At 39.2% G+C, this 72,089-nt stretch overlaps 1 protein-coding gene and 1 non-coding gene across 4 annotated transcripts; one reads left to right on the top strand and one right to left on the bottom strand.

The window, feature by feature from the left end:
- Positions 1 to 30,473: 30,473 nt before the first annotated feature.
- On the bottom strand, positions 30,474 to 71,343 carry PUR7 (purin 7). 3 transcript variants are annotated; one of them, XR_016081225.1, is made up of 13 exons: positions 70,850 to 71,329; positions 70,647 to 70,748; positions 70,298 to 70,427; positions 68,314 to 68,406; positions 68,145 to 68,233; positions 48,622 to 48,702; positions 34,813 to 34,902; positions 34,616 to 34,705; positions 34,331 to 34,381; positions 34,182 to 34,228; positions 31,142 to 31,286; positions 30,968 to 31,025; positions 30,474 to 30,857 (listed from the first exon to the last, which is right to left on the bottom strand). XR_016081225.1 is itself a non-coding variant. In XM_010279349.3 (12 exons), exons 1-12 carry the CDS (start codon positions 71,156 to 71,158, stop codon positions 30,801 to 30,803), a joined length of 1,197 nt encoding a protein of 398 aa, XP_010277651.3. In that variant the 5' UTR covers positions 71,159 to 71,343; the 3' UTR covers positions 30,474 to 30,800. The 3 variants fall into 3 exon arrangements, 2 of the variants coding, with proteins under 2 accessions (XP_010277651.3, XP_088752477.1); XM_010279349.3 differs by lacking the exon at positions 31,142 to 31,286 and having other exon boundaries at positions 70,850 to 71,343; XM_088896351.1 differs by lacking the exons at positions 30,474 to 30,857; positions 30,968 to 31,025 and having other exon boundaries at positions 31,187 to 31,297.
- On the top strand, positions 46,856 to 47,057 carry LOC148803103 (U2 spliceosomal RNA). Its single transcript, XR_016081503.1, has one exon. It is a non-coding gene; the product is annotated as a U2 spliceosomal RNA (small nuclear RNA).
- Positions 71,344 to 72,089: the final 746 nt, after the last annotated feature.

Genomic DNA, 72,089 nt, shown 5'->3' with positions numbered 1-72,089 from the left:
TGTAACATTATTTGGTTTAAAAATGAAGATTATGTGTTTAAAAACCACGACATTTTTTTTAGTTTTAAAATATTTGGGTGTTAACATTTATCCTATCCAATGGCTTTTTGTTTATATCTATTTCTTATCTAGAATTCATTAGTACTTTCTCTAACTACATTCTTATGTTTATTTGAAGCTTTTGCTTTATTTTTGCGAACCAAAAGTCAGATTGGGCTTGTTTTCTTATTGTATTCATAAGCGCTTGAGCCTTGTGGTCAATCTATTTTCAAATTTTTATACCTTTACTTAGGTTAATTATTATGTTTCTTCTGTGTTAAAAAAAAAGGTTTTTAGAACATAGGTCTTACTTCACCTCGCATGATTCCAAATTTATTCAGAGATAAAATGAGTTTTAAACAAATGTTTATTTACACATCGCATATCCTGCAACTCCCTAATGTGTTTCTTGCAGCATCACATAGAAGTCTTGAGCAACAAGCACTAATCACCAATGCAGCTTATTCATTACAAGCCTGGTCTTTAAGATCCAAGCACTGCCTCTGGGTTGACACCCTAGTTGTAATAAGCCTTGGCAACCCCAAGAAGGCCCTGACGACCCCAGGATCAATCTTACATATCCTAGCAACCCTAGGAGCGACTTCACATACCCTCGCAACCTTAGGAGCGGTCTCACATACCCTAGCAACCCCAGGAGCGATCTCACATACCCTATCAACCCTAGGAAGGCCTTGGAAATCCCAAGAGTGATCTCACATACCCTAGAAACCCCAGGAGCGATCTTACATACCCTGTCAACCCTAAGAAGGCCCTGGCAACCCTAGGAGCGATATCACATACCCTAGCAACCCCAAGAAGGCCTTGGCAACCCCAGGAGTGATTTTACATACCCTAACAACCCCAGGAGTGATCTTGCATGCCCTACAATTCCAAGAGCGGTCTTACATATCTTGGTAACCCCAGGAGCGATCACATATTCCCTAGTAACCCTAGGAAGGCCCTAGCAACCCTAGGTGCGATCTCTACATTCCCTAGAAACCTCAAGAAGGCCCTGGAAACCCTAGGTGCACATCTTAATTCCCTAACAATTCCAAGAAGTCCTTGTCAACCTTAGGCACACGTCTTCATTCCCTAGCAATCCCAAGCATGCATCATTATTCCCTGGCAGCCCCAAGCATTGCACATTACTTATGAAGCTCTGGGCACTAGCAATCTACCTTACCGCAAAAAGATACAAATATAGTAGACCACAAAACTCACTATAATTAAATAGTTACATAAGAAAACAAAATTAGTGAGCTTTGACACCGTCCATCTCACGCCAAAACTAGTAGGGAAAGTGCTCTTTCAATTGATCATTAATCTTTTAGCACATTAACCAAACTGTGCGACCATATATCCTACACATAGTTCAAATAAAAATACATACATTCATCATGACCTGTGATATTATCGTTACAAGAATATCAGTATATTGTAACAAAGCAATTGCAACAAATGCTCAAATCATATCACAAGAGTAATATATTCCTTCTAAAATTTTGCACACAAAAATTGGGGTCTTCCTATCACTTTTGTTTCGTATTTTCCCCTGTTTGATACTTCATTCACCAAAATGCACGGCCCTAATAACATCGTTGAACCTTTTCCTATGTTGGAAACCCATCAGCAACTTTACCAACAAGACATCAACTACATTAAACCTCGCAACATATACTTATTGACAACGTTATGCAATTACTTGGGTGTTCCAACAACTTTTGTCATGTATCCATGTGTCTGAGTTCCAATATACACCTCTCAACGAAACATGGTCAACTTGACCTTAGAAGAATTTAAATGTGGGGTTGCAAAATAGACCTAACTGTCCCTCTCTCAAATGTTTTTGATAGAATGCTTTTAGTCAAGAAGTAGGGGGGCTATGAATTCAATTTGACATGCTTCTAATGAAGGGATGAGAGATCCATCCTATGGACGCCCAAAAGAATGCGGAATAAGGGGCGAATTTCAAAAATTTTTCTCTCCCTTCAACTGGGAATCGTATTCCCTATTTAGAAAATCATATTTTCAATGATCAATCTTGAACCATAAACTGAACCAGATCTGAACCAAAAAGGAGTGGGAGGGATTATACCTGATACGGAGAAGTAATATCTCCCAACGAAGGTGTTCACGCCCAAGGAAGGATCCAAAGACTGCTCCCACTGAAGATGGCGCAGTGCAGGTGGAGCAGAATCAGCAGTGTTCTTCTCCAAGAACTCTGTCCTTCGCAAGAATCAGCAAGATGGTACGTGAGCACAGCTTCCTTTCAATCCTTTCTCAAAGGACTGATGTCAAGATCCAATCTTGACTTCTCCCACAAGTGGAGATCGAACTGGCAAACAGGGCGGCAAGAACAGGGAGGCGGCAAGAGAGTATTTGTAGAGAGCAGAATTCTCTCTTCTTGATTTCAGCACTAAAGAAAACCTAATGATCTGTGTGTTGTGTGTCTTAAGGCTGCCGCCCCTTTCTCCTTTTATAATGTTAAAGGGATCAGCTCCTAATCAGATTAGGAGTTGCTAATCCAAATCACATTTGGGTTAGAAGTCCCATTAAGTGATAAGGGATAATCCTTATCTTATCTGGAGGTCAGATCAGCCATCTCCTAATCTGATTAGGAGGTTTCCAGATCTAAATCTTATTTAGATCTTGGACTCTCTAAGTGGATAGGGTCTAAGCCCAATCCTATTAGCTGATCCACTTCAGATTTCGCCCCTTTATTAACTAAATAAACAGCCCAGTTCGAAATGGGCTTTAGGCCCATTAAGCTTATGTGCTCACTTAACCCTCTTAACTACTGCCCAATTGGGCTTCCTTGTATGGCGTGGGACCCAAGCATTGATCTACACATCAGCCACATGGGTTCGGCCCAGCCTTTGTTACAAGGCCTGGCCGAATACACTATTAAAGACAGTGCACCCCCTGAAACCCATCAAATGGGCTCCACGGGCCCAACACTTACCCTAAGAGGTCCCTGGGCCAAGCCACCTTGTAACACCCAGGGACTATGGGCAGATGCAAGATTAGTCCATCAGGTATTAACCTCAATGGTCTTACACTTAACCTCTCAGCCCATAATGATCATACACTGCCCGACAAGAGAGGACCTCTCCCTCGGCTGCAAGGAACAGTGTTGCACTCTCCACTCATATGGATCCCGGGAATTAAAACCTTTTGCAAACATTTTAGAAACCATATATATACTTTTATATCTTATATAAAATATATTTTGCAAAACAAATCTCAACGGTTGAAATCGGTTGCCGGCAGTCTTGGTTTCCATCAGTGAGAGTGCATCCCCGATCATTACCTTTGTCTGACAAAGGGGCTGATCCTGTCACTATGATCACCCACTCAGATGAATTCTCGGACTGTCCCAACATACCCAGGTTTTGACCCCCGCTAAGGATCTCACTGATTGGTACATCAAAGATAGCCCAATCTGACACCTAGTGCAGTATCATAATCGAGTCTAGGGGTTGGGTGTAACTTTCCAGTTTTGCCCATCAATCTACAAGGTCCAGGACAATACTGGAAATCTGGTCCAGTTCAAAGATTCAATTAATCCTACACTGTATGTGCCTAGGGTCTCACCCTGGCAACTGAGACAAGCCACCCCAACCGACTTGGTGGCACCACAGTGTCAGCCTTGTCAAGATAGGTCTCCCCAGACCGACCCACTGGCTGTGAACATTCTAAACTAACACGAGTCTCATTGAGTGTCCAGTTTAAGGGTATTACACAGAAACATACCAAGGGAACATGAATCAAATATGTATCTTTATTCATTTACAATAAACTCATAAAGTACATCATTCTGATTGAAGCTAAGGGCATACAAAACTGTCTAACATCTAATCCATACTTCTTGGTAGGTGGTGTGTCCGGAAGCGCGTCGTTAAACACTCCGGAAGACCAATTTAAACATTTATAATTTTTATCGTTTCTCAAACAACTACTAACGTAGTAAGTGGATGGGAACGGGTCGTATCCAAAGGGAAGCAAGTGAAAAAATAATATATACTTAGATTCGGACAAGAGAATGCAACTGGAAATGGTAGAAAATACGAAAATAAAATCTATTATTGCTGAAATTAAATGTTTTGAATTTAAAGAAGAAAATAAATAAAATCAGAATTTAATAAATTATGGGAATCAACAAAGGAAATAAAAGAAATAAATAAATAAATGACACAAAATTCGGATCCAGTGGCGGTAGCTACAAATTGGCCAAACAGCATGCAGAAACCCCTCCTGACAAGAACCGGGCGTCCGTCCTTTCTATAACCCTCGAACCCCTCGAGACACCTTAGCCTTGAACTGAACGAATTCAAATCTGCAAAACAGAGAAACGAATAAAATTAAATCTAAAAGATTGCAGAAATAAAAATAACAGAAAAGAAAATAATGGTTGATCAGATCCAGTGGCGGTAGTTGCAGAATGGTTGAACAACTTGCAAGAACCCCTCCTGACAAGATCTGGGCATCCTTCCCTTCTACAACCCTTGAACTCATCAAGAAACCTTAGCCTTGTTAACTGGGTGAATTGGCCAACCCCTTCTCCAGGGCCCCTGGGGTCCTTTTTATAGAGAATGGTGGATATAACTGAAATGAGAGAGAAAAAGGGGGGCGACAGCTGGATTTTAGCAAAAATATGGGTGCCCTAGGGTTTAGAATGAAGGGTTATGATGGTTTTAGGGTGATCCTAAGGCTAAGAATAAAAGGATAAGGCACCCAATATTATGTAAGGTTGAGATTTAATGGCTAAAGGCTGAATGGTGAAAATTAGAAGTTAGGTGGCTCTTAGGGTTAGAATGCTAAAAAGAGAGTGCCCTAGAATGGATGGTGGATATTGAAAGGGATGGAAGGTGAGAATTTAGCAGTTAGGGGCGGCTAGGGTTTGTTAAGAGTGAAAAGAATGGGTTAAAATGTGCCCTAGGGTTTGCTAAGGCATGGGGAGCATGCTAATATAGTAGGAAGGGCGCCAAACTGGGTTTAGCAGCTAAGAAGCGCCCTCTTGCTTTCATTTTTTCACAAAAACACCCCTCTCTCAGCTAGACTTTACACCAACTTCCCAAAATCTGCATTTCAGCCATGAAAACTTCCTAGTTTTCCCCAGAATTTGCACAAAGACCCTTAGAGGGCACAACATTGCATTAATTGGGAAAATGGCACATCTTGACTATTCTAAGGCTGAAAATACCCCTGAATTGGTGCCCTTAAGGCATCAAAATTCAGAGTTATTACACCCCTAAACTTAAACATTGCTAGTCCCTTAGCAATGCAGTCTTAAAATTACACTGATCATAGAGATTTTTCCCATCTCAAGATCCTCCCTAACAGAATTAGTCAAGCATCATGGTTCTAGCATTCTCAAACTCTGTATAGATCGGTATTGGGCTTAAGGGGTAAAATTGTCTTTCTTTGAATATTACAGAAACTTGGCTTAAAAATCTTATTTACCCTTCTATTTGCAGACTGTCTTAATAATTTGAGATTGATTTTAAAATTAGACACATATTCTTCTTATCATTTTTTTTTACAATGGATTTCTACCCTTGAACTTGATATGCATTTTTTGTTACCTTCCACTGTTTGACGCGAATCTAGATTCTTGCCTTAGGTGAAGAAACCCATTTACTAAGTGTTTGGTAAGTATCTTTGGTATTCCCTTTTCCATTTGACACGAATCTTGACATTTGACTTAGGTGAAAAGAACCAGTTACTAAGTCTAGGGTGTCCATTGACCTTTTTCTCTCTCTTTTTTTTTTGCAACACTGTTCATGGTGTCCACTGTCCCAAACAATTTGAAGAATTTTTGTCTAATTTCTCAATCATTCTCTTCTTTTCTTGCCAGGGGCAAATTGTGAGTATTTTCAAAGTTCTAAACGGTTTTGACAATATTTAAATAGGAAAAATTTTGACTCCTATCACTTGCTACCAATTTCTATAACATTCAATGTTCCTTCATCAATTTCTTCAACATTTTCTATTTGGGAATCTTTTTAATGGAAAAATTTTAAATTTTTAGTGAAATTTTAATTCTACATATTTAAAGGCTTAACTTTTCATTTTTTTTCAATATATATATATATATATATATATTCTCTTTCTTTCCTCATCCCCCCAACTTAAATGCCATTGTCCCTAATGGCATGACTAGAATGATGCAAAAAGGATTTGGGCCAAAGGAAACAATGAATAGGGTTTTCTTGAGGGGTTCAAGGTCTGCCACCTGGTCTCAAATCAAGAAAAGAAAAACTCTAATCTTAAAAGTAATTGAAAATTATGTTGGGTTGCCTCCCAACCAGCGCTAAGTTTAACGTCTTCAGCCAGACACATTCACACACTTTCTTCATCTAAACTCTCCGACTCACTTTCATCTTCAAACATACATGGTTCAGATTGGGCTAACCAAGGGGTAGGCAGGGCATCTAAAAGATCATCCACTATATCCGCTTTGCACTCATCTTTCCCTAGGTTTGGATACTTAGAGGCACAAAAAATGTTTAACTGGACTTTCTGCTCCCCAAATGAAATGTTCATTTCTCCCGATTTATAGTTAGTGTTTGCATTGGCCATTTGTATTGGTTGTTGCATTGGGACGATAAAATCCACTAGGAAGTGACAACCCTCTACCCTGGCAATGACATCCTCAATAACACTTCGAGGAGTCTTGACTGACCAATCAGCGAGTTGCAGAATTACCAGGGTAGGTTCTCACTCGCCGATCCTGAACCTGTAATGAATGGATGAAAGGATATTTATATTGACCTCTAGATTCAAAAAGGCTCGATCTAAGGTGATTTCAGAGATGACACATCTTATGAAAGGAGCACTAAGGTCTTTCATTTTTCGGGGAAAGTGGTTTAGGAGAGTTGCACTAACATCTGCCGAGAGCATTATTCTTTGTAGGGCCGATCATGGCTCCACCATTTGAGTACACGGCTCTTTTAAGAACTTGGCATAGGCCGGGACATGTTAGATCACGTCGAGGATAGGGAAGTTAATATGGACTTCCCTGCTCTCCTCGTTGCGTGTCTCTTTCTTCTTTCACCCCAGCCCGACTGTGAATGCAGTTGGAAAGGGAACTACGGGTTGGTTCACTAAAGGTTCTTCTTCTAAAGATTCATTTCCTTCTTCTTCTCCCCCCAACTTAGGGTCTTCCTGCTCATTTTCTTCTTCATTAACTCTCTTTTTCTCACACGAGTCCTCTAACATCTTCTCACTCCTTAAGGTTGTAACAACTTTGGCATTTTCAGGCTGAGGATTCTTAGGAGGTGATTGAATTTGTTGTGGAGGAAAACCCAGTGGATGATTTCTAGGAGCCATAATCGATTGACTCAGTATTTGCCCTACTTCTCTCCTTGCCTTGGCTTCAGCTAGCCGTCTTATCTGGTTTTCTAATCTATCGATGGATTGCTGCTGACTTAGGTTCAGCTGCTGAAGCTACATGAATTGGTCATCTACTGTACGGGTCTGAGGAGGTTGAGGGTAAGCCTGATACAATTGGGCTGATTGGTTCCTAGGATACATCTACTGGAATTGGGTCTGCCCTTGTGGCCTTTGAAATTGCTGGGCCGTGGAATTAGATGAATGGTACTGCTGGGACTGTGTGTAAGTTTGACATGGTTGAGTTGGTTAAGTCTTAGGGTAATCATTGTACTCCCAGTGGGTCTGGCCTTCAGACCATTGAGAGTGCACATCTGGTAGGGGGTTTCTTGGGCTTGGGCCCTGTAAGTGAAGTTGGGATGATTTTCCCACCCAGGGTTATATGGACTAAAGAGTGGGTTAGCATTGCATTGGAAAAATATGTTGGCCACATGTACTTGTTTTGTACTAACTGGTTGACATGGGCCTGCCACAGGGCACTGGCTAATATGATGGGTCGGGTTTGCATAGATGGAACATGATGGATAGGCTAAAAATGTTGGGTATGAGCCACTTTGTTGACGATATGCAAGGACTTGGTCAATTCTATGGGCCATCCCATTAATCTTGTCTAGTTTTCATGACACATGGTTTCAATTTATTTGTGGCTCAGGTTGGAAGTAGTTTCTCATTCCACACATTCTAGCCATTGAATTCATTTTCTCTTATTTTGTTTTAACCCCCTTTTTCTTCTTCTTTTTTTTGAAATTTAAAATTTAAATTTTGAATTTTAATTTCAAATTTAGATTTTGAAATTTAAATTCTACAATTTAAATTCAAATTCAAATTTTTTATTTTGTTTAATTTTATTTATTTTTAATTTTCTTTTTTTTATTTCGAAATTTAAATTCAAATTCAGATTTTGAAATTTAAATTCCTAAAATTTAAATTCAAATTTGAATTTTTAATAAAAAAATGCAAGCAAATCAACCACACGACCTAGGGTTGACCTGGGGTTTCCTAAACTAGTGGTTTAACAATGTGAATCCTTTTAGGTTCACTTGGAATTACACCACTTCCTTTGGTTAGCCAGGTAAGAGGTGGGGATGTGGGAAGCTCCCCCTCTCGCAAGGACCTAATTAAGTAACCACAAAACCCGCTTAGGCGTAGCCGTTTAACCTCTTTCCTTAGACACCAACCACCGGTTATGGGAAGTAATCACAAGTTTCCCTAAAATTCAGCACACCTTTGAACCAAATGTGAGGCTTCCCTAAAGGATCTTGCTATCCAAATTTTAAATTAGGGTTTAGGGTAAACTGCACATGAATGGTAGTATTTTTGGGCCAAGAAAGGGTGGTGAAATCCCCACCTTATCTTATTTAAGTTGTATGCCCTTAAATGGATTAACGAAACAAAAACAATCAAACAAAATGAATGCAAGTAATTACAATGCATGAACAATTATTTCTAAAATGTAATTCAGCAAGATAACATAAAAGAATAAAATAAACTAAGCACAAGAAGCAATTAAAATAAAAAGAAAACCTAGCATATTCACAACTAACAAAATAATTTCAGTGATTAAATAATCCTATATGATGCATGCTCTAAAACATATCAAATCCTACATGTTGGAATGCAAATTCAAAACTTTTAAAATATTAATTGTTTTTTATACTTTTTTTGATTTTTTGATTTTTATTTATTTTTAGTTTTATTTGAAATTTGAAATTTAAATTTCGAAATTTGATATTCAAATTCAAATTCAAATTCAGACTCGAATTAAAATTAAAATTTAAGTTCAAATTCGAAATTTAAACTCAAATTAAAAAATTTAAACAATTTCGTATTTAACAATTAATTATTCAATTAAATAACTAAAAAGAAAGAATTAAATAAGGCAACAAATAATTATAAAAAACAGAAAATAAATAAATTAATTATGCTAAAAAGATTAACAACTACCAAAATAAATTCTAACAAGAAAATTGTTATTCTAAAAATTAAACCAAAAATAAAATAAACAAAAGAAATTTATGCGGCAATAAATAAAATAAAAGACTGTTTTTTGAAAGAAAAGAAAAATACAAACCAAATAAGATAGAAATTCAAGCAAGAAATTAAAATAAATAAAGAAAACTAGATCTAGAAACAAAATTCAAGAGAAAAAAGTAATAATACTAAAAAAATAAATCGGATCTAGGAAAAAAATAATTAAAAATTCGAAAATCACCATTCAACTGAAAAAAAAAAGAGTTCAAAAATAAAAATAAAAATAATCAAAAGTAAAATGGAACGACTACACCTGAAATGCAATCCATTTTTTCTTCTCTTCTCTTTCATCCCGCAACACTCTGGTACACCACCTTTCGCTATTCCGTCCTGCAAAATCAAAGAGAAACAAGAACTAAACTGAGATAATGGATCAAGTAATAAAACAAAAAAGAAAAAATAATGAAACTGATCCGAACAAAGCAAATAAGAACTTTTCTCCGTGCTTCCCCGGCAACTATGCCAAAAATGTGGTGTTGGCAGAAGCGTGTCGTTAAGCACTTCGGAACACCAGTTTAATATTTAGAAAATTTTTCCGTTTCTCAAACAACTGCTAACGTAGTAAATGGATGAGAATGGGTCATATCCACTGGGAAGCAAGTGATAATATATACTTAGATCCAAACAAGACAATGCAATCGGGAATGGTAGAAAATATGAAAATAAAATCTATTATTGGTGAAATTAAATGTTTCAAATTTAAACAAGACAATAAATAAATATCAGAATTTAACAAAGTATGGGAATCAACAAAGGAAATAAAAGAAATAAATAAAAAAAATGATCCAGAATCTAGATCTAGTGGCGGTAGCTGCAGATCGGCCAGACAGCTTGTAGAAATCCCTCCTGACAAGAACCGGGCATCCATACTTTCTACAACCCTCGAACCCCTCAAGACACCTTAGCCTTGAATCGAACAAATTCAGATCTGCAAAATAGAGAAACGAATAAGAATTAAATCTAAAAAATTGCAGAAATAAAATAGCAAAAAAGAAAATAAAGAAAAGAAAAGAATGGTTTATCAGATCCAGTGGTGGAAGTTGCACAATGGTTGAACAGCTTGCAGGAACCCCTCCTGACAAGATCTAGGCATCCTCCCGTTCTACAACCCTTAAACTCCACAAGAAACCTTAGCCTTGTTAACTGGGTGAATTGAACAACCCCTTCTCCAGGGCCCCTGGGGTCCTTTTTATAGAGAAGGGTGGATATAACTGGAATTAGAGAGAAAGAGGGGGGCGACAGTTGGGTTTTAGCAAAAATATGGGTGCCCCAGGGTTAAGAATGAAGGGTTAGGATGGTTCTAGGGTGATCCTAAGGCTGAAAATAAAAGGAGAAGGCACCCAATATTATGTAAGGCTGAGATTTAATGGCTAAAGGCTAAATGGTGAAAATTAGAAGTTAGGTGGCTCCTAGGATTAAAATGCTAAAAAGAGAGTGTCCTAGAATGGATTGTGGAAATTAGAAGGGATGGAAGGTGAGAATTTAGCAGTTAGGGGCGGCTAGGGTTTGTTAAGAGTGAAAAGAATGGGTTAAAATGTGCCCTAGGGTTTGCTAAGGTGTGGGGAGCATGCTAATACAGTAGGTGGGGCGCTAAACTAGGTTTAGGAGCTAGGAGACACCCTCCTGCTTTCAGTTTTTCACAAAAACACTCCTCTCTCATTCAGACTTCACACCAGGTTCCCAAAATCTATATTTCAACCATGAAAACTTCCCAGTTTTCCCCAGAATTTTCATAGAGACCCTTAGAGGCCACAACATTGCATTTAACTCAGAAAATGACACATCTTGACTATTCTAAGGCCAAAAATACCCCAGAATTGATGCCCTTAAGGCATCAAAATGCAGAGTTACCAATAGGATGATTTCCATCCAGCCACAAGAAAGGTTAAAAATTTAAACCATTGCCTAGATGCTCTACATGTTTCTTGACACAATACCTTCTATCAAAATGCAGAGGGGTTGGGTGCTCCGCCTGTTAAGCACCCATGACGACTCAACACCCTCCCATTAACACAAGGGAATAGCAAAAATAGCACATCTAGCAAACCAGACTTAAGTGTTTCTCGATAAAAGACATTCTATCAAGATAAAGGGGGGTTGAACATTAAAGTAACCACCTATTTACTTTACTTGTTTCTTGATACAATGACTTCTAGTAAGAAACATGGGGGCTACTACGATAAAAGACATACTTAATAGTAACTACCATCGATCAAAGGCACTAATGACAATATTTCTTCCCTTTAGAACCACCGTGTATAAATCATCATTTCGCGTATTCCATGAAACAAACCATGCAACAAAGCCAACCTAGAAGCCTAAGGATGTAATGCAATAGAATGATTACTCTCATAGAAAATAATTAAATGGACAAATATTTGGTCCAATTTTTGTCGCCAGCTAATGAGTCATGTAATGAACTTGCCATCCAACTACTTTAACCTACACTCGTTGATGCGAATAAAATTTATCATATTCTCATCTATGAATATTTAGTCATTCCACTCTTAATTTACATTAAATTGGACTCATTACTCCGGTATTTTGATTCAGGGCTATCGCAAGAAGGAAAACAAGGCTAATCGGATGATTTTTCATAGTTTTGGCACCATTCAGTAATCTAAGCCTAACTCTCAAATGCAAGATCCGATTGGATTGATTCAAAATGCACTGCAAAGATAAGAGAGAGATCTACAACTTTCATATTTTGGGTTTTAACAGATTCGTTCTGAACCGAAGTCAAAATCAGGCTCAAAGTCAAAGCGGATCCGTAGTAAAGCCTAGCTCACAGCTAAAGCCCAATTCGCAAAAATGCCTTGTAGCAGCCCAAATTATTAAAGAAGCCCAATACGAATTCGAGAATAAAGAGTCCTATCAGATTTAAATTTTAATTGTTATTCTAGAAAGATAAAAGATTTAGATTACTAAATAGGATAGGATAGAATTAGATCTAATTAGGACTTTCTATTTTTTAGGATAATCTCCTAAGAGGAGTTGGAGAGAGCCCCTCCTCCTAAAGCTATATAAAGGGGGGGGGAGGGGGGGGGACCAGCTTGGGCATCACTCAATCAATCAATTACTGAAGCTCTCTCAAAAGTAATCAAGAAAACCATCAAGAAAGCTTCAAGAAGGAGATCAGCATCAAGAAAGCTTCAAGAAGGAGGTGGCGGCAAGAAGAAGAGATCTCAGCACCTTGGGCGAATTCATGAGTTCTTTCTTTCCTCTTGTTTGCTTTACTTCCTTTATCATGAACTGATTTATTTATAGCTAGGGCTGTGGAAAGTCTAATCATAACAATGAATATATTTTTATTCTGATTTTTCCAAGATCGTGATTTCCATATAGTCTATGAGTTATCTTGCTTAATGCGATTAGGAGTGGCCATCTCTTAATTGATTCGGTTTATATGAATGAATCGGGAGAGGAATTTATATATTCTACCACATAATTCATGGCGTGAATTGAATGGTATATAGGGATATATACACATGATTCATCTGAATATATGAATTTTTCTTGAACTTAATGCATTCCTATCATTGAGAACTCTAGTCGAGGGATCGAGGGGTTACTTGATAGAAATAAGTTTAATATATCTTGGGAAAGAATATTAAATAAAATTGGGAAAAACTTCAACTTATGAGAATGACAAATTATCTTGGTTAATCGCATCGATTAATATTTATTGGAATGGTTAGGTAGACCAACGGTCCTAGCGATTTCACTTAATCGTTGCATATTCAGTTATTGATTGCCCTTGCTTTTATTTTCTTTTTCTATTTTTAATTTTCAGTAGTTCTTATTGTTGGATCTGAATTTCGGTTGTCCAAATAATTAAGGAAGGCTGTAGTTCTAATACTTATTTTGTTAAATCCTCATGGGAATGATATTTTTGTACTACTTGATAACTAGTGCACTTGCTAGGGTTATATTTATAGCTATCAAGTTTTTGACGCCGCTGCCGGGGGTTTAATCCTAAAATAATATTAGAACTTGTTAACCTTGGTTAATTTGGATTTTGTTCTTTATTTAAAGAGATGCTTGGGAAGTATCCTCACCATGGAATACTAGTTTGGCATCAAATTCAAACTTTTTATAATGGTATTACTCCATCCTATCGCTCCATTATTGATGCAGCTGCAGGAGGCACAATCATGAGGAAAACTCTAGAGGAAGCCTATGATCTAGTGGAAGAAATGGTATCAAACAGCTACCAATGGAACAATGACCGAGCTGATCGAAGGGGAATGCATCATATAGATTCTTTTTCAGCTTTATCTGCTCAGCTTGCTAGTTTGAATAAAAAATTAAACAATCTTAGTGTTGCTTCAATAAATGTGTCATATTATAATCCATGTGATCTTTGTGGCCAAATGGGACATATAAATTCTGATTGTCCAGTAGGTAATCCTTTTGCTTCACATGAAAGTGTTAATTTCGTTCCTCATGGTGGCAGGCCAAATTTCAACCCCTATTTGAACACATACAACCCAGGGTGGAGGAGTCATCCAAACTTTTCATGGAACAACAACCAACAAAAAGCGCCCATGGGATTTCAACAGCAGCCGCCCCCACAAGAAAAGAAGGGTAATTTAGAAGAAATGATTTCTAAGTTCATTAATGTTGCTGAAGCAAAATTCCAAGAACATGAAAAGAGATTCTTAAATCAAGAAGCAGCTATTAAGAACTTAGAAGTTCAAGTAGGGCAGATTGTAAGCATGCTATCAGAAAGAAGAGAGGGACGATTGCCTATCAATATAGAGAAGAACCCAAGGGAGCAAGTGAATGTCATTGCCTTAAGAAGTGGAAAGACTTTTGGCGAGATCAAGGATGACGATCAAAAAGTTGAGGTAGCCGATTCTCAAATGGAGATCGAAGGGAGTACACCTAAACTGAATTTAGATGCTATTAAACTCCCTCTCCCCTACCCTAAAAGAGTTTTGAAAGCTAACTTGAATGAAGAAGTTAAGGAGGTTTTGAACTGTTTGGAGGCCGGTCAAGAAAGGTTCAAGCCAAGACAAGGTAATGCTCATTATATTATGTTGCTGATTTCTAATAAGAGACTGTTACCCTCTATTTTGCAAGCCCCTATTCCAGATTTGAACCCGCCCATGATGGATGGAAGGGGAGCACACTGAAAGCTGAAACCACGAGAGTTAGAGGATCTAATTCATGATTATTATAAATAGGGAAGTTTGTTTTTCCTTTTTCTTTTTGTTTTTACATTTCTAGTTTAGTTTTTCTGCCCTTTCTTTGCATTTAACCTCACATTGGGGACAATGTAAGTTTTAAGTGTGGGGGAGGGGATTTAGGATTTAGGTTGTGTTTTAAAATTTGATTTGGGTCGTGTTTTTCTGCATAAAAAAAAAGACTCAACTCTTTTGGAATCAATTGAAATAATATTCTAGGAAAATTCTTGTTGACCTAGTAATGAGGTACAATTAAGAAGTACACGACCTATCTAAAGCCATTTCTAGTTAAGCTAGTCCTAAATTCAGGTTTAAGTAAATAGGGTGAATATTTTTGGTAGGATGGAGCATAAAATGCACCTACCAGTCAAGTAATTCAATAGTAGGATGGAGCATAAAATGCACCTACTAGCCAACAATTCAAACAGTAGGATGGAGCATAAAATGCACCTACTGACCAAGTAATCCTAAAAGTGAGATGGAGCATAAAATGCACTCACTTCCACCAAATAGAAAAAAAAAAGAGAGAAAAAAAAAAGAAAGAGAGAGGAGATAAAAATGTTTTCCCTAGTTTACTACCTGGTTTGTAGTAGCAAGAATTGGATTGACTGATGAATGAGTCGTGTATGAATTGGTTGTGTTGATTTAACAGTTTGCAATATTTAACCTAGAATATTTGTGGAGAAAGATGAAGGAGAGTTGAGTTTAAAAAATCGGTAGGATAGTTAGTTTGTTCTTGTTTTATTTTTGCTTGAATTTTGTCTTGCCCGAGGACGGGCAAAGTTTAAGTGTGGGGGGATTTGATGCGAATAAAATTTATCATATTCTCATCTATGAATATTCAGTCATTCCACTCTTAATTTACATTAAATTGGACTCATTACTCTGGTATTTTGATTCAGGGCAAGGAAAGAAGTCGCAAGAAGGAAAACAAGGCTAATCGGATGATTTTCACAGTTTCGGCACCGTTCAGTAATCTAGTCCTAACTCTCATATCCGAGCTCCTATTGGGCTGATTCAAGATGCACTGCAAATATTAGAGTGATATCTACAACTTTCATGGTTTTTGTTTTGACAGATTCGGCCTACACAGAAGTCAAAATCAGGCCCAAAGTCGAAGCGGATCTGTAGTAAAGCCCAGCTCACAACTGAAGCCCAATTCGCAAAAACGCCTTGTAGCAGCCCAAATTATTAAAGAAGCCCAATACGAATTCGAGAATAAAGAGTTCTATCAGATTTAAATTTCAATTGTAATTCTAAAAAGATAAAAGATTGAGATTACTAGATAGGATATGATAGAATTAGATCTAATTAGGACTTTTTATTTTTGAGGATAATCTCCTAAGAGGAGTTGGCCAAAAACCGCAAAAAAATCAACAATCCATTGACTTGGGCGGTCGAACCGTCGACCCATCGACCTGTTTAATGGTTTTTGACCGTTTTTTATTTTTAATTATTTTTTTAATTTGTTTGTCAAAATGGGCCGTCGATTCGAATTAGACAATCAGACTGTTGACTCGAAAGCTGGTGGCCAGAACGGTTCTGTTTCCGGATCGTTTTTTAAAACGTTGAAAAAACCAATTTGACTTTATGCTAAGAAGACCGACATGGAAGTTATATTTCTTTTGAGACTATAGATAGAAAAGTTCAAAGAAAAAAAGAAATCTTCTTCATTGATCTTGAAAAGGCATATAATAGAGTTTGTAGAGAGATAATATGACGGGTCTTGGAAAAAAAAAGGGTTCAAAGTAGGTATATAGATTTAATTAATGATATGTATGTGGGAGTAACAACCAATGTTAAACACTAATAGGAAAGAATTAATACATATTAAGGAGGAAGTACCCCGGTGTATGTTGTTTGCAATGTCATTGCTTTAATTGATGATGCTAATGGAGTATTATATGAAAAATTAAACTTATGGACAAATGCTTTAGAAATAAAAGGTTTTAAAATAAGTAGGACTAAAACCACTATTTAGAAAATCATAACAGATCGGTTGGTCGAACCGGTTGAACCGTAACCTAGGGCCTTGGCCAATTTGGTTATATGCTAAGAATTGTAATTCATGAAATACTTCTCAAAATAGGTTGACTAGTAAACTTAGCTGGAAAACCAATGAACTGGTCCTAGTTTTATAGAACTACCCGATCACCAAATCAATGGAAATTTCAAAATGTTAATGGCAAGACTTGAATCCATAACCTTTAATTTCTATTGTGTGTATTGTCTTATTGCCATTAATCCATCTCTGTATTTGTGTACATTTATGACTCATGTATATATTGCATTAATACACACCTTTCCTTAAAGAAATGTGAAAGAGACTTGAACCATGGTCATTTACTTAAATTAAGGTTTTAACCATTTATCCATTACATTCAGGTGCAATAACATTTGCAATATATTCCATCATCACAGTTCAACCACTAGTTTGACCACATTTGAACCTTTCACCCATGAACCTCTCCCTTTTCCTATTCTATGTCCAACCCAATTCTTTGAACACCGACTGAATCAGAGTATATGCCATATAAATTTAATACTAATAGAAGTGTAAATGAAGATACACTTATAACTAGAGACCAATAAATAATTCAATGTGATCATTTCCAATACCTTGGTTTAATTATTCATAACAAGGGAGAGATTAGAGAGGACATCATTCAATGGATTAAAGCAAGATGTGCAAAACGGAGGGGTGCATTTAGAGTTTTATGTGATAGGTAGGTACCATTTAGATTAAAGGGAAAGTTCTATAAAACTGTTGTAAAGCTAACTATGTTCTATGAAACAAAGTATTGGGCAGTTGAGAAACATGTCCAAAAAATTAGTTTGCTAAAAATGAGAATGCTAAACTGGATGAGTGAAAAGACCGGAAAGAATAGGATTAGGAGTGAAGTCATTTGTAAGAAGCTAGGAGATAGGGGTACACTAAAAGGGCTCGCCATTGACTCGGCTAGTTGAACCACTCGAACTGTCACCTAGTCAAGATTCTGGGTCTGATTTCAGTAAAACCCGAAGAAGGTCAAAAAATCGTTGACTTGGTCAAAAACCGTCTGACCTAGACAAATGGACCGTTAACCTGGTCAACCCAATGACCAAGTCACGGGTTGCATACTAATCGTGTATGCAAAATTCAAGTTTTCACTCCGATGTCTGATTGAGGTGATTATTTTTTTTTTTATTTTGGATAACTTTACAAGACCTATGTGTCCCAAGGAGCCACAGGTGCCTTGCCTCGTTAATTTTTCCAAAAAAACCCTTTTTGGCTTCAAATTACAAATTTTAATTTTTTTATAAATAAAAAAATTAAAACTGAATTAATAAACACAAATTAAATATAAAATATTTCATATATTACATGTAAATATAATTATACATTATTTTTTGATAAAATACATGTTTATACATACCTATACACATATATATACATCTATACACACACACACACACACACACATATATATATATATATATATATATATGTATGTGTATATATGTATATGTATATACATGTATATATTTGAATTTTCATATGGATGATGTGGCACAGTCTGACCCGTTTGACCCAATCGGTCAAATCAGTGACCCATGACCTAGAGGCAAAAATGGTTTGGCCTTTGGGTCGGTTTTTAAAGCACTAGGTAGAAGTAGTAAGAAATGATTGTCACTAATAATTTAACATCGAATATGAACAAATTGGTGAAATGGGATTCATGTAGTTGATCCCATATAGTTGGGATAAGGCATAGATGATGATGATGATGAAGTAAAAATTAGTAAGAAATAAAACGTATCTTTATAAAAAATAGCTGATAATAGGATAATTAAAAAGCTAATATATTTAGATAATTATTAATTTTTTTGCAAGAAAACATAAAAAGAAAGAGAAAAATAGAAGAGAGAAGAAAGGAAGAGGAGGAGAAGAAGAGAGAAGAAGAATGAAAATAAGGGAGTAGTAATATTTATTCTGCCACCCGGATTTTGTATTTATAGGTTTTCATCATAAAGTAACTTACAAAACCACTATACCCCTATTGACTAAGACTTAATAGAATATAACAATAGCTAATGTAGGCCCAACTAACAGGCTCATGACAAAGCCCAAACTAATAAAATAAAGAAATAACTTAAAGAAATAACTACTATACTATTTCTCTACACTCCCCCTCAAGTTGGGAATAGATATTGATCATTCCCAACATGCATAAATCTGTCACTAACTTGATTCTTGTAACTACTTTAGTGAATACATTAGCAAGTTGCATATCAGAGGCAACATACAGAAGGCAAACTTCCTAGGAGGCAATTCTTTCTCTAATAAATGTCAATCCACCTCAATATGTTTGGTTCTATCATATTGTATGGGATTATGAGCAATATTAATAGCAGCTTGGTTATCACAATACAACATTAGTGGCCTTTCATATTCAACCTCTAACTCTTCAAGTACTGATCTCAGCCATAACACTTTAGCCACCCCATTAGCCATAAATTTGTACTCTGCTTCAGCACTAGAGCAGGCAACAACATTTTGTTTTTTACTTTTCCAAGAAACTAGATTGCCTCCAACAAGAGTATACCCTGAGGTAGATCTCCTATCATCGACACAACTAGCCCAATCTGCATTAGTGTACACTTCTATCTTCATGTAGCCATTATTTTTGAAGAGTATACATCTACTTGGACACCTCTTCAAATAGGCAAGTATCCTTTCAACTACAAGAAGATGGGATCTTCTAGGAGACTGCATATACTGGCCGATTACACTGACAACATAAGAAATATATGGCCATGTTAGGCAAAGGTAGAGAAGCTTTCCAACCAGTCTTTGATACATGGCTTTATCTTCAAGTGGCTCACCTCCTTCTGCATTTATCCTGTGATTCAACTCAATTGTTGTGTCTGCTAGTTTAACTCCCAATTTCCCAATCTCTTCTAGGAGATCAAGGGCATATTTCTTTTGAGAAATGAAGATGCCATGCTTAGATCTAGCCACTTCAATTCCCAAGAAATATCGCAAATCACCCAAATCATTCACTTCAAACTCCTTACTAAGTAACTTCTTAAGGGAATCAATCTCATCACTTTTATTGTCTGCTACCACAATATCATCAACATATATAGCCAAGAGAGTTAAGGTTGAACCTGTTTTCTTAAAAAATAGGTTGTGATCTGATTGGGCCTATAAATAGCCAAATTTTTCCAAGGCATGTCTAAACCTATCAAACCATGCCCTTGGGGATTGTTTCAAACCATACAAAGCCTTCTTGATTCGACAAACTTTATTTCCATTATCTTCATCATAGAAACCAGGGGGAAACTACATATATACTTCTTCATGGAGATCACCATTCAAGAAAGCATTCTAAACACCTAGTTCGAACAACGACTATGAAAAATTTGTAGCAAGTGACACAACACTCTAATCGTGTTCATTTTGGCAACTGGTGCAAAGGTTTCTACATAATCAATACCATAAGTTTAGGTGTATCCCTTAGCAGCCAGTTGGGCTTTGTATCTTTCAATTGAGCCATTTGCGTTGTAATTCATAGTAAATATCCATCTACACCCAACTGGTTTCTTCCCTCTTTGTTGATCTACTAGCTCCCAAGTATCATTTTTGATAAGTGCATATCTCTACCTTCATTGCTTCTTTCCACTCAGGTACTACCAAAGCTTCATGCATAGTTTTGGGAATGGGTATAGCAACAATGGACACCAAAAAGGACTTGTATGAGGGTGAGAGGTGGTCATAAAAAAAAAAAACTGAGAGATGCAATGGGAAATTGATGAGGTGCAACTAGGGGTGGCCACGAGCCAAGCCTTTCACAATCTATTTGAGCTTGGCTCATGAAAATCTTGGCTCGGCTCAATTTAAATCGAGTTTCAAGCCCGATATATAAGCTCGTTTGCTAATCGAGCCGAGCTCGAGCCTAGTTAAGCTCAGCGCATAAGGCTCGCGAGCCTAGTATTAAATAAATGATTTTTATTATACATACATGATGAGGCCAAAAATGGTTCCACCAATAGATGAGGTATAGAAGCTGTTCACTCCCTCAGATTTGATGAGAGGTGGCTCAGATCGGGTTCAGCCTATGGTGTGATTTGAGCTATAGTGTCAAGCTATGAGGCCAAGCTAGGGGTCCGAGCTGAGAGCTGAAAAGGAAGAGAGGCTAGAGTGCCTGGGTATATTTTTACCCAGGGGGACAGTCTGATGCTTAAGTTAGTGGATGATCCTTTGTGAAAGAGAATATGAGAGAGTGAGAGTTTATGTGCACATACCTTTTGGAGTGGTCCTGAGGTTCAGATGTTGTATGGTAATATCTCTGAGCCTTGTACGAAGCTGGTTCCTAAATCCTGGGGTGTATTGGTTAGTTATTTGCTAGATCCATGCGGCGATTACAAGTCGCCCACTAGTCTGGGGGCGGTCAACTTGGTGGACCATTCTGCGCTGCAATTATAGCGCTTGCACGGGCATTGTTTGCGGGGTTGTTTCGGGTGAGTTGGTGGCTAACGGAGGGTCAAGCTCACCCTAGCTCGGCCGCGTGTCTGATGCTGACTGCCACATGTTACTCCAGCGAGCTGTTCTGTTGTGTTGGACGTTGTGGGCCGAGCTTGCTCTACCTCGGCTTTGTACCTCATATTGACTACTGCATGTCGAGCCGGTGAGCTATCTTGTTGAGTGGGATGCTGCGTCATTGTCAGCGTCCACGTGTCCATCATCAAGTGGGTTGACCAAAATTCCCTTCACTAATAGCCCCCCAACTCTTGAGTTCGCTATTTAGCAGACAAAGAGAGTAGGGGTTTCTTTTTTTTGGGGCGGTTTGGGTTTACCTCTTTTCTATCAACAAGTTCGGCCGGTCTGATTCAGCTTTTTTGATTTGGCACTTTTTCTTTGGCAGGCTTTTGAATTTTGAATTGAGTGTGCCTCCTTCGATTTCTGCGATTGGCCCAAAAATTCGCACCTTTTTCAAATTTTGCGCTTGGCGCATTGTCAGATTTGGCGCACGTGTTAACTGTCAAAAGCCTGTTAGTCACAAGCACCGCTGAGATGTGGGAGGCATGCTCCTGTCTCTTTCGAATATGGGTAGTTAATTCTTCTAGGTGAGCTTTTAAATAAGGGAGGCCCTTGAGGTCCCCACTTTGTCTTTAGACTTTTCCGAGTGAGGTAAGGGTTTGGAGTTTCCTGCTGAGGCGAGCTGTGTTTTCCTTCTGTCGGTCCGGCAACGGTTGTTTCCAAGTCCTTTCTAGTGTCTCCTCCGTTGATTATTTCACTTCCAACATGCCACATAGTTCTGCAGTGGATAGGATTCACTGTAGCGGGTCAGGGGAGGAGTCTATCTCCTCTGGTGAAAATTCCTTCGAGGTTTTCTATGATGGGGCGATGGTGGGTAGGCGGGAGGAGGTCGAGGCTGCGACGGCTTCCTTTGGGGGAACTGAGTTGTCTAGGGATGAGGTGGTAGAGTTGTGTCATAGATACGAGATCCCAGATGAGTACCAATGGATTATCCCTGGTCCTGTTCATTATCCTTGGGAGCATGGCCCGAAGCGTTTATCTGTCTACAAAGAGTCTTTGGCGACTAGCCTTCATTTTCCCCTTCATCCCTTCATTATTGTTGTCCTAATGCATTATCGGGTGTCCCTGGGCCAGCTCGCCCCTAATGGGGTTAGGACACTGGTTGGGTTAATCAGTTTGTTCCATCATCGTGGTTTCCCCCTGAGCATTGAGGCCTTCTCGGCATTAATACATATGAAGCGAGTTTTGGGTCCCTTCTGTTTTTATCTCCCCTTTCATAGTGGGAAGAAATGTTTAACTTCCCGAATAAGGTTAGGAATTGGAGAAATCGTTTCTTTTTTCTTGAGAAGACAGGTGGTTGAGGTTGTAGCACCTCTTGGTATAGATGTCCTCAAAATGCTCCTGAGTGCAAGGATGACAAGCTGTGGGCTGCTGTTCAGTGGCTCATCCGAGGACGTGTTAAAATTGAGGCTTTTCTGGCCGAGTCAATGCTTGTGCAAGTGGGCCTGAGCTGGATAGGTGGGTCGGATGCCTGGCCACTTATTGCACATTCTGTTCAGGTCGCTTGTCTGTTTAGACTTTCCCCTCGTTTTGATAACAGGTGCTTTTCCACTTTTCCAGGTATGGAAAACCTGGCCTCCATGATGTCTGTTGAGCGAAGATCTGCCCGCGACAACCTGTGCTCAGCTCGGCGCTTCTTCGGGCAGATCTCCGCTCAGTAGACATCATGGAGGCCAAGCTCGCCATACCTGGAAAAGTGAAAAAGCACCAGTTATCAAAACAAGGGAAAAGTCTAAGCAGATAAGTGACCTGAACTGAATGTGCAATAAGTGGTCAGGCATCCGACCCACCTATCTGGCTTAGACCCGCTTGCACAAGCATCAGGACGGCCAGAAAATCCTCACTTTTAACACATTCTCGGATGAGCCCCTGAATAGCAGCCCACAGCTTGTCATCCTTGTACTTAGGAACATTTTGAGGACAACTATACCAAGCGGTACTATAGCCCTAACCACCTACCTTCTCAAGAAAAAATAAACGATTCCTCCAATTTCTAACCTTATTTGGGAAGTTAAACATTTTCTTCCCACTACAAAAAGGGAGATAAAAACAAAAGGGACCCAAAACTTGCTTCATATGTACTAAAGCCGAGAAGGCCTCAATGCTCAGGGAGAAACCACGATGATGGAACAAACTGATTAACCCAACCAGCGTCCTAACCCCGTTAGGGGCGAGCTGGCCCAGGGACACCCGATAGCGCATTAGGACAGCAATGATGAAGGGATGAAGGGAAAAATGAAGGCCAACCGCCAAAGACTCTTCGTAAACACATAAACCCTCTGGACCATGCTCCCAAGGATAACGACCAGGACCAGGCATCATCCATTGGGACTAATCTGGGATCTCGTATCTATGACACAGCTCTACCACCCCATCCCTAGACAACTCAGTTCCCCAAAAGGAAGTCGTCGCAGCCTCGACCTCCTCCTGCCTACCCACCATCGCCCCATCATAGAAAACCTCGAAGGAATTTTCATCGGAGGAGATAGACTCCTCCCATGACCTGCTACAGTGAACCATATCCTCTGCAAAACTATGCGGCATGTTGAAAGTGAAACACTCACCGGAGGAAACACTGGAAAGGACATGGAAACAACCGTTGCTAGACCGACAGAAGGAAAACACAGCTCAGCCACGAGAAATAGAGCTCGCCTTAGCAGGAAACTCCAAACCCTTACCTCACTCGGAAAAGTCCAAAGACAAAGTGGGGACCTCGAGGGCCCCCCTTATTTAAAAGTTCACCTAGAAGAATTAACTACCCAGATTCGAAAGAGATTGGAGCACGTCTCCCACATCTCAGTGGCGCCTGCAACTGACAGGTTGCTGACAACTGACAAGCACACCGAATCTGACGGTGTGCCAAGTGCAAATTTTGAAAAAGGCGCATATTTTTGCACCAATCGTGGAAATTGAAGGAGGCGCGCACTGTTCAAAATTCAAAAGCCTGCCAAAGCAAAAGCGCCAAATCAAATAAAGTTGAACCGGACCGGCTGAACCTGTAGACAGAAAAGAGGTAAACCCAAACCGCCCAAAAAAAAAAACAAACCCCTACTCTCTTCCTCTGCTAAATAGCCAACGCGAGAGTAGGGGGCTATTGATGAGGGGCATTTTGGTCAACCCACTTGATGATGGACACGTGGACACTGATAGTGACACAACGTCCCACTCAGCAAGACAGCTCGTCGGCTCGACATGCAGCAGTCAATATCAAGTACAAAGCTGAGCTAAAGCGAGTTCGGCCCACAACAGAACAGCTCCCTAGAGTAACAAGTGGAACTCAGCATCGGATACGCGGCCGAGCTAGGGCGAGCTTGACCCTCCGTTAGTCACCAGCTCGCCCGAAATAGCCCCGCAAACAATGCCCATGCAAGTGCTATAACCGCAACACAGAAGAACGATCCACCGAGTTGACCGCCCCCAGACCGGCGAGCAACCTGTAACCGCTGCATGGATCTAGTAAATATCTGAACCTCAAGAAGATATAAAAAGACCTCAGGACCATTCCAAAAGGTATGCGCACATAAACTCTCACTCTCTCATATTCTCCCTCACAAAGGATCATTCACTAACTTAAGCATCGGAGTGTCCCCTTAGGTAAAAATATACCTAGGCACTCTAACCTCTCTTCCTTTTCATCTCTCAGCTCGGCCTCATAGATCGGCATTATAGCTCGACTCACACCACAGGCTGAACTCGATCCGAGCTACCTCATCAAATCTAAGGGAGTGAACAGATTTTGTGCCTCATCTATTGGTGGGACCATTTTTGGCCTCATCAATACATGCATACATACATACAAACATACATACATATATATAAATATAATAAATAATTTTGTTATATATATAATAATATTTTTATTTTTTATGTATAATAGTAAATAATTTTTATAATTCTTAACTTTTTGTTTTAAAAATAAAAATAATAATTTTATACATATAATTTTTACTTTTAAAAAAAAAACTTGGCTTATAGTTAAACTTGATCTGAGTCGAGCTTGAACTTGTGAGCTATGAACCAAGGAGCTCGAGCTTGAGCCCAATACTATTCCTGTGAGTCAAGCTCAAATAGCCAAGTATTCGGCTCGACTCATCTCGAATCCACCCTAGGTGCAACGGTGTTTCCCTTTGCATATTGCAATAGGAAGGTCAAGATCATTTGTCGGTGGTTTAGGTTCAATGGTGGTGGTAGGCATATCTTTTGTAGAAATTGTGGGTACAGAGGGTGTAATGCCTGAATCTAGAGCCTCAGAAGTGACTGGAAGTGGTTGGACTACTCATCATTGGAACCAACTTGCTTCCACCATCGTCTATGAAATACCCTCAACTCCTTGCACTTCTAATAGCCTCCCTCACTTCTCTCCCCCTCAGTGACAAGAAAAGGCAAAGGGACTTCTTGAGCAAAAACACCCTGCTCACCACTCTCCCCTGAGAAGAAATCCTAGAATAATAAGGAATATGTTCAAAGAAAATAACATCCATAGACACAAAATGAGTCTTAGTGACAAGATCACAACAGCAATACCCCTTTTGATTTTATGCATACCTAAGAAAAATACACTTGGTTGTCTTAGGATCAAATTTGGAATGGTGAGGTTCAAGGATTTGAACAAGCAAGTGCATCCAAAAGTCTTAAAGGGAATGGTGAATTGGACCTTATCGGGGTACAATAGGTTAAAAGGAGCTTTCATGTCCTAAACCTGTGAAGGAACTCTGTTAATAAGATAAATAGTTGTGTGGATGGCAACCCCCCCCCCAAAAAAAAAATGAATGGGAATATTAGAATTCAGCATGATACTCCTAGCAACTTCCAGAATGTGTCTATTCTTTCTCTCAACTATTCCATTCTACTAGGGTGTACTCTGATGAATAACCCCATACTCCAGAAGATGTGAGGCCAAGGGCTTTGCAAAATACTCTTTGGCATTATCAAATCTAAGATTTTTTTTTATTCTGATTCCAAATTGGGTCAAAACCATCTAGTGGAATACATGGGTCAAAGTGGGTACATCATATCAAGAACAGATAAGATAAATCCAAGAAAACTGGGAGTAATCATCCACAAATAGAAGGAAATATATGTATCCACCCATTGCAAACATCGATATGCACAAATTCAAAAGCAATGCTTCTTTTATTACTCAAGGAATAAGTTGATTTGCAATGCTTTGAAAATTCACAACTCACACCTCAAACTAGACAATTGGGCTGACACAAACAAAGTAGGAAAAAGACTCTTCAAAGACTCAAAAGACAAATGACCCAACCAATTATGTCAGAACATAATCTGACTCAGACTGAGACACAAAAGACTTACCAACCTCTTTCCTCTTCCCAGGTGGATGCTCAAGCAAGTAGATTCCATTCGCCTCATGGCAAGTTCCAATCACCTTCCTTGTTGCCAGATCTTGAAAGATAAAATGATCAAGGAAGAAGGTTATTGAGCAATTCTAGCTTTAGTAATGCTACTCACTAAAATCAAGTTAGTGCTGAGTTTGGGGACATGAAGGACAGAAGACAAGGAGATGGAATCAGACACTCTGATATCTCCCTTTCTAGAAATAGGTACAAGGGAGCCATTAGCAATAGAAACCTTGTCTCTGTCCAAAGATAATGAGTAGGAAGTAAATACATAAGATAAACTAGTCATGTGATCAGAAGCTCCTAAATCAATAATCCATAGGGGGCTAGAGTTACTTGGGGCTGAAGCATGATAGGTAGTAGTTCTTATTACCTGAGTGAGCAAAAGTTGAGCTGGGAGTAGTGGTAGTAACTTATCTAGATGACTGGGCTAATCCTGAGGCTCCAACTTCACACTCTAATTGAGTACAAGCAACTTTTACTATAGCTAAGGCATCTAGGGATGTAGATTTTGTAGTAGAGGAAGACGCACCATCAGAAGTAATAGCTGCATTGGCACCACCCTTCTTATTTCTAAGTTTTGCTTGGATAAGATGGGGATACAGCTTCCAACAGGAGTCCTTAGTGTGCTTTGGCTTCTTACCATAATCACAAACCATCTCCCTTTTGTCTTCCCTCCTTATTTCTTTCTCTTTATTACCAATAGGCTTAGGTCTCACTACAACCAAGGTTGATTCCATGGGTGGGATTTGTAAGACTATAACATAATCTTCCTTTTACTCTCTTCATTATGTACTAGTAAATAGGCTTGGAACAAAGAGACACTATCCCTAGTAAGTAATTGCAACCTCACAATGTCATTATTGTTAGACAGTTATGCCATTTAGCTTCAATCAGATTGATGTACATTTTTTACATTTATTGTAAATGAATAAAAGTACATAATTGATTCATGTCATTGTGGTGTGTTTCTGTGTAATACCCTTAAACTGGACATTTAATGAGACTCGTGTTAGTTTAGAATCTTCACAGTCGTTGGATAGATCTGGAGAGATTTATCTTGTCAAGGCTGACACTGATGTGCCGCCAAGTTGGTTGAGGTGGCTTGTCTCAACTGCCAGGGTGAGACCTGAGGTACATGCAGTGTGGGTTTTCTTGAAACCCTGAACCGGATCAAAATTCTAGTATTGCCTTGGACCTTGGAGATAGATGGGAAAAACTGGAACGTTACACCTGACCCCTAGACTCGATTATGATACTGCACTAGGTGCCGGATTGGGCTGTCTTTGATATGCCAATCAGTGAGATTCTTAGAGGGGGTCAAAATCTGTGTATGTTGGGACAGTCCGAGAATTCATCTGAATGGGTGATCATAGTGACAGGATTAGCCCCTTTGTCGGACAAAGTGTAATCGGGGATGCACTCTCTCTGATGAAAACCTAAACTACTGGCAGTTGATTTCAACCATTGAAATTTGTTTTTACAAAATATATTTATATAAAGATATACATATATATATATATATATATATTATGGTTTCAAAATGTTTGCAAAAGTTTTTAATTCCCGGGATCCTTATGAGTAGAGAGTGCAGCACTGTACCTTGCAGCCGAGGGAGAGGTCCTCTTTTGTTGGGCAGTGTTTGATCATTATGGGCTGAGAAGTTGAGTGTAAGACCATTGAGGGTAATACCTGATGGGCTAATCTTGCATCTGCCCACAGTCCTTAGATTTTCATAAGGTGGCTGAACCCAATGACCATTTAGTGTAAATGTTGGGCCCGTTAAGAGCCCATGGTGATGGACTCATGGGTTAACTGTCTCCTACAGTGAATTCGGCTAGGCCTTGTAACAAATGCTGGGTTGAACCCATGTGGCTGATGCGTAGATTAATGTTTGGGTCCCACGCCATACAAGAATAGCCAACTGGGCAACAGGTTAAGAGGCTAAGTGAGCACATAAACTTAATGGGCCTAAAGCCCATTCAAACTGGCTTAATAAGATTAATTAATTAAGGGGCGGTTCTGGGATTTGGATCAACTGATAGGATAAGGATTTATCCCTATCCACTCAAAGAGTCAAGATCTAAATAAAGATTTGGATAAGGAAACTCCTAATTAGATTAGGAAGGTTGATCTTCATCTGTAGATAAGATAAGGGATTATCTTTATCTCTTAAAAAGAGTCTAGATCCAAATATAAGATTTGGATTAGGAAATTCCTAATGAGATTAGGAGAACCTCTCTTTAAGGCTATAAATAGGAAAGCAGGGCGAACCTCAAAAGGCATCTCATAGTCAGCTGAATTAAGAGAGAGACAACACAGTTTGCCTGCACTTGTCTTTTTCTCTTGTTCTTTTTTGCTCTTACCGCCCTACCCAGTTCGATCTCCACCAGTGGGAGTGATCAAGAACGGTTATTGATATTTCCTTTTGCTAGAAGAGGCATAATGAAGTCGTACTCACCAGCCCTTCATCATATTCTTGTTGAAGAATTCAGTTCTTGCTGAAGAACCATCCTACTGATTCTGCTTCACCTCACACCGTGTCTTCGGTGGAAGCAATCTTTGGTCTTCTCCTTGGGCATGAACACCTTCATTGGGGGTTTACTATTACTCCGTATCAGGTATATCCCTCTACTCCCTTTTGGTTTCAGATCTGGTCCGGTTTGGTTTCAAGATTGATCATTGAAAATGCAGTTTTCTAAAATAGGAAATGCAATTCCCACATGGGAGAGAAATTTTTGAAATTTTGCCCAACCTTCCTACAAGGTTCGGCCATCCATATGATAGATCTCTCATCCCTTCAATTATGAATTCAGTCCAGCAAGGAATTCAAACACTATTTGTTTCAACAAGTTTCCTGTATGTTGTTGCATCATTTTAGCAACATAAACTCATCTAACAAACCTCCAAGAACCAGGTAAGTCTGACAGAAAAATCTAGCCCTAGTTTATCTTCATAAAGTCGACTGGAGCAAGAACACATGAGAACCCTAGTAGGCCTTACACCTTGTTCTGATACCAAGAAGGCTGATGTTAATCACCTTCAACCTATACTCAAGTTAAAATTTCAACAAGAAAACACAGAAAGAGAAAAACAGAAGAGAGAAGATAGAAAGAGAAGAAAAGAAGAGAGAAGAAGAATGAAAAGGAGCAGTAATATCTTTTCTGCTGCCCAGATTTTGTATTTATAGATTTCTATCATAAATTAACTTACAAAGACCATTATATCCCTATTGACCAAGACTCTGCTTAATAGAATATAACAATAACTAATGTAGGCCCAACTAACAAGCCCATGACAAGGCCCAAACTGATAAAATAAAGAAATAACTACTATATTGTTTCTCTACATATATTAACCTTTGTTCCTTGTCTTGTATTAACATTTGTAACAAAATAACAATCTAAAAGGATGAATTTGTGCTTCTTACCATATTATAAAATATGATCGAATATTGCAGATTTTATGATGTTTCCACCATGTCTAATGTTTACAGCCTTTAGCAGTCTTTCAATGAGGGACTTACATATAATAGCTACCACAGTGGAAGCTCACAAAGTGAACTTTCGTCAAATTTAGGTATTAACATGTCTACTAGTGTTAATGAGTATAGAACATAACCAGCTAAAAAATTTTGCTTCTATCCATCAAAAAATAAATAATCTATGCTTAATTCCCCTCCAGCGCTGACTGCTGACTTGTCTATACAAAATTACAAAATACAAATTGAAAAGGTCATATTTATCAAGATCGTCAATTTCAGACTCTGGTCAGGTGTCTCTGTCCCTGAGACATTAGAAGATTACACCCCCTACCCACCCAAAAAAATGAAAAAAAAAAAAAAAGAATGATTTTGGTCACCTTCTCAGAATAGCTTACTTGGGTTCATAACAGAAATCAAAATAAATAATTTTCATGTAAAATTACAATATATGTTCGTTCTTCTGGTACCGGATTGTTCTCAAGGCGGAGCACAAATACAATGTAGAGTGCAAAACCTTGTATTTTGTATGTATTTGCACTATTGTACTCCTTCCAAACTAATCCTAACCGTTTCCAGTGAAAAGGGTGGGGGGAGAGAGTTGTCCATAATTAAGGATGGTCATTGAAGTGCCTTCGATACATTGTTTGTAAATAAGCATGTATTAGCTTCCAGTATCCTTCTGGACAGCACTCATAGTTTTCCATCTGTAATGTACCAAGTCGTTATAGGGATGCCAGTGCCTTCGATACATTCCTTGATATTCGGTCATGTATTAGCTCCTGCAGAAAAAGCACAAAAAGTCCAATATAAGCAATCACATCGCAACGAGTACTAATTATGCTCAGCACTACCAGAAAAAAAAAAGAATTAAGCTCAGCACTTTTATTACCTTTGTTCCTGGCATCTCAAATTTTGATGCTGTAATTGTCTCATACAGGAAAATATATCTGCCATAAACAATCAAATGCCTAAGATATGGAAACACAAAACTACATACTAAACATAATATACTTTAAAGGAAGAGTCATTAAAGAATCATTAAATTAAAAATCCAGCATAGCACCCCAGCTTGCATCGATGGCGCCTCCTTGCATGCAGCCCAGTTTAAAGCCAAGGATGCACTCTTTTACTTAAGGTCAGGAAAAAGGTTTGTCCTCGTCATCCCAAATGGTAGCACACTTGTATCCCACTGTCCAAACTTGTGAACCCTGATCATGTACTGTTAATTGAATTATTACCAGCAATGGCTATCAAAGGGTTCTATTGACTTTTTATTGACAGTTTTGTTGATACTAAAAGGAAGAAAAAAACACCTACTCTGATATGATATCAGATGAAGGGACATGTAAATTGATCATGTATTGTGAATTTTCTTTAACGTTGTCAGATTTGGACCAGACTGAAAACCAGAAAGCTCACTTGGTCATGGTTTTACCAGTTAAATCGTTCAGCCCATAAGAACTGTCAAATAAACCAAGACCCAGAAAGCTCACCAGATATTGCTTCAACTTTCAGTCAGGTCCAAGTCTGACAATATTGTTCTTTTAAAAAACTTTAAGATAAAAATAATAATACATTGTGCACCCAAGAAAAAAATATATAAGATATTTTTTTGTAAGATAAATGAGAATGCTCGCAACTACTAAAGTAATACACAATAAGCATCTAACACAGCCCAAAAGGCTCAGTTTGGAAGCAGTACAAATGCAAATATGTACAGCGTAAATACATACAAAATAATACAAAATATAAGGTTTTGACTCTACGTATTTGCATTTGTACTCCTTCCAAACTCAGCCAAACTGAACCACCCAATACCATCTGGCAAACACATTCCCAAGGCTTGCATAGACCATAGTCATCATACACCAGAAGCAAGCCCAACACCTCTCACCAAATAAAAAAATTAAATCAATTCTTCCTCACAACTCAAAACCTCCACCAAGTGTTCATGTGGATCAAATAACTAAATTACTAAATTGCATATTTAAAAAAGGTGACATGATGCAGCAAATGAATACAAAACAGAATTTCCAATTCCATGTTGTGGTCTGGGAATTGGACACATGGGAGCAAAGAATGCGCACTGCTAAGTGGCTGTGGAGGCTACCCCTTGATCATGAGAAGCTATGGCATAAGTAGTAAGCATTCACAGGATGATGAACAGCTGGGATGCTTCCCCCTAGAAGACTATCCATGTTATCCTACAAAAATTTCCAAGTCATATCAGGTATGATGCTCTAGGGATAAGGTTTTGTTTTGTAAAGACCTTTGAGTGGGTAGTTCAACTCTGAAAGACCTTTTTTCCATCTATGTATTTTATTTCCAATTATAACAGGGAACCAATTTTGAAATTCCTATCAATCTCTCTTTCATCTGGTGGCTTGATTCGGATCTAGGACTGAGAAGAGGGCTCAGGGATTGTAAGTCTAATCAAATAGTCAATCTTCTGCAAGTCATAAAAGGGGTTCGTTTGGCCCTTTCTTAGTTATGCATATTTGGATTCCTCAACCTTTGGGCACCTTTTCTTGTGCTTCCTTTTTCCAAACCCTTGCCCCTTCCTCTCCATACTCTTTGACCTTCCCCACAAAAGAAGTCTGGTTCTAACTTATTCCCCCCAAAATTGGAGCTTTTTGTTGGGAGGTGTACCATGGACACCTTACAAAGGAAAAGATTGAATTGGTGAATATCCCCAAATTGGTGCATTTTTTGCAAGGCAATGGTGAGGCTTGCTATTATTTACTTATCTCCTGTCTATTTATCTCTAGCATTTAAGATTGGTTTTCCCTCTTTTTAGGTGTGGCTGGAATTTTCAATGCCAAAAGTTTTGTTTGACCAAGGAATAGAGAAAGGATTATGTGGAGCACAAGGGTGGAATTTTCAATGCCAAAACTTTTGTTTGACCAAGGAATAGAGAAAGGATTATGTGGAGGAGCACAAGGGCTACAATTATGTTGACAGTATGGGAAGAAAGAAATGCACGAATCTTTAAAGATGAGGAAAGGACTAATGAAGCAGTTATTGAATGCATTATGGCCAGGGTGTTATATCAGGTTAAGACTCTTGACTTATTTGCACCTGTTTCCTTTGAGAATGTGAGGAGGAAGTGAAGGGAAGTGGCTGCATCTTATTCAAGGAAAACAAAGAGTCCTAAAACAATGGATTCCACCTAAAGGAGACTTCATCAAATTAAACTTTTGTGGTAGAATCCTTGGAAACCCACGTCCTTTAGGAGTGGTTGGAGCTTCTAGAAACATAATTGGTCATATTGTAGCTTTATTTTCAAGTCTAATCGGTTTTTGGAGACTCTACAAGGGCTGAGATCCTTGCTGCTATCCAAGGAATCCAATGGGCTAGAGATATGAATTTGGACAAGTTAATCATGGAAGGTGACTCCATGGTTGTGATTGAATGGCTGTTGGACAATGAGAAAGCAATTTGGGCATACAGGAATGAGTTAAACAGGATCAAAAGGTTGACTAGAAACTGGAGATAAGAGTTCAATGGGTACAGTGGTTGGCAAATGGGCTGGCTGATTCTTTAGCCAAATAGAGGGTTAATAGGGATTCTTTGTATTGAGCTCAACTATAATCTTGTAATCTTAATAGGGATTCCCAAACTGCTTACTTGGGAGAGGTAGCACTAGCTACTTGGGGGAGGTAGCACTAGCTACTTACCCAAGGACTCGCTTGTAATCTTAATCTTGTATATTATTTTCTGACTATCAATAAAATTTTTTTCACAGCTACCTATCAATATCATATATGTGATAAATATTACATATAGTATAGAATATATTAAGGTTATAGACCTGAGCTATGCCCATTACCATAGGTGTTAAGCCCAGCCTGGCCTGGCCCATGATCACCACTAGATGCAATCGAATCCCAACATACAACATCATTGCTAGGGACAAAAGTTAGCACAATGTTGTGGTAAAAAATGAGTCAAGCATGACACATGACTTGGCTCCTTTCCCCACTCTTAAATATATAAATATAAAGTAGAACTTCTCTATCAAATGGTCAATCTAATTTGACCATGATGATTTGTTATAGAAGCACAATCTAATTTGAAAGGCATAAACAACTGATAGCACATACCGCCAAGCAAGCTCACAAACAAGATCTTCAGGAGCATCAGGAAGGACCTACAGATTTTTGGCTCATCAAGTGAGATTTTGCATATATATACATGCGTAAACAATGAAGGAAAACATAATTTGAACCATTGCTGATTTGGTGTCGGTTACCTCATCTTCATATGGATTGCAATGATCCTTGAACCACAACCTCAAAAACTCCTAAAAACAGATAATTCATCATGATTGTTAGCAGAATATAGCTTTCCCAATTGATGTCTTCCTTATACTAAGAGATAAGAAAAATGCAGCAGGGAATACAAGGCATAAGACTATTTTATGCAATCAGAAACAAAATATTGGTGTAGCAATGCAATCACCAATGAAATACATTCACAAATCCAGAAAATGCTTAACAAGCAAGAAGCAAGAAAAGCACTGAAACAAGGAATGTACCTTATCAACATTTTCAGGTTCAAGACCATTTTGAAACCGCTCCTCGTAAGAATGTGAAATCCAGTATCTGCTGGAATCAGGAGTATGGACCTAGATTTTAACATTATGGATATGAGAGTTTAGAAATAAGTGGGCTATTTTTTAACCTTAGTTATGAAGTAAACTATTTTTCTGCTCTTGGCAAAATGAAGACCAACCTCATCAATCAAAAGAATTGTCCCATCAGATCCCTTCCCAAATTCATACTTTGTGTCCACTAATATCAGCCCATGTTCCAGAGCTACACGCTGCAATTAGCAAAGAAGATGACATATAAAAGGAATTGGTCAACAATCTATAGAAGTCCTTTGATATAAAACACAAATTAATATATCCATACTTAAACAAGGAAAAAAACTGTTCAGTAAATAAAAGAAAAAAGAAAAAGAAATGCTTGTACCACCACAGCATTCATAGTGAATAGGTCCATAGAATCATAAGTTTCTATAACCATGAAATGCTTTTATGAATTTGTTGTCACATGTTAAATATTGTTTTGACATATCCATTGTGAAGAATGAAAAGTTGATGTGCTGAAAGAAAAAAGAAATGTTTGTACCCACCACAGCATTCAAGAAAATAGGTCAATGGAATCACAACTTTTATAACCATTAAGTGCCTTTGTGAGTTTGCGGTCACATGTTAAATATTGTTGGCATATTCATTGCGAAGAATGAAAAGCTGATGTACTAAAAGAGAAGGGAGTAGATCTTAAATCCCTATGTGACCTTCCTTGGAACACACACACACCCCAAAAGAATTTATAGTGGATCAACCAGCATAATAGGTTTCTAACAACCATTAAATGCCTTGGAAAAGTCCTGGTTGCATATTGGACATTAATGTTTCACGTATTTGTATGTATAATGGAAGTTCATATGCTGAAAGAGAAGGGAATGCGCGTTAAATATCTTTGTACATGATCTACTATTCCTTTCTTTCTGATACATCTGTATTTCTCTAATTTTGAATTTGTATGCATAAAATGCTATATTCCTCTGAAAAATCACCCACTTCTTGCTTCTACAAACATGAATGTCCTTCCCTTTCTTCCACATGCTTCTACCTTTTAAACTCTAATGTATCTAAATTTCCCTTAAAAGATGTAGGACTATGGCAGACAATAAGCTAAAATCTATTTTTCAAGCAGTAATCATGCAAATTGGTGTTCTGACATATTGTGATTAGCCAGTCAAAAAGAAGACGAAGAAAGCAACATTTAGGGGCTGTTTGACAAGTCTTTCTAGGTAGATCTTTCAACAGCCCAATAGACAAAAAGGCGCACTGAGCTTTTGGGGCCTTGTCTTTAAAGACCAAGACTGTTTGGTCCATGTCATGGTCTACTGGGCTGTTAAAAACAACTGGGAAGGCTATTTTCAGCGTGGAAAGACCAGAAACATCATTTGAAGCTTCCCAATTTCGGATTTTTTGGTCTTTCTGTGCACTCGTCTTCAAGTCTTTCAGTCTACACGATACCAAATGGAAAAGGAACATTTTTTAGGTTTTTGAGCTTTCTGCAGACCGAAAGACACATCAAACACTGCTTTAATCATCTTGGTCTTTGGCAGATCAAATCCACAGTAAACAACAAAACATTATCAATTTACAATAATAACTTGTAATGAATGAAATTATGCATAACTAAGGGCATGTTCATTTGCTCTGAAGTCTGACATGTGAAAGTGCAATGATTACATTAAGAGATATATTGGTACTGGTGAACTTTTCTTTCCTCAGAACTCTGAATGCAGAGAATGTTGTTCTGAATTCTGAATTATGAAAATTATCAAATATCTATTTTGACCCCATATATGAGTGCTTTTGTTTGTCTTTTTGAGGGTATCATTGGAAACCAAAAATTTGTATGATTACACTTTAAGAAATAAGAGATAAGAGGAAACGAACAACCATTTTTCTCTTAAAGTTAAAAGATTCCTCTTAAGAGATAAGAGTTAAGAGGAAACGAACAGGCCCTAATTTTAGTTTAGCTTCAAGACATGGATCTCAAAGGACTAAAACAAGAAGGGGATAAGATGTAGCTAGTACTCTAAGTGAAGAATATAGACAAGTAGAATATTATGTCCAGGGACTAGATGCTCGCCTTTCTTTATCTGCTCTTTTTACCATTTCAGCACTTCCATTTTCCTAATTCTATTTCTTTAGAAGCATCAAGCTATTAATGGATCTTTTTGTTGTCCTAGCAGCATGAGTGTCACCACTCATGGAGGTTGTCAGACAACGAGACTGAAGATTTATAGGAATCAAATAGGTTAGATGCTTAAAGAACATTTTACTTGTTTATTAATCCACTAGTATAGATGAGTTATCATATTAAAGGTGGAAGGAGAGACACATTATCGCTTCACTTACCTTTCAAATCTCTCCTTTCATTCTTCACACATTCAAACTCACATGTTGGAGGTCCATCTGTTGAAAGGGTTTAGAATCCATCATATAGATGGCCAAACCATGCCAGATGGCTGGGTGAAATTTCAAAAAAATTTCTAACCCTTATGGGAATCGATTTCCCAGTGAATTTGAAAACTAAATTTTCAGAATCGATCTTACACTGAACCGGACCAGATTTGAAACCAAACAAAAAGGGAGATGTATACCTGATATGGATTCCACATATGCAGATCCCAAGGTGAAAGTTCACGCCCAAATCAGTCCTAAAACCATCCTTCACTGAAAATGGCGCAGTGTGTAGGTGAAGCTGGTTCAGCCACACTGTTTTCAGCAAAACTGTGATCCAACTTGCTTGAATCAAATGAGGTAAGTGAACCTGATTTTCTTCAGAGTTTTTCTTGCAAAAACAAAGAAGAAAACTGATCTAAATCAGTTCTTGAAAGCCTAGGTCGTGATAGGGTTTTTGGGAAGACAAAAGAGAAGAAGAAAGAACAAGAGAGAGTGGTGTTCTAGTCTGGTTTGAATGATGAGCCTTTCATCTTTTGATCTCCTGTCCTTTTGCTACTTTTATTTGGGAGTGGTTTTCATCTCTTTTTGGATGCAGTTGGCTTCCCCTGATTGTTTGGAAGGTGTTTTTAGCTCTCACCTTTTCAGTTGCCCTAAAAGAAGAGGCAGAATTATGTGGAGATGCACTAGAGCAGCAGTGGTCTGGACAATTTGGGAGGAAAGGAATCTAAGAATCTTCGAAGACAAGGAAAGAAGTAAAGAAGCTGTGGTTGAGGTGATTACTCTCAGAGTAGCGCATTGGGTGAGCACTTTAAAGCTCTTTGCTGACTTTAAGGTTGAAGATTTCTGCAGATCGTGGGGAATAATTACAGGTTCTTCGTCTAGAAGACAGATTGTTTTTAGCTCTCACCTTTTCAGTTGCCCTAAAAGAAGAGGCAGAATTATGTGGAGATGCACTAGAGCAGCAGTGGTCTGGACAATTTGGGAGGAAAGGAATCTAAGAATCTTCGAAGACAAGGAAAGAAGTAAAGAAGCTGTGGTTGAGGTGATTACTCTCAGAGTAGCGCATTGGGTGAGCACTTTAAAGCTCTTTGCTGACTTTAAGGTTGAAGATTTCTGCAGATCGTGGGGAATAATTACAGGTTCTTCGTCTAGAAGACAGATTGTTCATGAAGCCTAGTCTCCTCCATGTGTTGGGTGGAAGAAATTAAATTTTGATGGTAGTTGTATGGGCAATCCTGGACCATTGGGTATTGGTGGGGTAATTAGGGAAGAAAATGAAAACATTCTAGCTTTGTACTCAAGTCCTATTCAGAATGGAGATGTGGTGAGATCAAAATTATTGGCAGCAGTCTATGGAGTAGAGAAAGCTAAAGAAATGGGGATTACTAAGCTGATTATTGAAGGTGATTCAAAAGTAGTTGTGGGCTGGTTGAAAAAAGGGGAAGGAATCATATGGAAGTTAAGGAATGAATTCAGGAGATTCAAGCAGATTTCTAAAGATATGATGATCCAAATAAGATGGATTAGAGGTCTGCAAACAGTTTGCCTGATGGTCTGGCAAAGCAAGGAACTCAAAGACACTATGTTCTGGGCAATTCTGTAAATAGGGAATAGTTTCTGGATGGACTTTGTTTTTGTGCCCACAAATCTTTGTTGTACCTCTTTTTTTTAATCTAATGAATCAATTTTGTGTTGCTGATAAAAAAAACATGGCAACCAAATTTTCATTCACATCCCTAATCTGTCCACCAATGCCCGCTGGCCCCGAATTTCCCAAACAGCTGCCATCAAAATTTAGTTTCTTCCACCCAGCATGCGGAGGGAACCAGGATTCAATTACAATAGATTTTCTAGATGCAGTGTTTGCGATTGTTCCCCATGATCTGAAAAAGTCTTCTATCTTAAAATCAGCAAACAATTTTAGTGTTTTCACCCAATGCGCCACCCTTAGAGTTATCACTTCAATCACAGTTTCTTTATTCCTCTCTTTGTCATCAAATATCCTCATATTCCTTTCTTCCCAAATTGTCCAAGCGATTGCTGCCCTAGTGTATCTACCCATGATTATGTGTCTCCTTTTAGAACACCAGAATAAGTGAGAGCTTAAGAAGGATTCCAGATTAGTAGGAGTCCAGCTGCAACCAAACAAAGAGGATAACCACTCCCAAATGAAGTTAACAAAAGGACAGGAAATTAAAAGATGAAAGGCAATCTCACCGTGCAGCTTACATAAGAAGCACCAATTTGGGGACAAGCACCAAGTTGGTATTTTTCTCTGAAGCAGATAACAGGTATTAATGGAGCCATGGAACACTTCCCAACAGAATGCATTGACTTTAGGAGGGATGGGGCAAGTCCAAATCTCCTTGATAGGGAAAGAAGGGGAGGTATCAGAAGCAACTAGAGAGTTAAAAGAAGGATTTGCAAGAGAAAGACCCTAACTGATTGAGTGCCCAAACTCTAGAGTTTGAACCACTGTCCCCCAAGACCATAGAGTTCAGCAAATTAACCAAAGCAGAGACACTAGACAATTCAGATTCTCTCAAAGGGAAGGGAACACCTCAGACAAGGGGGAATCCCCAATCCAAATGTCCTCCCAAAATCTGATTTTCAGACCTGAAACCAAATCATACTTGATGTAGGGTAGAAACAAAGGAAGTGTTTCATGGATGCCCTTCCAATGAGCAGTCAAAGTAGCTCTATGCAAGCAGCCCACATCCCAACCATTGCTTAATGACCCATGGATACTTGAAATAACTTTAGTCCATAATTTCTCATTTTCTTTAGGGAACCTCGAAAGCCATTTACTTAACAGAGACGCATTTTTCATCTTCACATTTCCTATTTCTAAAACCCCTTCCTCTTTCAACTGTCTCACCTTTTCCCACCTAACCAAATGATCTTTTTTCCCCTCTCCAGGCTCCCACAAGAAATCCCTCATGATCTTCTCAATTCTTTTAATCACAATTCCTAACATCCTAAAGACCAAAATGTAATAGACTAGAAGATTAGCCAAAGTGGATTTTATCAATGTTATTCTCCCTCCCAAGGAGATATAATTCCTTTTCCAACTTGCCAACCTATTTTCAAACCTTTCCACTTTTTTTTTTCGAAAGGTAAGGTAAATTTATTAAAATTAACTCATAAAAAGTACAGAACAGAACCTGCCCACAAACAGGCAGGTCTTAAAGACTCCCACTACAGACACCAGATTGATTGAGTTCTCAATAGATGAGTTACATTTGAGTTTCAGAATTCAGGAATGACTGATATCCAAGAAATCAGTTTACCAACAGCCAGCTGAACTATATCCTCTGCCCCTCTCACCTTTTGATTAAAAATTCTATTGTTTCTCTCAGACCAAATGGCCCAAATCACAGCTTCCGGAATAGTGGTCCATACCACTTTCCCTCTTTTCTTCAAATTGCTGATTTTCCAACAGCAAAGTAACTCCTTAGTTGATTTAGGCATGACCCAACAAATCCCCACTGTCTTCAATAAATGATGCCACACCTGAGCAGCAAACAGGCAATGGATGCATAAATGGTCTGTAGTTTCCAGATGGTCATCACAAAGGACACAAGACTTATCCTGAATCTGCAGCCCTCTTCTTTCAAGATTGGTGCGGGACAGACATTTGTCCAAAGCCATAGTCCAGATAAGAAAATTAACTTTAGAAGGGCAGATAGGATTCCAAATCTGTTTTTCAGGAAAACCTTCCACTGCCACTCAGCTACCAAGCCAATTAGCCATTGTTTTGACTGAAAAAATACCGTCCTTGGACCAATTCCAAATCCACTGGTCATCTTGATTATGGTCAAAGATTTGAGCCTGTAGAGTTTCCAACAGATTTGAAGCTTCTTGTATTTCCCAGTCAAAAAGACCTCTTCTGAACTGAGGAGCCCAAACCACTTCATTACCCAAAACTGAGTAAGAATCAGCAACCGAGACATCCTGGTTGGAGGCACACTTGAAAATAAGAGGGAATTCTTCTGCCAAGTAGTGATTGCAACACCAATGATCTGATTCCCCCATCAAGCAGGGGAGCAACTTTCATGATATTTTTCCACAGAGAATAACTCCAGTTAGGGGGGGGGGGAGGTTTAGTTTTCCAGTTACCCCACTCAACCCCAAATTTAGATGCAATTAAATTCCTCCACCAAGCACTTCCCTCAGTTGCAAATCTCCAAATCCACTTACACAGCAGAGCTGAATTTGTCACCTTGATTCTTCTCAGACCAAGACCCCCATTCTCCTTAGGAAGACAGATTTGGTTCCAATTCACAAGATGGACCTTCCTTTCTTCCTCCCAACCCCTCCACAAAATTTTTTTTGGAGAGTCTCAATTTTCCTAGCCACTTTATTTGAGATAGGGAAAAGGGACAGAAAATATGTGGGGAGATTGGAGAGAGTAATTTTAAGAAGGGTCATTCTACGACTAAAAGAGAGGTATTTAGCCTTCCAAGATGACAACTTCTTTTCCAATCTTTCAATAATTGGATCCCATATGGCGACAGATGAGTTTTTAGCTCCCAACGGAAGGCCTAAATACTTTACCTGAAGCTGTTCCACCTGGCTAGCCAAAACAGTAGCACAATCTTCAAGGTTAGGGACATCATCCACTGGAATGACTTGACTTTTGTTAAGGTTGACTTTCAGCCCTGTGACTACTTCAAACCAGCTGAGGATCCCAAGCAGATTATCCAACTGATCAAGAGAAGCATCTAAAAAACATAAGGTGCCATCCACGAACTAAAGGATGTTCACTTTTTCACCCCTTGGGGAAATTGCAAACCCTTCCCACACACCAGAAGTTGCTGCCTTCTGACTAAATAGAGTAAGGATCTCTGCAATACAAATAAAGAGAAGGGGAGAAAGGGGACCTCCCTGCCTTAACCCTCTAGAGCTCTCAAAAAAGCCTGCAGATTGACCATTGATCAGAATAGAAAATCTAGGGGAAGAGACACAAACTTTCATCCAATTCCTCCACTTTTGTCCAAAGTTCATCTTTTCTAGGACTTTGTCTAAACAGTTCCAGTTAACATGGTCATAGGGATGATAGGCTTTTTCAATATCTAGTTTGTAAACCAAACCTGGACATCCCTCTCTCATCCTTGAATCCAACAGCTTGTTTGCAATAAGAACTGAGTCAATCATTTGCCTACCCGGCACAAAAGCACTTTGATTTTTAGAGATCACATTCTCCAAAACTCCTTTCATCCTTTCAGCTAGGACTTTAGCCACAATCTTATAAAAGCTATTCAGAAGGCTAATTGGTCCGAAATCTTTGACATGAACTGCCCCTTCAATCTTAGGAATGAGAGTAATAAAGACATTGTTCAGGCTCTTTTGAAGGGATGCATTAGAATGGAATGACTGGAAGGCATTTAAGATATCTTGCTTCACAAAAACCCAGCACTTAACATAAAATAAAATGGAGAAGCCATCCGGGCCAGGAGATTTCTCATTGTCCAAGCTGCTGATTGCCATCTTGATCTCCTCTTCAGAAAAAGCTAATCGATCTTTTTCACTATTGGATTCAAAAAGCTAATCAATCTAGGATTTCCACCTAGGGGCAGTCCCAAGTAATACAGAGGCCATTCCCTTGTTTCACAACCCAACATATCAGCCCAAACTCTCAAAGCATCCTCTTCCAAATTGATACTAGTCACTAGACTCTTCAACCAATTGATTTTCAAGTTGGAAATCCTTTCAAAAAGGCTCACAACTAGCTTTAGATTTTCTACACCATCACGGCTCTCTCCATCACAAAAAACCAAAATATCATTTGCAAACTGCAAGTGTGAGACCAAAACATTGTTTCTCCCTGTTGTCCAACCTTTAATCAAAAGCATCGAATTAGCCCTAGAAATTAACTTACTTATAACCTCAACCACCAAAATAAAGAGGAAAGGAGAGAGTGGATCTCCTTATCTCAATCCTCTGATCCCTTTAAAGAAATCAACTGCAATACCACTCACTAAGATTGAAAAATGACTTGTTTACAAACAACCTTTGATCCACTTGCACCACAGATCCCCAAATCCACACCTTCTCATGATATCAATCAAGAAATCCCAGTCAACAAGATCATAGGCCTTCTCCAAATCTACACATTCACTTGCAACTAGAATTTGATCGATGATATATCTATCTTGGACAAAGGCTCCTTGGTAAAGGGAAATGATAGAAGAAAGAACCTTTTTAAGCCTTAGAGATAGCACCTTAACAATTATCTTGTAGATACTAGTCACTAAGTATATAGGTCTAAAGTCTCCTGGTTGGGTGGTAGCTTGTTTCTTTGGGATCAAAGATAAGAAGGCTGAATTCATCCCAGGGCTAATTACTCCCCTCCTATGGAACTCCCTGAACACTTTCATCAAATCAAATTTTACTATCTCCCAACAATCTTGATAGAAAGTCAATGTGAAACCATTAGGCCCAAGAGCCTTAGGTCTCTCCATAGAGAATATGGCTTCTTTAACTTCAGCTTCCTCAAAGTTCCTTTCCAATGAATGTACTTGATTCTCATCCAGACACTCACAATCCAATCCATCCAAATTCCACCTCTTAGAAATTGGTCTACAAAAAAATTGATCTAAAATGATCTGCAAAGGCTTCAACTATTTCCTCTTGATTTGGGATCTCAGCCCCTTCCACTATTAAAGAGGAAATATAGCTCTTCCTTTTCTTGCCATTTGCTAAAGCATGGAATAACTTTCTGTTGTCATTGCCCTCCTTAATCCATTTCTTGACTTTTGCATCCAACCGATCTCCTCTCTCAACAAAAGATCCTCTAACTCCTTTAGAGACCATCTTCTTTCTCTTTCATACCCTTCTAAAACACCTTGCACTTCTTTCCTATCAAACACCTCAATTTGAGCAAACAAGCTACCCTTTTTTCTTCCAATCTCCCAAACTCCACTCTTTAATCTCCCCTTTCAGCCTTTGTAATTTCCTCAAAAACTTTTGTCCTTCCCAAATAGGTTGTGAACATTGGGAAACCCACCACTCCTTAACCATTTTCTTAAAGTCTGGGTGGGTGAGCCACATGTTCTCAAACCTAAAAGGAATGCCCCCCCCCCTCACTAGACCTCTGAAACAAACAAATTGGCCAATGATCTGATGTGATTCTGGATAGAGACTAACCCAATGTTCTTTGCAGTCAAGAGACAAAAGAAATCTATACAGTCTAGAACAAATAGGATTAACCTGGAGATTGGACCAAGTAAAACAAGACTGCCCTAGTGGGATATCTCTTAACTCAAAAGGCCCCAATAAAATTGTTAAATTTCCTCATACTTGAAGTGACCCTCTGTCTTCCCCCACTTGATTCACCTACAAATCTGATCACATTAAAGTCACCTCCTAAACACCAAGGGCCACCCCATAAGCCTCTAATATCTGCTAATTCTTCCCACGTCACATTCCTTTCTCTAATAAGAACTTGGTCCATAAACATTGGTAAGGACCCAATCAAATCCATCTTGATTTTTTTCTAAAACCTTACCTTTAAACTCATATCCCTTTGATGTCGCTCTAACATTGCTCTTAGTCAATAGAAAATCCCTGCTAACCACGTGGACCCCACATCCATTTTTCTCCACATTCATACTCGAAAAGGAGCAAATAGCCTTATCGGGACCAGTCTTTGTATTAAGACCTTCTACCAAGTGTCTATTCTTCTCCCCCCAAAATTCCTTTTTTGCCCTCCCACCTCTCTAAAATCTCTCTTTTTCCTCTCTATGGCTCTCCAACTCCCCGACTTTTCATCTCCAACCTTCTTCCTCCTAACTCCTGGAGACCTGCATCTGCAGTTCCCCCTTCTCCTCTTCACGATGGACATAGTCCCGACAGTGATTCGGCACAACCACTATCTCCTCCTCAAACCATCAAAGCGGTATGCAGCCTTTGACCACCACTCTCAAGTCATACCACTCCCCTGCAAAACCAAACACCAAACTCAATGAAACCAAGTGAATGGTTAGGAAGAAAAGGTCATCACTACAACCCTTTCTTTTCCTATAATCTTCTAATGGATTTAAAAAAGTGTTTTCTTTTCTGAACAGAAATTGGGATCCTAAGTATTCTTGTATTAGAGTTCGTCTCATGAATGTTATTTTGCAAACTGACCTTGAAGAGCCACCACCAAGCTTTTAGATGAATGGAAATTCGAATATCTCATTGAGCTGCTGTGTTTTTCCTTTTTTGATGATAGATAAAAAAGAAAATATATTCCAGAAGAGATACCACAAGATACAAATATCAAGAGGAAATTTCTTTTAAAATGAAGGGTAGATGCTTTTCTATAAGTAGTTAGTAACTTAGTATAAGCTGACCAACTTTTCTATAAATATGTTCCTTTACTATTTCTTCCTTTTTTAAAGCCCTAGCACAACCAACTGTTCCTTTTGGTTTGTCTTTCCCTGTCAAAGAGGTGTGGTGTGAACCTATTCCTCCAAAGGTTGGGAGTTTCTGTTGGGAAGCCTTTCTGGAAAGAATAAACACAGGTGATTTGCTTCAAAGAAAGAAGCCTAATAGATGTTTGTCTCCTCACTGGTGTGTTCTCTATAGAGCCGATGATGAGTCTAGTGTTCACTTACTAATCTCCTATCAATTTGCAAAATATATTTGAGACTGGTTTGCTTCTTTGTTTGGGTGCAGGTGGGATCCTCCAATGAATGTGCAAAGCTTGTTTACTTCCCTTCCCTCCGACTGGCCAACAAAAAGGACGAGAATTATGTGGAGATGTGTTAGGGCAGCCATATGTTGGACTATTTGGAAGGAAAGAAACTCAAGGATTTTCTCAAAAAAGGAAAGAAGCAGGAAAGCAGTTCTACAGGTGATTCACATAAGGGTAATTCAATGGCTGAAAACTCTGGATATATTTGCAGATTTCTCAGTGGATGGTTTGCTAAGAAAGTGGAAGGAAATTGCAAATTCAGCTTCAATTAGGATGGTCTCAAATTCCCATTGGAACCCTCCACTTCTCTGTTTTATCAAACTGAACTTTGATGGCAGCAGTATGGGCAATCCAGGGCCCTCTGGAATTGGAGGAGTACTAAGGGATGAAAAAATGGTTTATAATAGCTTTGTACTCTGGCCCAATTGGAGTGGGAAACTCCTTGAGGGCAGAAATACTAGCAGCTCTGGAAGGGGTACAAAGGGCTAAGGATCTGAATGTCAATAAACTGATCATAGAAGGAGACTCTGAGACTAGTGAATTGGTTAAATGAAGACACCTCTAGGCTTTGGAACTACAGCAATGAGAAGAGGAAATTTAAATGGTTTACCAGGGACATGGAAGTTCGGTGCAAATGGGTAAAGAGAAGTGCAAATTCATTTGCAGATGGCTTAGCGAGGCAAGGGGTGAATAGGAGTTCTGTGTTTTGGGCTCAGTTGTAAGTGTCTTTTTGTTTTTGGGTGTATGTTTGACTGTCTTGGGGAGTTAAGAAACCTTAGCTCCTCTCCTTTTTAATGTTATTCTATTTTAATGAATCTTTAGTTATTGATCAAAAAAAGAAAAACATAGTATAAGCTGACTTTAAAATTTGTTTCTAGGACTTCTATTAATTGTACTCTCATGTAATAAAAGAAAGGAATTACCTTATCATGAGTTACATGTATTTTTCTTCCTTCAATAGTTATGCCAAGAGGCTTCTCTTAATATCCAAACCAGGTATAGAGAGACCAACGTTTTCTTAACATGATTCCATCCCTCCACAGATCTAAATTCTGAACAGACACATTGGATAAAAGATTCAAATGTAAGCATTTGGTTTAATACCTTTCTTGTCCTTTTGGCTAAGATCAAGTGTAGTATTGGTTCTTATCAGTTTATCTTACCTTCTAATAGCATGATTTCTCTTTTCACAAAATCTAAAGGTTAAGGCTATACTTGGTTATTTAGAAGATGAAAGAGTAACAAAAGGTTGAGGCAAAGTTCTTAAGGAATTTCACAAAATTCTTTAAGAAGTTTCCTTCAACTTTCTGTTTCTCTCTTATTTTCTATCAAACCAAACATAGCCTGATAACCCAAAAGTATCCTTTCTGAATTAAGAATAAAAGAATGACATGAATGACTCTTATGCTCATTGTTTGGGCTGCCCAATGGCAGACTGGCCTTTGGTACATCTTGGTTTACCTTCAGCTGGTAATCCCAAGTCAAGTAATTTATGGAATCCAGTCTTGGTTAAATTCCCCAAAAAATTGGCCACCTGGGAAAGGTACTAAATTTCTTTGAGAAGGTTAATTACTCTTATCAAGCCCACCTTTGCAAAACTTCCCATGTATTACCTCTCAGTTTTTAAAGCCCCAACATTGATAGCAAAGAGACCACCTTGTCAATTGAAAAATAGTAAGATTAAGGAGGATAAGGGGCTGGGTTTTGATAGATTGATGGATAGGAATGCATCACCATTGGAGAAATAGTTGTCGCAGTTCCCCTTGGTTACAAACAAATAATGGTATGTAATAATCAGAACCATTCATGGCATAGTGGGAAATGCCTGGCAAGTTAGTTTGGATACAAGGTATACACTCTTTTGGTTCTAGGTGGACCCCGCCATCAGATCTAGCTAGTTTATTTAGCATGAACACCTTCACTTTGCCAAGAGGAAGAATCATGTCGGGATGCACCAGGGCAATAGCCATTTGGACAATGTGGGAAGAAAGGAATGCAAGAAATTTTAAAGGGAAGAGTCACTCCAAGGAAGCAATTATAGGTCACTAAGGTGAGAGTGAAATATTGGATTAAGACCATGGATATCTTCACCCTATTCTTGGTAGATGATGTCTTAAGAGGATGGAGATTGGCAGCCAGCTCATCTACCAATAGGATGCTCGTAGAATAGCAACCACCAAGTAGTGTAATGAACACATAAAACACAACTTTGATGGAAGAAACATTAGTAACCCAGGTCCTAGAGTAGGTGGGGTTTTTTAGGGACAGTAATGGCAGAATCCTAGCACTGTTCACAGGACCAATTGGAGGAGGTAACTCTTTAAGAGCAGAAACAATAGCTGTCTTACTAGGTCTGAAGCTAAAACAATCAATGATTATCGATAAAATAGTGGTAGAAGGGGATTCCAAAGTGGTCGTCAGTAGGCATAACAGCAACAGTGAGGCGATGTGGCAATACTAACCAATGACAAATAGGTGGTGGATGAGAAGAATGGAGGTAACATTTCAGTGGGTTCAAATGTTGGCAAATGGAATAGTCGATGCTTTGGCAAAATTAGGGGCAATTAGGCAGCAACCTTTTTGGGATAAAATGCAATATTAATCTAAGAAAAGGGAATGTTGGTGTACATCCAGCCTATACCTTGCAAAGCATGGTACTTCGCACATATTTGATTTTTTAACAAGCAACAAAACACGCCAGTTACCTATCAAAACAAAACAACTTCATATTTCTTTAACTTGAATCTAGTTCTATTTTACATGGATATTCTTTAACACAGGCTACCTACTAGTGAAACATCACATCGAAAACAGCAATGAGCAAAAATGCACAACAAAATTAGAAAGAAGAGTTAAGGTTAATCACCTGCCCATATTCAAATAAACTTAATGCTTTTCTACTTGCTTCATCATACTCAGCCTGAGTCATCAGACCACGTTCAATTATCTGGATAGAAAAAAAATGCATCATGCATATGCTCAGTCAGCAGTTTATGTAAAGATCGATCCAATAATAAGTGATCATTATAGCAGAAAAATTCCACCATAAAACAGTTACATTTTAAAAATTACAGAACAATTGAAGCCAATGCAAGCAATAAGATATCTTGTAATACTTTTTTCCAACTTGACTGAGGCTTTATTTATTTATTTTTTTATCAATAAGCCTTTAAAATTTTTCATTGCTATTTTATATGTACTTTCTATAGCATTCAATGCATCCACATTATATTATTTCTAGTATTATGGAAGATAAATATACATTCTGGCATCATGGAATTCAAATAATCAAAAGTGTACTTTGTCTATCTCAGACATCAAATAGTGTTAAACAATAAATTGCAAGGAACTGAACACTTAATAGATGCGAACCAAGGAACCAAATAGGGATAATATTGGAAACTCTAGACAGTTGAGAAAATGTTATTGAGTAATAGTATCAAAAGAGTGTCCTAGCAGTACAAAGTCCTTCAGTAGAATTGGCTTAAATAATGATCAAGGATTCACCCCAACAGATAATAACTTATTGACCAACAAATATAGGAACCCAAATGCCATTATCATTTGCAATTTTATTATTACTATTAAACTAGTATAAAAACAGGCCTTATTTGGTAGAACTCCCTATAAACTTTTTGGCAGAAAAAACCACAAAAACTTTTAAATAAACATATTGTTAGATAGAATTGAACATATAGGTAGGACTGTCAATGGGTCAGGTCCGACCAAAAGGACCCGCCCGATTGGGGTTGGTTCCAGGTCCTAATATATTGTCCCAATTATTATCAGGTCAGACCCAAATTTCCCAAAAACCGATCAGTTCAGTTCTGGGTCTAAAAATTACAGACCCTAGTGGTTCTGGTTCGGTTCCAGGTCCTTAGTATTTCTTGTTGGATCAGTTCTGGTTCTAACTGGACCTGTGCCATTGACAGCCCTACTTATAGGAGGACCAAAACTAAAAAGAGGAACAGGTTTGGGTGTTGGGTCATCACCAGGCTCAAACAACCAGCAGAGAAAAAAGGAAACACAAGAGAGATGGAGGACAGAGAAGACAAAGGCAAAGATTCAGAGAGAAGAGGAAATCAAACATTGGCAATACAAACAATAGGGGTGGTCAACCATCCCATTAGCAGTTATGTGAATGATTTTAAAAGGCTTAAACCTTGAAGGGGAACATGTGAAGTAACCAGAAGGGAAAGCCAACTAAATTCTTCTGTCCAAGCAAGACTGATCCAAAAATACTGTATTAAGAAGTGAAATAAGTTCATCAGCCATCCAATTCAGTTTTCCTTAACCCTGTCCTCAGTCCCAAAATCCTAAGAATTTCCACTACCATGGACAGAAGAAATTACTTTTCCCTTATTCAAAGAAAGAATATATAGATAGGAATCTATCTTTGAGAGAAATATCCCCAGACCAAACATCTTCCCAAAATAACATTTTATTACCTACACAAGCAACAAATCTGAAATATGGAAGAAGAGAAAGCAAAATGCCATGGATAGATTTCCAAGAACAAGACTGAGATGCCATAGGGTCAACCCATTTTCTGCCATACCATGAACACTTACAATCACTTTGTGCCACAGCCTATCCTGCTCTATAGGAAATCTGCACAACCACTTCCCCAATAAGGCTGCATTCCTTAGTCTAATATTTCTTATACCTAGGCCCCCTTCATCCTTGCTTCTATAAACCACTTCCCAATCCCATTTCACTAAATGATCTTTCCTTTTTTCACCGGTTCCATAGGAAAGTAGAAAGGAAATAGACAGACAAATTAGCCAGTGTTGATTAAGTAATTCTACCCCCTAGTGAGGTATAATGAAAGCCTCTTTGTGAATCTTCCAAGACCAGGTACCAAAAGCTCTCAAAGCATGGGTTCCACCCCCCCCAATGGTAATCCCAAGTAATTTAATGGCCACTCCCCAACATCACAACCCAACAACCTAACAAAGCTTTCCACCTCTTCTCCAAACCTATTCACTCCCACTATAGAGCTCTTGCCTCAGTTTACTATGAGAATAGAAACCCTTTGAAAAAGGGTCACCAATCACTTTGAGTTAACCAGCTCCTTCGAATCCCATTTGCAATACAAAATAATATCATCTGCAAATTGTAGATGTGTTATCGCCACTGGTTCCCATAACCATTTTTTTACAGTCTTCTGCCACTAGTATAGGAATTTTAAAGACTGAGAGATAATACATGGAGCAGGTTAGCTAGAGCTGAGTTTATCAAGATGATTCTTCCAAGCAGAGCTATATCATTGGCCATTAAGTCACTAAAAACTCCAAAATTTTGCCATACCTTTCTACCTCTTCCCTTGTGATAACACTCAGATTAGATGTTCGTATATGTTCAGACCAGAAGAAAGAGAAGGAAAAGAGAGAGAGAGAAGGAGAAGAAGAAAGAGAAGAAAAAGAAGGAGAAAAGTCACAGCCCAACTAGAGAGAAAAAATCAAAAACCCTCTAGTCGGCCCTTCTTTTATTTATAATCTTCTAAGATATACAAAGATTACAATTGTGCCCTCACTTAAGTGAGAGCCGCATCAGTTGAGCAGTACATATATAACTAAATATAAAAGGACTGTACTACCCTTGTACAGCCGACTCTAACACTCCCCCTCAAGCTGGTGAGTATATGTCATATAGTCCCAGCTTGTTACATATGTAGTCCACTCTTCCCCAATTCAACCCTTTGGTAAATAGATCTGCCCATTGATTTCCTGTCTTCACATATGTTGTACTTATCACTCCACTAAACACCTTCTCACGTACAAAGTGGCAATCCACTTCTATGTGCTTCGTCCTTTCGTGAAACATTGGATTAGAGGAGATATGAACTGCAGCTTTGTTATCACAGTATAGCTTCATAGGAGTGTCAATCGAGTATCCCATCTCCTCTAGTAGATGCTTCAACCACACCAGTTCGCATGTCGTATGAGCCATAGCCCTATATTCAGCCTCTACACTGCTTCTTGCTACCACTGTCTGCTTCTTACTCTTCCATGTCACTAAGTTCCCACCAAGAAAAGTGCAATACCCTATAGTGGACCTTCTGTCAGATATGGACCCCGCCCAATCAGCATCCGTGTATCCTCTATCTCAAGACTTCCTCCACTCTTATACAACAAACCACGCCCTGGAGCACCCTTCAAATACCTCACAATCCTTAGGACTGCCTCCCAGTGTGGGATTCTAGGATTCTGCATAAATTGACTCACTACACTGACCGCAAATAAGATATCAGGTCGAGTGATGGTTAGGTAATTAAGCTTACCCACCAGCCATCTACCTTCCCAGATCTTCAAACTCCTCACCTGTATCACTACCCAATCTAACATTCAGTTCCATAGGTGTTTCAGCTGGTCTGGCACCCAACAACCCTGTTTCTTCTAGCAAATTAAGAACATATTTCCTCTGGCACAGATTAATACCATTCTTGGACCTTGCAACCTCTATCCCTAGGAAATATCTTAATTTGCCGAGATCCTTTGTCTAGAAGGGATCATGCAAGTAAGTCATCAACTTGTCAATTCCTAGTCTGTCACTGCCTGTGATAACAATGTCATCTACATATATCACCAAGAGAATCTTCCCAGCATTTGATTCATAGCTGAATAAGGAATGGTCAACCTGACATTGTTTCATTCGAAACTTATTCACCACTTCACTAAATCTCCCAAACCATGCACGAGGAGATTGCTTAAGTCCATAAATAGCTTTCTTAAGTCTACAGACCTTCTCACCCTCCCCCTGAGCAACAAACCCTGGTGGTTGCTCCATGTACACCTCCTCAAGAAGATCACCATGTAAAAAAGCATGGGACTCCAGCTTATACCAGATTGGACCTAAGTAAAAGTGGGAGCTGTTAATGTATGCCCTTAGCTACAATCAGAATGATGTACCTTATGACATTTAATGTAAATGAATAAAGTACATATTTGATTCATGTTATTATGGTGTGTTTCTGTGTAACACCCTTAAACTGGACACATATGAGATTCATGTTAGTTTTGAATCTTCATAGCCGTTGGATAGATCTAGGGAGATTTATCCTACCAAGGCTGACACTGATGTACCGCCAAGTTGGTTGGGGTGGCTAGTCTCAGCTGCCAAGGTGAGACCTGAGGTACATGCAGTGTGGGTTTTCTTGAAACCCTGAACCGGACCAGAATTCCAGTATTGCCCTGGACCTTGGAGATAGATAGGCAAAACTGGAATGTTACACCTGACCCCTAGACTCGATTATGATACTGCACTACGTGTCGGATTGGGCTGTTTTTGATATGTCAATCAGTGAGATCCTTAGAGGGGGTCAAAACCTGGGTATGTTGGGACAGTCCGAGAATTCATCTGAGTGAGTGATCATAGTGATAGGATCACCCCCTTTGTCGGACAAAGTGAATGATCAGGGATGCACTCTCTCTGATAGAAACCAAAGCTGCTGGCAGCCAATTTCAACCGTTGAAATTTGTTTTGCAAAATATATTTATATAGAGATATACATATATATATTATGATTTCAAAATGTTTGCAAAAGGTTTTAATTCCCGAGATCCATGTAAGTAGAGAGTGCAGCACTATTCCTTGCAGCCGAAGGAGAGGTCCTCTCTTGTCAGGCAGTGTTTGATCATTATGAGCTGAGAGGTTAAGTGTAAGACCATTGAGGGTAATACCTGATGGGCTAATCTTGCATCTGCCCACAGTCCTTGGGTTTTTATAAGGTGACTTGACCCAGGGACCATTTAGTGTAAATGTTGGGCCCATTAAGAGCCCATGGTGATGGACTCAGGGGTTCACTATTTCCTACAGTGAATTTGGCTAGGCCTTGTAACAAAGGTTGGGCTAAACCCATGTGGTTGATGTGTAGATCAATGTTTGGGTCCCACGCCATACAAGGATACCCAGCTGGGCAGCAGTTTAGAGGAAAAGTGAGCACGTGGACTAAAAGGGCCTAAAGCCCAATTCGAACTGGTTTAATATGATTAATTAAAGAGAGGCGGTTCTGGGATTTAGATCAGTAGATAGGATAAGGGATTGTCCCTATCCACTCAAAGAGTCCAGATCCAAATAGAGATTTGGATCAGCAAACTCCTAATCAGATTAGGAAGGCTGATCTTTATCTGCAAATAAGATAAGGGATTATCCTTATCTCCTAAAGAGAGTCCAGATCCAGATACAAGATTTGGATTAGGAAACTCCTAATAAGATTAGGAGAACCTCTCTTTAAGGCTATAAATAGAGGAGGAGGGTGAACCCTACTAAAAACCCCAATTAGATTACAGATTCAAGAGAGAAGACAGTTCCAGTTAGACTGATGCCATCTTCTACTCTTGCTTCCTTCTATTGTTGCCGCCATAGCCAGTTCGATCTCCACCTATAGGAGCGATAAAGAAATGTTCTTGATATCAGTTTTTGGTGAAAATTTTATCTGAAGTCATGCTCACTCACCCTCTATCGAATTCTTGTTGAAGAACCACCAGCTGATTCTGCTCCACCCTACGTTGTGTCATCTTCAGTGGGAGCAATCTTTGGCATTTTCCTTGGGCATGAATACCTTCGTTGGGAGTTACTATTACTCCGTATCAGGTATATCCCTCTCCTACCTTTTGGTTTCAAATCTGGTTCGGTTTAGGTTCAAGATTGATCCTTGAAAGTGCAGTTTTTTAAAACAGGGAATGTGATTCCCATATGGGAGAGAGAAATCTTTTTAATTTCGCCCAACCTACTTACAGGGTTCGGCCATCCATATGATGGATCTCTCATCCCTTCAGTGATATCAGAGCTAGGTTCAAATCTTGAACCAAAATGGATCAGATCTAAAACTGCGCAAATAGACAGAAGGCGTTATACCCTATTTGCGCAGATAAGATATTTTCTGGGAAATCGGTTCCCAGATTAAAGGGCGATTGATCTAAAATTAAATCTTTTAAATTTGATTTATATTTTGAACTGTTCTTTATATTTATCTTGATTTATGGGTTGTTCTGTTAGACAGTTTTGTATGCCCTTAGCTTCAAGCAGAATCCGGATGAACCCTGTGTCTACAGGAAGTACAGTGGGGATAAGGTTACTTTCTTGGTTCTGTATGTAGATGACATTCTACTCATTTGGAATGATATAGGAATGTTAACTACGGTGAAAGTATGGCTTTCGCAGCAATTCTCCATGAAAGATCTTGGAGAAGCCTCCTATATACTGGGTCTTCGACTCTATAGAGATAGATCCAAGCGGATAATAGGATTATCCCAATCTGCTTACATTGACAAAATAGTCAAAAGATACAGCATGGAAAACTCCAAGAAAGGAAATGTTCCTTTTAGGCACAGAGTCACTCTCTCCAAGAAGATGTCTCCCAAGACTTCTGAGGAGATTGATGGCATGAAAGACGTTCCCTATGCCTCTGCCGTAGGGAGCATCATGTATGCCATGCTGTGCACTCGTCCTGACATTGCTCAGGCAGTGAGTGTAGTAAGCAGATTTCAGGCCAACCCAGGGCAGGAGCATTGGACTGCTGTGAAAAACATACTTAAGTACCTTCGAAGGACAAAAGAGTTTTGTCTGGTGTTCGACGGTAGCTCACTACAGATCCAGGGGTTTACAGATGCCGATTTCCAGTCAAACCCAGATGATAGAAAGTCTACATCTGGATATGTTTTCACGATAGGATCGTATGCTGTTTGCTGGAAAAGCAGCAAACAGGGGTCCACTGCAGACTCCACAACCGAGGCCGAATACATTGCCGCAAGTGAGGCTGCCAAAGAAGCTGTGGATGAAGAAGTTCGTTCACGAGTTAGGAGTTGTTCCGTCCAGCACATCACCCATCCCATTGTTGTGTGACAACAATGGAGCCATTGCTCAGGCTAAGGAGCCACGAGCCCACTCGAAGTCGAAGCACATCGAGAGGAAGTACCACGTACTACGGGAGATTGTTGGTAGAGGGGACGTCCTGATTCAGAAGGTAGCGTCAGCGGAAAATGTAGCAGACCCATTGACAAAGCCACTATCACAGAAAGTGTTTGAGAAACACGTGGAAAGCATGGGACTCCGGCTAGTACCTAATTGGACCTAAGTGCAAGTGGGAGCTGTTAGACAGTTTTGTATGCCCTTAGCTTCAATCAGAATGATGTACTTTATGAGTTTATTATAAATGAATAAAGATACATATTTGTTTCATGTTCCCTTGGTATGTTTCTGTGTAATACCCTTAAACTGGACACTTAATGAGACTCGTGTTAGTTTAGAATGTTCACAGCCAGTGGGTCGGTCTGGGGAGACCCATCCTGACAAGGCTGACACTGTAGTGCCACCAAGTCGGTTGGGGTGGCTTGTCTCAGCTGCCAGGGTGAGACCCTAGGCACATACAGTGTAGGATTAATTGAATCTTTGAACCGGACCAGATTTCCAGTATTGCCCTGGACCTTGGAGATTGATGGGCAAAACTGGAAAGTTACACTCGACCCCTAAACTCGATTATGATACTGCACTACGTGTCGGATTGGGCTATCTTTGATGTACCAATCAGTGAGATCCTTAGCGGGGGTCAAAACCTGGGTATGTTGGGACAGTCCGAGAATTCATCTGAGTGGGTGATCATAGTGACAGGATCAGCCCCTTTGTCGGACAAAGGTAATGATCGGGGATGCACTCTCACTGATGGAAACCAAGACTGTCGGCAGCCGATTTCAACCGTTGAGATTTGTTTTGCAAAATATATTTTATATAAGATATAAAAGTATATATATATGGTTTCTAAATTGTTTGCAAGAAGGTTTTAATTCCCGAGATCCATATGAGTGGAGAGTGCAACACTGTTCCTTGCAGCCGAGGGAGAGGTCCTCTCTTGTCGGGCAGTGTATGATCATTATGGGCTGAGAGGTTAAGTATAAGACCATTGAGGATAATGCCTGATGGGCTAATCTTGCATCTGCCCACAGTCCCTGGGTGTTACAAGGTGGCTTGGCCCAAGGACCACTTAGTGCAAGTGTTGGGCTGGGCAGGGGGTACACTGTCTTCAGCAGTGCATTCGGCCAGGCCTTGTAACAAAGGCTGGGCTGAACCCATGTGGCTGATGTGTAGATCAATGCTTGGGTCCCACGCCATACAAGGAAGCCCAACTGGGCAGCAATTTGGAAGGTTTTTTGAGTACATAACCTTAATGGGCCTTAAGCCCATTTCGAACTGGGCTGATTTGATCAGTCATCTAAAGGGGGCGAATTCTGAAGTGGGTCAGCTAAAAGGATTGGGCTTAGACCCTATCCACTCAGAGAGTCCAAGATCTAAATAAGATTTAGATATGGAAACCTCCTAATTAGATTAGGAGACAACTGATCTGATCTGCAGATAAGATAAGGATTATCCCTTATCACCAAAGGACTTCTACCCCAAATATGATTTGGAATTAGCAACTCCTAATCTGATTAGGAGCTGATCCCTTTAAGATTATAAAAGGGGAAGGGGGCGGCAGCCTTGAAGTACACAATAACATCAATAGCATTCTTCTCTTTAAGAAAGAGAGATTAAGAGATTTCCTGCATACTGCGAATTCTCTTCTGCCGCCACCTTCCTGCCATTGCCATTCCTTCAGTTCGATCTCCAGTTCTTGGTAACAATCAAGATTGGATCTTGATTTCAATCTTTTGGGAAAAGATTGATTGGAGCTGTACTCACAAGCCGTCCAGTTGATTCTTGCGAAGGGTCAAGTTCTTTTGAAGAACATTGCTAATTCTGCTCCATCCTTCACTGCGCCATCTTCAGTGGGAGCAGATTTTGGATCCTTCCTTGGGCGTGAACACCTCCATTGGGAGATAGTATTTCTCCGTATCAGGTATAATCCTCTCCCACTCCTTTTGGTTCAGATCTGGTTCAGTTTATGGTTCAAGATTGATCCTTGAAAATATGATTTTCTAAATAGGGAATACGATTCCCAGTTGAAGGGAGAGATTAAATTTTTGAAATTCGCCCCTTATTCCGCAATCTTTGGGCGTCCATAGGATGGATCTCTCATCCCTTCATGTTCGTACGATGGAGATCATAATCTTGATTGGCGCAAGAAATTTGTGCTTTGCAGTTCTTTTACATTCTGGTCTGTAATTAATTTTTTTTATTTTCTAGACTGAATGTATAGGAATTTGATCCGATGTAATATTAATACAAAATTAGGGTTTTTCTATTTTATTTCAATCAAGATCGAAGCTAATTGCGTAGAAGGAAGGATTTTCGCAGATTAGGGTTTGCTATCTGCGATTTGCAATTTGTGAAATTGCAAATTGTAATCTAACATCTATTTTGCAGGTAGCAGATCTGCGAACAGCCCTAGTACTGATTCTTGATTGTCTTTAATCAGTAATTTAATTTCAGATCAATTCTTCAATTAAAATCTTGAATTAAAAATCAAACCCGACCCATTCGAACCAGATTGGACCAAACTGGTTGGACCAAATCTGTGGTTCGATGGGAGCTGTTCTCAACCCTAATTTTTCACTCTTGGGTCAAGGGATTGATAGTTAATTGCAAGATCTAATTCAGCCCACCTGTGAAGCCCAGTTTTAATGTGTTAAAACTGCTTAAGCCCATCAACTACACAAAAGCTATATGGGCCAAACTGCTCATTGCTATTCAGGCCATATACCTAGATAATATTAATCAGTAATATTATGGATAAAAATTGGGCTTTAATAATGGGTTTTACAGATATTAATTGATTGGATCAATTTTATCCCTGCATGTGATGTATGGACATCATTGCCATGGTGCCCTTAAGATAATAATGGGTTTTACAGATATTAATTGATTGGATCAATTTTACCCCTGCATGTGTGATGTGCAACGTTCATGGGCCATAAGTACTTGGCCCATGTTGATACGACAGTGGCTCTTGCGCACACCATGGCTGAATGCACATCATTGCCATGGTGCCCTTAAGATCATTGGATGATCTCCCTTCGTGGTGGGCCCCACACCTCCCCAGGAGGAACCGTGCGGAACCCTAGCCGTTTAGGGCCCACCTAAATATGGCTTTAAGAAAGTCAGTGAGAGCCACTTTGTTTTGACCTAAATTAAACTAGGGCATAACTTTTGTTCCCTGAAATATAAGTGCATGTGATAGGAAGATTCATATGAAGAACTCTCTAAAGGCCTTCCATCATTAGCATGAAGATGGGTCCTTCAGTAATGAGGAAACGCACCATAAAATTGGGCTATCCATTTGTTGCTGGATTTGGTGGAATGTTTCATAAGATGATAGGGGCGTCATAGACCGATGTGGGAGGGGCCTATCCTAAAATGGAAGACTCTCTCACAGTACCTTGGCATTCACGAATATGATGGGTAAGCACTCACTGGACAGAAAGGTTTAACCTAAAATGGCAATGAACCTTGTTTGACAGGGGCCAAAGGGAAAGCTCATACGATGAGTGGATATGATCCTTCACAGAAAGGTGGTGGGGTCATGCAGCTGAAACAGTTGGCTCCATGCACCCTATGTGATTTCCCACATTTCCAGAGACATAATTCGCAGTCTCCGTCACTGAGATAGGAGGGAAATCTCAGAGATGAACAAATGGAAATGGAACATAGATTAAAAGCCATATCTATGTAGATAATATGAATCAAGTTAGATTGTGGCAAACGGACAATCCAGAGACTAATGTTTGCTTTTTATCAGAAATGGCAAACGGACAATTCGCTAAACTGTTGGACGACAACAAACTTAAGGGCCCAAACTATGCCAACTGGTACCGTAACCTTATGTTGGTTCTCACGTCAAAGAAGTTAGACAAAGTAGCTAAGAATCCTGCCCCGGAGCGTCCGAGTGATAGGGCTTTTGAGGCCCGTAGGAGGAACTATCAAGAATGGGAAGAGAAAAATTCCCTAGCCCACTGCTACATCATTGCCTCCTTGGATAATCCGATACAGCGCAATTCGATCAGATCGAATTGTCCAAGGATATCTTGGATAGTCTGAGGACGATGTACGAAGAGCACAATCGTTCTACTCGGCAGAAGGTCTTAAAGCAGTTCATGACCGCTCAGATGTCCAAGAACCAACAGGTTCATGACCATTGTCTTCGGATGATGGGTTACATCAATGAACTTGAGGCTCTTGAATCCGGGCTTGACCATGTCACGAAGGTGGACGCCATCCTAAATTCTTTGTCTCCTTCCTAAAATCAGTTCATCATGAACTACAATATGAACAAGCTAAATGTTAGCATCCAGGAACTCAGCAATATGTTGTAGAGGGCCGAGGAACTGATTAAGAATGATGAGCCCATTGCTATGCTTGTTGAATCTGGCAAGTCGGGCAAGAAGAAAAGGAAGGCAAAGAGAAAGCCTCAGAAAAAAGCTACTAAGTCTAAGAAGCAGAAGAAAGACAGGGCATCAGATGCTTGTCACTTCTGCAAGTAGACCGATCACTGGAAGAGGAACTGTCCTCAATACCTGGAACCCAAGAAACAAGGTAATTTCAAATCCTGTGTCATAGAAACCAATTTGTTGGTACTTCTACTTCCTGGTGTAATGACTCTGGGGCTTCAACTCATTTGTGTAACTCATTGCAGGGGTTCAAGATAAGCAGAAGACTGAGAGACGAAGAAGTAACTCTTTACTTGGGGACTTCTGCAAGTGTTGCAGCTACAGCTATAGGAACTGTAGAGTTAATTTTCAGAGAAGGAATTATTGTACTAAAAGATTGTCTTTATGTACAGAATTTGAGAAGAAATTTGATTTCTGTTTCAAAACTGTGTGCGGATGGATATTCTGTTTTCTTTACTAACACGTGGAAAGCATGGGACTCCGACTTATACCAGATTGGACCCAAGTGCAAGTGGGAGCTATTAGACAATGTATGCCCTTAGCTCCAATCAGAATGATGTACCTTATGACATTTAATGTAAATAAATAAAGTACATATTTGATTCATGTTATTATGGTGTGTTTCTGTGTAATACCCTTAAACTGGACACATATGAGACTCGTGTTAGTTTAGAATCTTTACAACCGTTGGATAGATCTGGGGAGATTTATCCTGCCAAGGCTGACACTGATGTGCCGCCAAGTTGGTTGGGGTGGCTTGTCTCAGCTGCCAGTAGACCTGTTCATGGGCCGGGCCGGGCCGGGCTCGGGTCGGGCTTTCACTTATCACTAATGAAAATATACTAGGCCCGAGCCCGGCCCGACCAACGGGCCTATAACTTGGGCTCGAGCCCGGCCCTGGTAAAAAGCCCGAAACCCGAGCCCGAGCCCGAAACCCGACCTAATTGAAAAAAAAAACAATTTTCAATTTTCAAATTAGAATTAAAAATTCAGATAGTATTTTTTTTTCTATTTAAATGAACAATGAGCCTACAAGATGGTATTTTTCCCTTTCTTTTATATTTTAAAACACAATTTTACATTCTTAAATCAAAAAATTTATTCAAATGGACATAATCACATAACTAATTTTAAGTTTAATATTAGGTCGGGTCGGGCAGGGCTCGGGCCAGGCTATTTCGACAAAACCCAAGCCCAGCTCGAAATTTTTGTGGGCCGGGCTTTTTGGCCCGACTTTAAGCCCGCGGGTCTATAAGCATGTTCAAGCCCATCCGGGGGTCGGGCCGGGCCGGCCCATGAACAGGTCTAGCTGCCGGGGGTGAGACCTGAGGTACATGCAGTGGGTTTTCTTGAAACCCTGAACCGGACCAGAATTTCAGTATTGCCCTGGACCTTGGAGATAGATAGGCAAAACTGGAATGTTACACCTGACCCCTAGACTCGATTATGATACTGCACTACGTGCGGATTGGGCTATTTTTGATATGACAATCAATGAGATCCTTAGAGGGGGTCAAAACCTGGGTATGTTGGGACAGTCTGAGAATTCATCTGAGTGAGTGATCATAGTGACAGGATCAGCCCCTTTGTCAAACAAAGTGAATGATCAGGGATGCACTCCCTCTGATGGAAACCAAAGTTGTCGGCAGCCGATTTCAACCGTTGAAATTTGTTTTGCAAAATATATTCATATAGAGATATACATATATATTATGGTTTCAAAATGTTTGCAAAAGGTTTTAATTCCCGGGATCCATGTAAGTAGAGAGTGCAGCACTATTCCTTGCAGCCGAGGGAGATGTCCTCTCTTGTCGGGCAGTGTTTGATCATTATGAGCTGAGAGGTTAAGTGTAAGACCATTGAGGGTAATACCTGATGTGCTAATCTTGCATCTGCCCACAGTCCTTGGGTTTTATAAGGTGGCTTGACCCAGGGACCATTTAGTGTAAATGTTGGGCCCATTCAGAGCCCATGGTGATGGACTCAGGGGTTCACTGTTTCCTACAGTGAATTCGGCCAGGCCTTGTAACAGAGGCTTGGCTGAACCCATGTGGTTGATGTGTAGATCAATGTTTAGGTCCGATGCCATACAAGGATACCCAACTGGGCAGCAGTTTGGAGGAAAAGTCAGCACATGGACTTAATGGGCCTAAAGCCCAATTCAAACTGATTTAATATGATTAATTAAAGAGGGGCGGTTCTGGGATTTAGATCAACAGATAGGATAAGGGATTGTCCCTATCCACTCAGAGAGTCTAAATCCAAATAGAAATTTGGATCAGGAAACTCCTAATCAGATTAGGAGGGTTGATCTTTATTTGCAGATAAGATAAGGGATTATCCTTATCTCTTAAAGGGAGTCCAGATCCAAATACAAGATTTGGATTAGGAAACTCCTAATAGGATTAGGAGAACCTCTCTTTAAGGTTATAAATAGACGAGGAGGGCAAACCCTACTGAAAACCCCAATCAGATTACAGATTCAAGAGAGAAGACAGCTCCAGTTAGACTAACGCCATCTTCTGCTCTTGCCTCCTTCTATTGCTGCCGCCATAGCCAATTCAATCTCCACCTGTAGGAGCGATCAAGAAACGTTCTTGATATCAGTTTTTGGTGAAAAACTGATCTGAAGTCGTGCTCACTCACCCTCCATCGAATTCTTGCTGAAGAGTTTGGTTCTTGCTGAAGAACCACCTGCTGATTCTGCTCCACCCTACGTTGTGTCATCTTCAGTGGGAGCAGTCTTTGGCGTTTTCCTTGGGCGTGAACACTTTCATTGGGAGTTACTGTTACTCCGTATCAGATATATCCCTCTCCTACCTTTTGGTTTCAGATCTGGTCCGGTTTAGGTTCAAGATTGATCCTTGAAAATGCAGTTTTCTAAAACAGGGAATGTGATTCCCATATGGGAGAGAGAAATTTTTGAAATTTCACCCAACCTACCTACAGGATTTGGCCATCCATATGATGGATCTCTCATCCCTTCAGAAGACGGGGTCACAACCGGAACAAGAGGAACGAGATCCTCAATAGGAACTGGAAGAGGGGGTGATGGCAACAGAGGAGAAGAAGTATCCGACCTGGAGAAGAAAGAAACAAACTCAAAAAATGTAACATCAAAAGACACAAAAGAACGCCGAGAACGAGGGTTATAACACTTATACCCTTTTTAAGTCCTGGAATAGCCAAGAAAGACACACTAAGTGGATCTAGCACCTAACTTGTCCATTCCAAGCCCAAGATTATGAACAAAACACACTCATCCAAAAACTTTGGGAGTAACGGGAAAAGGAGACAATGTGGGAAATAGAACAGAGAAAGGAGACTGACCTTCAAGGATAGACAAGGGCATGCAGTTAATAAGAAAGCAAGATGTAAGTGCAACATCAATCCAAAAGGGTTTGGGGACATTCATCTAATGTAAGAGGGACTGAGTAGTTTCCAAAAGGTGACGGTTCTTTCTTTCAACCACCCCATTTTGTTGAGGGGTGTAGGTACATGAGGTTTGATGGATAATGCCATGTTGTTCCAAATATTCTTGAAAGTGTGTGGAAAAATACTCGCGGCCATTATCAGAACGAAGAATTCTAATATGTGCACCAAATTGATTGCGAATTTCAGCATAAAATTTCTGGAAGATAGAAAAGAATTCACTCTTTTCTTTCATAAGGTAAAGCCATGTCATCCTTGAATAATCATCAACAAAAATTACAAAGTGCTTGTAACCATTATAAGACACTACTCTGTTTGGACCCCAGATGTCCGAATGAATTAAAGAAAAATGACTCGATGTACAACTATCAACTCTAAAAGAAACAAGTAAATGAAGAGCTCTAAGAGACGACCCACAATTTAAATTAGAGACGACTCACAATTTAAAGAAAAAGAACACTACTCTGACACGACTCACAATTTAAATTAGAAAGACGACGCAACGACGGAACGACGAAGCAAGTAACTGAAGAGCTCTAAGAGACGGATGACCAAGTTTGCAATGCCACTAATGAGGGGAGAGAGATGACTGAAGAGCTGTTGCCGAACCACCTCCATCAAGATAATACAGTCCACCAATCTTCATCCCCGTCTTGAGATCCTGAAACACACAAGAGAAAGGGTAAAAATTTATTGAGCAATTAAGAAACCGAGTCAATTTACTAACAGACATCAGGTTAAAGGAAAACTTGGGAACATATAAAACTGAAGAGAGGGATAATGAGTCAGTGTCAACATTGCCAACACCACATATGGTTGATGTAGAGCCATTGGCAAGAGTAACAGATTGGGAAGTGGAGGACGAAGAAATGGATGAAAATACACCTGGAGTTCCAGTCATATGATCGGAAGCTCTAGAATCTATAATCCAACGGGAAGATGTGGATGCCAGACAAGTCGTACCTGTGTGTGCAAGGGTAGCTGTGTTCGGTTGAGATGTACCCTGAATGAACCGCTCATACTCATCCCGTGAAACACTCACCATCTCCTTTCTAGAAGCATCTGTAGATGTAGTGGGGATCTTATCAGTGACTTGAAATTCTTGTCTTGAGTTGCCACCATTTACAGCTGCATGATTCGCCCAGGCTGAAGGTGGGATGGAGATCGTAGCAAAAGTTGATAGTATGTCCCTCCATACCACAATGAGTACACCTTCTCTGAGTATTACCACGTCCCCTACCACAGGCTCCCCCTGAGTCTCGTCCTCCAACACGACCACCACCACGATTATACATTCCACCACCACCACGACCATACATGGGTCCACCACCACTACCACAACCATGCTAACCTCCTCTACCACCACGACCTCCCCCTCTCGTAACTGCAAATGCAGACCTATCTGACATAGTGGAAGTCTCTGTTGGTCCAACTGAAATCCTCCGAAGACGAGCAAACACTTCCTCAAGAGAGGGAAGAGCAGATCCACCTAATATCTGTGCCCTTACGGGTTCATACTCAGATTTCAGCCCTACTAAAAATCTGGTCACATCCAACTACTCTCTCTGTTGTTGCTGAATTTTGACATCAAGTGTAAGAGGATGATAAACATTCAACTCATTTCGTAAATTTCTCATACTGGCATAATAGTCCTCAAGACTCTAATTCCCTTGTTGCAGATTGAAGTACTCTTGGTACAGTTGGTAAACCCTAGTAGTGTTATCTTGTCCAGAATATAGTTTTCTTGCATGATCCTAGACTTCCTTGGTTGTATCTAAAAACATGAAGTTCACACTAATTTTGGACTCCATGTTGTTCTATAGCCAAGTCATAATTTGAGCATCCTCCTGCTCCCATTCATCATATCTCGAATAATCAATTGGGGGTTTATCTTCCCTCACATGTTTCACTTTCTTTTTGGCTTTCAGGAAAACTTCAACAGACTTAGCCCAAGGGACATAATTCTCACCATTCAGAGGTCATCTGCACATTCAGATAATCAGAAGGCACCATCACACTTGATTTGTATTCACTGCTATCTCCCATAACTAAAAAAAAAAAAAAAACAGTGGGAAGTTGTACCACTAAATTGTTACTCTACTGCCCTAATAAATCACCACACTCCACACGAATGACTGAACACCACTAGGGTTCCTAGTACCAGGTTTCAGCAGCAACACTCACAACTATTCACCACTGTTTCAGCAACAATATTCACAACTGTTCACCACTTTTAGCAACAGCACTACTGTTGCCATTTACTATCAGCACTAGAAACCCTCACAACACACCTCACGAATAATATTTTCAGTTCTACAACATATAAAAGAAACTTGCTACATACCACAACTTAGTTCGAAGATGATGTGCCCGTCGAGTAGAGGGTTTTCTACCAACCACACGAAACCACAACGACTGCACTCATTGGACGCATGGAAACCCCCAAAAGGAGAAAACGACCAGTCCTTTTCTTTCTTTCTGGAAAACTCTCTAAATATCAATGAGAATTCTGCAAAACCCTAGAGAGGAATGCACAGAACAGAGAGAAAAGGAGACAACTGATCTGAACTGATTATCGTGGCTCTGATACCATGATAACACTCAGATTAGATGTTTGTATATGTTCAGACCAGAAGAAAAAGAAGGAAAAGAGAGAGAGAGAAGGAGAAGAGGAAAGAGAAGAAAAAGGAGAAAAATCACTGCCGAACTAGAGAGAAAAAATCAAAAACCATTGTGGCCCTTCTTTTATTTATACTCTTCTAAGATATACAAGGATTACCATTGTGCCCTCACTTAAGTGAGAGCCACATCAGCTGAGCAGTACATATATAACTAAACATAAAAGGACTGTACTACCCTTGTACAACCGACTCTAACACCTTGTGTTAATGACAATGATATAGCTCTTATTCAAACTTATTTTCAAATGTGAAATCCTTTCAAAGCATTTTATTAGAAGCTATAAGTTCCTTGCCCCACCCTCACAAAAAAGAAATATGCCATTCACAAATTGTACATCATCATCATCCATGCCTTATCCCAACTATGTGGGGTCGGCTACTATTTCATTCCTGCCAACCCCCCATCCTTTTGATCAAACCTAGATTGTCTACTCTCAAAACCAACCAAATGAACACATCCACAATAGGGGTGTAACTCGAGTTGACAGTTGGCCCGAGTTTACATTTTACACTATTTTGGGATCAAGCTTCTGGTCAAGCCCATTCAAATCTTGACAAAATACCAAGCCTAACCTGCCCAAGTTGCACCCCTAATCCACAATGAGTGTAAATAGAAATGGAGATAATAGATCTCCTTGCCTGAATCCCCTTTTGGCCAAAAAAACTCCCTTCTACCATATCACAAGCCATTTCCAAGTGTAAGTTACATACCCATCCTTTCATGACTCTTTTCCTTAAGCCTTAATGCTATATCACAATAGGAGGGAGAACTTTCAACCCTTGAGTTAAGACCTTTGCCATGACCTTATAGAGCCTTCCTACTAAGTTGATTGGTTTTAAGTCTTCAGGATGGTTTGCCTCAAGTTTCTTAGTGATCAAGGCTATAAATGTAGTATTTCCACCTCCCAACAATCCTAAACACTTCTAGTAAATTTCATTTCAACATCTCTAAACAATACTAATAGAAATCCATAGAGTAGCCATCTAGTCCGAGTGTTTTCAATCTTTCCACAGAGAATATTATCCTTTAATTCCCCAAGATCAAAGAGCCTTCCCAATACTACCACCGATTCCCCCTTCAGACTTGGCCAATTCAGTCCCTCCACCACTTTAGATTGTGGAAAGTAGCAATGAAGTGATTCAAAATGGTTTAGAGGCTTCTAGTCACCTCCTCATTAACTACCAATCTAGACACAAAGGCTGCCCATTTACTTCTATTCATTATTGAGTAAAAGAGCTTTGAATTCTCATCCACTTCTTTGACCCAAGTACATATAGGACTTCTCTCCAACTGATTTCCTCCCTTCAAGATTACTTTCGTCTTAACTCCCTCTCTTCTTCAACCATTTGTCTTTGAAACTTCTTTGATCCAATTCTCAATTTGGCTGAAAATTGCCTTTTTGCTTTCCTTTATCATTTCAAAAATCTTCACCCCAATTTTTAATTCTCTTTGAAATATTGCAACTTCTTGCAAAAGGTAAATCATTCACATTTAGTAGTTACTTTTACTCCCATTGATATAAATCATGCACCTCTCCACTTCAACCACCTTGTTCTGGGCAACATCCACTTCAATTGATCTATCCAAGGCACCAGAAGTGATTAGCTTGAGGCATCTACTAATCAGCAGTCTTACTTGTACCATTGTTACTAATGTTTTTACTTTTTTTTCAATAAGTAACTTTAAAATTTGATTAATTAAACAGAATGTGTACATATAATACAGGCAACCCTTCAAGAGGCACTACCTTCCATTCAAATATTTTCCTGAAATTGCAAAACATGTATCCTGTCTCCGTTTTAAGAAATGGGTCAACATTCAAGGACTATTGTTGTTATTAAACAAAAAGAAACTGTAGAATGGTGTTTCATATTGAAAACTTTTTCACCTACAGAAATGGAAAGAACAATTTCAAAGTAATGCCAGATTATCTCTTACAAACAATAAAGCAAACCTCAGTTGGAGTCACAGGAACATCGTGATCTTCAGCCTTAGTTGTTGGTGTGAGGATATTTGCCAGTAGTTTCTGGTTTTTTACCAACCCTGTAATACATTTAACAATTAGATGAGTAAGAAACAGCTACAACAAAAAATGCCATACTATTTAAACTGAAGAAACGCACCATCAGGGAGTATATTGCCACAATAATTTCTGACACCTTTCTTGTAGACCGTCCACAGTGATGTATCAGTACTTCCAGTCACAAAACCTCTAACTACAATGAACAAAGTTTAGCATGTATCAATCATGATGAATTTAAAGTGAACAAGTGCTAGACAACTCATGCTCAAATAGGTTAAAACGGATGAAAGATATGATCTGTTAACTTATCATTAAAAAAAATACATGATCATTTCTCTAACATAACAAGAGCAATGATACAAAAATGCTAACATAGAATAAAAGCAATTGAAGAATTACCTATCCAAAAAAAGAAAATAAACATTGAACAATTACCTATCCAAAAAGGCAATTGAACAAGACAAACACAATTCAAATTCCAATTTAACTGAAACTTTTTCTCATTTCTTACAAGCATATTTACAATATCTTAAAATATTTTATTGCTTATTCTTAGTACTCTAACTCAATGTTTATAAAACCAACCAAGAAGCAGAATTGCATTTCCATCCAGGTGGTGGGTCATCAGTTCAACCATCCAGGTCAAAGGGTCAACTCATGATGTTATAAATTAAATAATATAAATATAAAAATAAACAAAGTATACAAAAAATTACAGAAGAATGCATAAAACATAGGGCATGTCTCTAATAATAATCATTATATTAAATAAAAATAAGTATGATATACAAGAATTATTCGTTATTGATTGAAATAAAAATAAAACATAATCCAGAGAATAAATGTCTGACCCATGACCCACTAACCAGATCAAACATAACAGTGGTGCAACCGCTAGAACACCAGGTTGTTTATCGATGGTTTTCTGCAAATAAATGGTTTGGAGGTGAAATGGACACAGAAATAAGACCGGGTGAAAAGCCACCAGTTGAGCTCTGAGTTGTAAACACTGCCTTAATTCATATGGTTGACCAATTTCTGTGCTTAACTGGATTAGTCGCATGCCAGTTTGTTGCCATATATGACTCTAATTGGTTTGGCTCTTCATTTTCAGCAATTACCAATACATTGGCATATATTTTGTTACCTTACCAATAGATCATCATGACCCAGCTCAATTCAAATCTAGATTCAAAAATGTTGTTGAAAGGTAACTTCTTTTTAAAGATAAAGGTAATATTTTCATAGCTAGTGAAAAAAAAAATCAATGAACTTAAAGCTCACCATCATCATCTAAGCCTTGTCCCGACTATATATGGGGTTGGCTTCATGAATCCCCACCATTCTAGTTCAGTAGTATATCTAATTTCTCATCACAACCAGGCATTGTTGTGGTGCTTCACTTTCAGGGAATACCTTAGCATACCTTTGCTCATTTCTCACCACACTTAGGTTAAAGTGTAGCATGTCACGTCCTATGGTCAATATCTAGACATGCCCAGTTGGGGAAGCAAACAATCAGACAATTTTTAGAAACCCTGTGTAAACCCAAATCAATATCTAGTCTTCCAAGGTTATATCCCTAGATTCTCAAAAAACCCAAGTTCAAATATCATATCTATAACAATTTCATGTATACTAACCCCCCAAACTCCAGAAAGAGAGTTAACAGACTGGTATCCAATTAAGGGTGGCAACGCCAACTTGGACACTTAACCCAAGCTTAGCTTTCAGTAACAAAAAAGAATCAAAAGAACATCAGAAGTAGATACCACAACCGCTAATAATTCGGAAGGATCAATGGATCCATCATGGTATAAATTTGCAAAAGAAAACAAAAGAAGCACCAACCTAGATTGAGAAAGCATCTTGAATGCACAAAATACAGTGGCTTCTAATAACTCACCTTCGGATAGATAAGATGGAGATACAATTTATCCACTCTCTTCCTTTTCTTTCATTTTTTGTGCAAACAAGTAATTTTTATAACAGGAACAAAATTAGAATCAAGACAAGGCAAGTTGATAAAAGACCATATGCATGGCAAAAAAAAGTTAAAAAACCAATCTGCCACAGTAACTCACCAACAAACTCAACCGGGAAAACTGAGCATTTCTTCGCAATTGTAACATTTTTATCAGGAGCTGATACCACCGCATTTGGAGTTATGTGTCGAGTCTTTTCAAACCACCATAAGCTCGTCTCATTAAGAACCTGAAAGTTGTAATACCAAACTGAAGACATCATTCACAAATCCTTGTTTATACCACTAAAATTACATATCACCATCACCACTGAGGTTTTCTCCATTACATTATCTAACCAGGCTTCATTTTTCTATATGAATAAATTAATTAGGAAAATTCAAAAAGACTAGATACCTAAAAGACGGTAGTTTTACCAAAAAAGCTTAGAAGGAGAAAAAAAAAAGACCTGGCCTTTGAAGGGAATTGAAGCAAGAATTCTATCAAAGGCACTCTGTCGATCAGTTGTGACAAGAACAAGATAATCCCCACCATCATAAATATCTCTAACCTGCAAAACCAACCAGATAGATCAAAACCCATATCCAAACAAAGAAGAATTGCTCCGAGTAAAGACTAGGGTGCCAAATAGAGCAGTGTTAAATACTCAACCTTTCCTATGGTCTTGGATTTGAGACCAGGAACGGTTTGAAGAAGATTGGTCTCAGTGAGACAGTTAGACAACGAGCTCCGGATGGAGCCAAGGGCATCGTCTCTACGATCGCTTCTGGTGAGGACATCCAGAGACGGTTGTGGTTGGTTCGACATGACTGAGAGAGACACTATTGGGAGTTCTTTGGTTCTGGGTGTCGTAAAAATCTTATATTGATGCGGACGGAGTGATCGAATGGATGGAAAGAGTGGGGTCTTGCCGCAGTTAAAGGTTTTTGGAGGGTTTATGCCCGGAAGAGACTGCGCCATTCTCTCTTTCTGTTTCTCTGTTGCCCGGAGTCGCAGCGGAGAACAAAAGGCGTAATGTTCTGCACTCAATCTATCTTCTTCTCCCTTCGCCTGTTCCTCACCTATCTGACAGCAGGGTTTGAAGAACACCCTTGTTTCCGGTGTAAGAACTAAGAATGCCCTGCTTTCACATTTCACATTTCTTCCAGAGGTGTAAAGAGGTGTAAAGTGTGCCGCGCCGGTGAAAAATTTGGGGGTCGGCCCGGCACGGCCCATGGCCCAGGCCCGTGCCGTGCTGCGGGCCGGTCTGGCCCGTGGGCCGAGCCTTAAGCCAGGTCGGGCCGTGCATCGGGGCAAAGTTATTTATTTAAAAAAATTGATAAAAATTTTAAAATTTTAATTTTATATGAATTTTGTGCATACAATTGTTTATATATAAAATAATTAAATAAATTAGTATAATAAAATTAAAAATTTTTTATTTTATTAATATATTATATACTATATATTATTATATAATTATAATTTATATAATATTATATAAATATAATATATAAAACATGTATAAAATATATATATGGGTCATGTCGGGCCGAGCTGTGGATTGGGCTGGGCCGTGCCGTAGGCCAACACACTCGATCATATCATGTCGTGCCAGCCCGTGGATCTAAAACCCCAGGCCCAGCACTGCCTACATGATCGTGCAGTCATGCCAGGCCTGGCATGGCCCATGGACCATCCTGTCGAGCTGGTCCAAGTTTGTGCCGAACCACGAGCAACATAGCCCAATTTACACCTTTACTTCCGCTAGTAAAATGAATTTCCTTTTTTTTGGAAATTGTCTAAAATTCACCTATAACTTTTAAGTATTTTTCTTAGATTCATTAACTTTTCAGTGGCATAGCCCCATTTATACCTCTACTTCCGCTGGTAAAATAAGTTTTCTTCTTTT

The sequence above is a fragment of the Nelumbo nucifera genome, chromosome 1, assembly GCF_055504915.1.
Source record: "Nelumbo nucifera cultivar China Antique chromosome 1, China Antique-T2T, whole genome shotgun sequence".
Classification (NCBI taxonomy): domain Eukaryota; kingdom Viridiplantae; phylum Streptophyta; class Magnoliopsida; order Proteales; family Nelumbonaceae; genus Nelumbo; species Nelumbo nucifera.
The sequence above is the reverse complement of the archived record's forward strand: the minus strand, read 5'-3'. Positions and strand labels throughout refer to the sequence as shown.

Excerpts from the sequence above, each read along its gene's own strand:
- PUR7 (XM_010279349.3), bottom strand. The coding sequence starts at position 71,158 with ATGGCGCAGTCTCTTCCGGGCATAAACCCTCCAAAAACCTTTAACTGC. Across the intron at positions 34,706-34,812 it reads CAATTCTTTTGATTGATGAG|GTCCATACTCCTGATTCCAG; the intron begins GTTGGTCTTCAT and ends GTTAAAATCTAG. Across the intron at positions 34,229-34,330 it reads GCAATCCATATGAAGATGAG|GTCCTTCCTGATGCTCCTGA; the intron begins GTAACCGACACC and ends AAAAATCTGTAG.